This window comes from Rosa rugosa, chromosome 3, assembly GCF_958449725.1.
Source record: "Rosa rugosa chromosome 3, drRosRugo1.1, whole genome shotgun sequence".
Lineage (NCBI taxonomy): Eukaryota > Viridiplantae > Streptophyta > Magnoliopsida > Rosales > Rosaceae > Rosa > Rosa rugosa.
Window position 1 is genome coordinate 46,588,015 of NC_084822.1, and position 51,429 is coordinate 46,639,443.

The 51,429-nt window shown below is 39.9% G+C and overlaps 6 protein-coding genes and 1 non-coding gene across 11 annotated transcripts; 4 read left to right on the forward strand and 3 right to left on the reverse strand.

The window, feature by feature from the left end:
* The first annotated feature begins 10,972 nt into the window (after positions 1-10,972).
* LOC133741254 (glutathione S-transferase-like) lies at positions 10,973-12,103 on the forward strand. The gene is made up of 3 exons (XM_062169187.1): positions 10,973-11,226; positions 11,310-11,358; positions 11,458-12,103. The coding sequence occupies exons 1-3, from the start codon at positions 11,077-11,079 to the stop codon at positions 11,901-11,903; spliced, it is 645 nt and encodes a 214-aa protein (XP_062025171.1). The 5' UTR covers positions 10,973-11,076; the 3' UTR covers positions 11,904-12,103.
* Positions 12,020-13,984, reverse strand: LOC133741251 (pentatricopeptide repeat-containing protein At5g43790-like). The gene is made up of 2 exons (XM_062169184.1): positions 12,426-13,984; positions 12,020-12,160 (listed from the first exon to the last, which is right to left on the reverse strand). Exon 1 carries the CDS (start codon positions 13,847-13,849, stop codon positions 12,449-12,451), a length of 1,401 nt encoding a protein of 466 aa, XP_062025168.1. The 5' UTR covers positions 13,850-13,984; the 3' UTR covers positions 12,020-12,160; positions 12,426-12,448.
* On the reverse strand, positions 13,948-14,018 carry TRNAG-CCC (transfer RNA glycine (anticodon CCC)). Its single transcript has one exon. It is a non-coding gene; the product is annotated as a tRNA-Gly (tRNA).
* Positions 14,019-14,046: 28 nt separating this feature from the next.
* LOC133741253 (dephospho-CoA kinase) lies at positions 14,047-16,059 on the forward strand. Its single transcript, XM_062169186.1, has 4 exons — positions 14,047-14,167; positions 14,803-14,921; positions 15,028-15,173; positions 15,474-16,059. Exons 2-4 carry the CDS (start codon positions 14,814-14,816, stop codon positions 15,925-15,927), a joined length of 708 nt encoding a protein of 235 aa, XP_062025170.1. The 5' UTR covers positions 14,047-14,167; positions 14,803-14,813; the 3' UTR covers positions 15,928-16,059.
* Positions 16,060-18,226: 2,167 nt separating this feature from the next.
* LOC133741252 (heavy metal-associated isoprenylated plant protein 36-like) lies at positions 18,227-19,742 on the forward strand. The gene is made up of 3 exons (XM_062169185.1): positions 18,227-18,395; positions 18,502-18,577; positions 18,732-19,742. The coding sequence occupies exons 1-3, from the start codon at positions 18,348-18,350 to the stop codon at positions 19,469-19,471; spliced, it is 864 nt and encodes a 287-aa protein (XP_062025169.1). The 5' UTR covers positions 18,227-18,347; the 3' UTR covers positions 19,472-19,742.
* An 8,806-nt stretch (positions 19,743-28,548) lies between these two features.
* LOC133737002 (MLO-like protein 1) lies at positions 28,549-30,438 on the reverse strand. Its single transcript, XM_062164634.1, has one exon. The coding sequence runs from the start codon at positions 30,215-30,217 to the stop codon at positions 28,706-28,708; it is 1,512 nt and encodes a 503-aa protein (XP_062020618.1). The 5' UTR covers positions 30,218-30,438; the 3' UTR covers positions 28,549-28,705.
* Positions 30,439-33,459: 3,021 nt separating this feature from the next.
* On the forward strand, positions 33,460-37,343 carry LOC133739746 (bifunctional protein FolD 2-like). Of its 5 annotated transcripts, XM_062167538.1 has the most exons (8): positions 33,580-33,913; positions 34,118-34,249; positions 34,403-34,520; positions 35,252-35,433; positions 35,506-35,689; positions 35,832-35,989; positions 36,166-36,378; positions 36,833-37,343. In XM_062167538.1, exons 4-8 carry the CDS (start codon positions 35,320-35,322, stop codon positions 37,061-37,063), a joined length of 900 nt encoding a protein of 299 aa, XP_062023522.1. In that variant the 5' UTR covers positions 33,580-33,913; positions 34,118-34,249; positions 34,403-34,520; positions 35,252-35,319; the 3' UTR covers positions 37,064-37,343. The 5 variants fall into 5 exon arrangements, with proteins under 5 accessions (XP_062023523.1, XP_062023522.1, XP_062023520.1 ...); XM_062167539.1 differs by lacking the exons at positions 33,580-33,913; positions 34,118-34,249 and adding an exon at positions 33,460-33,552; XM_062167536.1 differs by lacking the exon at positions 34,118-34,249.
* Positions 37,344-51,429: the final 14,086 nt, after the last annotated feature.

The following is a 51,429-nucleotide window of genomic DNA, read 5'->3' on the forward strand; positions in this document are numbered from 1 at the left end:
TCAAAAATGGTTAGCTTGCATAGACGCTAGTCACTACAGCAATTCATGATGATGACAAATTAAGAGCGTGAATGGTAGTTTTCTATCAAAAATGCATGTTTTGCATAAATGGAACATTGCTTGGTGATCATACAAAATTTGATAAGTAACATTTAAATACTATTTTCATGGCTACACTAATTAAATACTGGTAAAGTATTTCAGAAAACCCACTTCCAAGAAAAGTTACCTTTGCAATTACAAGGCACCAGACGTTCAATTGGTTTGAGCAACCTTTTAATTTTCTTGGCCAAAACCAAGGGGTCCTTCACATCTCTTGCAGATTCAACAAGCTGGTCATTATTTTGTTTTGCCAACTCCGAGGTCTCCTTCCCATCTCTTGCAAAAAGAATTAGCTAGAATAGAAACTTGTATTATATAGCGGGTGGAGCCTGGACTTAATAGAGGTCTAAGCTTGTTTGTCTTTTTGTAACCAATAGCAGAGCAGCCAAACAAAGCATGCTGAAACAATCCTACATCTTCTTCATTAGATTAAGATCCAATCTAGCAAACAAACAACCAAGGACCCTATTTGTTTCTTTTCATTATTGACAGAAGACAATATGATCAATAATACTCATGGGAATGGTCTGAATGAACTAAAACTAACCAGAAAAGAAAAGAAAGAGAAAGAGAAAAAAAGAAAAGAAAAAAAGCCCACCTGGAACTCACCAGCGGTCGAAGAAGATGAAGAGCAGCTTGCTTTATCTTCTTCTTTGCTTTTCTAATTCACTGCCTTATCCTTAGTCATATGCATTCTCTTATGGCTGGGCTCCTTTATCATCAAATCTTCCTCCTCCGCCTAAAACGCAAACAAACCAATCAAAAGGCAAATTCAAGACAAAATTCAAGAACACCAAGCCCTATAGATCGGATTTTGAAATCAAACAGATTAGGGGAAGTCGAAATAGGGAGAAGGAAATCAAAGCAAATCACTAGTGGGTTCACATTTAAAGTTATCAAAACCAGAAAAACAACAACACATTGATATAAAATCTTCCATTAAAAATCCGTCTTAAACTAGTGAAGAAAATCAAAACAACATTCTCAATTTGTTCAAAGTCAGGGCCGGAAAATGTCCAGTTAATCAAAACCCCAAATCAAAAGATGAGAGTGATGGTATTATATACCTTTATCAGAATCTCCAGTTAGTCAAAACCCCAAATCAAAAGAGTGATTTGTGAAGAACCCGAACTCAACACCTGAAATCAAAAGTGAAGAACCCAAAATCAAAAGCATGATTTGTGAAATCAAAAGAATGAGATTTTGAGAAACCAGAAACCCCCAAATTTTAGGGCCGGGCTTACCAGATTCGAAGACAAATCTCCGACCTAGGGCTTCGAAAGCTTCGCACCAGAGTCGGGCCTTCAGAGGCGGTGGATTTAAGGTTTAGGGCCGTGGAGTGAGTCGGGGTAGCTATGGAGTGAGTCAGAGTGATTCAGAGAGAGTCGGGGTTTGGAGGCGCTATGTCGAGGTATAGTTTGGCTGTTTGGGGCAATGCTGTGTCGAGCGGCTGCTAGGTTAAGCATTAGTTGTGGGAAGGACTTTTTTTTTTCATTAAGTGTTCTAGGTAGGACACATGGCCGGGCAGATCGATGAGCCATTAATTAGTTGATCGATGCACGCATATACAAGACATTAGACTGGTTTTTCACATTGTTGTCTGAATGCCACTTCAAAATTTTCAATTTTCCCAGCCACCTCATATTGCCTGCTGAGAGGGAACTAAATTTGGGGGGAGACAAATGGAGGGAAATATGGGAGGGAATGTCGGTGAACATATTTTAACTTGCAAATCTATAGATTCACACCATAGTTTTAAAGTAAGCGTCGTATAAACACTACATGCTGAGTAAATTTAACTAGTGCCAATTGGTACGAAATTTGCTGCCTCTATTACAATTTAACCTCACACCACGCTTCCATTTATAAACGTCTTCTGAAGCAATACATAATTTCAGCATGAAAAACACCCGTTGGTTGAATGCATATTAGAAGACGGAAATTTTACAACCGTCGTCTCAATAATGAGAAATTATTCACACCACGGAAAACAGTGTTACGTCGTCTGAGAGGTGTCGTGTGAAGCCTTTTGTGTAGTAGTGCACATAGCTGATCAAAGAGAGGCCAAAGATCAATTATTCAGCATTCTTGACTCCATTCAATCATCTTCATCCTATCCAAGATCCATTTTCTCTCTAGAGAAGACACCACCATTTCCACCATTAAAACCACCATCTTCACCTCTAAAACCACCATTTCCACCACTACAACCTCCATTTCCTCCACCACTCAACACCACAACTCACCTTAGAGATTCCAAATTTCACTATTCTTACCAATATCAAGAGCTTGGAGCAAGGAGAAGGAGGTGACTACCACCACATCATGTTCTTGGAGACCCATCTCCACCACCTCTTCCGGCATCATCAATAGTCACCCTTTACTCCCTATCTCTTTATGTATTTGATGTTTAATAGAATGTTGAAGCTTGTGTATCTAGCTATGTGTGAGTAGTGAACTAGTTGGGGTTAGGGTTGAAAGCCCTAGCCAAACTTGCTTGTATTGATGTTTTTGTTTATAAATTGATGCAAATTCATGTTGTCATTCTCACATGCTAAGTCAATAGTTGAATGCATTACTTAGACCTAATCAATTTGAGTTATGTGTTTGCCATGACATGAAGTTTTTCCTATTACCTTTAGGCAAAAGGGAGCATGAAAGCACACCATGTGTGCATGTGAGGGTAGTGAGCTAAAATCACCTAGAGATAGGATTGGTTTGCTTGCTTGGTTACCTAAACTCTAAGCTTTATGCATTTAGGGGCAAAGGATTGAGACATATCCGGTAATTGAATTTGTCTCTAGGTAGTTAGCTCTAGACTTATCCGGTTAGAGTTAATAAAATGAAAGGGGTTTAAGCCTTAGTAGTCCTATCCAGATGCTAAGAGGGTAGTTGGACAATTAGCTTTGCATCATTCATATTCAATTGCTTTAATGCTTGCAAGGGAGGCAAAAGGTGAAACTTGATGCCCTAACTCCCATCCATTTGATAACAACTTGTTTGGTTTAGCTTAGTTTATATTACTTGCTTTCATTGTTTCAATTTGAATAGAAACCAATCTCAAAATCAAAATCAAATCTCTACACACCATCTTGCATATACTCACCATGAACTTTGGTTCACTTGTGAGCCTTTGTTTGTGATTGTACATTTGCATATTCTTCTAGTTTTTCCTTAGGTTTTCCCTAGCTAGGAAAGGATTTACCAATCCTCGTGGGTTCGACATCCTTACTTAATCCCCTATTCTATAACTTGTACCTCTTGCACTTGAGGGTGGCTTCAATGCTAACACAAGGCCAACCGGTACCAGAGCAGTTCCTTTGCCTGAAGCAAATGTTATTGCCCATCACGAGAATAACCGTGCAAGGAGAAACCGGGGCCGTGGAAGGGGAAAAAGGTCTGAACGTCGAGACATGGAAGGAGAAATGGCCCATATGACCGTGACCACCAAAATAATCGCCCAAGGGGTCGAGGAGGACGTGGACAAGGCCCACGTGGTGGAAACCGAAATGCCCAGGTCCAACAAGCTCAAATTAGAGAGAATGTTGGCATGACCCGTCACCCTCAGAATTAGCATAATCTATGTTATAGATGTGGAGGCACTGACCATTGGTCCCGCACCTGCCGTGCAACAAATGAAGAGATAGGAGAATATCACGCCAGACGCGGAACTCGAGAGGCCAACCTTGTGGAAGAGTCAGTTCCTATGGATACCACCTTGGAGATTACTGATTTCCAAGCAGCCAATGGATACATCGAGGATTGAAAACTCGAGGACATGGACATAATAGGCACTTGTGCCATATCTATATTATTGTTATGAATAATGCTATTTGTTTTTGGATTATCTTTGGTGATCTTTGGAATATTGGTTTTATAATTTGGTTATGCTTAGATCAGGGGCGTAGCCAAGACAAGGGCTACTTGGGCTACAGCCCAAGGGAAAATTTGGGCCAAAATCGACCAAGTATGGGTATAGCCCAATAAAAAAAAAAAAATATATATATATATATATACTGATGCTTTGCGGGCTGTAGGTCGACTCTCAGACTCTCGGCGCTGTCCCCATTTTGCTTCAGCCTTCCAGAGTTCCAGGCAGGGGCGTATCCAGTCCTAGGGCTGGCCAACCGAAAATGAAGAGTAAAAACCCCCAAGTATAGGTATTGCTAATATATCAGCTCCTCCAACCGAGTTCATCAGTTCCTCTTCCTCAGTTCCTCCAACCCGATTAGCTCCAGATTACCCACATAAAGGTACTTCTAATTTCATCTCTCCCAAGCCCCATTGATGGGTTTTGCTTACAATTGACTGTGAATGTCGTGGTAGTCATCTGGGTTTTTGCTTCTTCCATCTGTTTTTTGTGTTGTTTTGGCGCAAGCTGTTGCGTAAGTTAGTGTGGATTTTCGTGCGCCGGGAGTGGGTTTCTGATCTCAGTGTGGGTTTTGTAGGGAAGATATTGGCGGGGGAGATTGCTGAAGAAGAAGAAGAAGATGAGGTGTTGAATTCATGTCTGTCTCTGTTGTTGGGTGGAGGTCCGCTTCAATTGAAAGGTTGGAATATTATCATCACTTCATCTATCTTTATAATAATGATAAAGACTTTATTATGTGATGGGCTATTGAATATTGATAGATGATAATTGAGGCAAATGTCGTCGGTTTCATCACTATCCAGTCCATTCCTCTTGAGCTTCCAATTCCATCTAATCTTTCCTCCTTTCACTCCCTTCAAATAGTTCTCCATAACATAGTTGCACCGAAAAAAAAATTTGGGCTTCGCCCAAAAAAGACCATATTCAAGTTAGCCCACCCCATTTCCGAATCCTGGATCCGCCCCTAGCTTGGATGTTTAATTCAATAGAGTTGTTTATTTTCATACATGTGATCCATTGAATTAAATTTATGATAGGCATGTCTTGTGGGGAAGTTTGTTGTCTGGCTGATAGTGCTACTACACACACCATACTCCAAGATAGGAAGTATTTTGCAAACTTATTGCCTACTCATACCTCTGTGACAACTATATCAGGTCAATCCGACCAGATAGAGGGCCATGGCAAAGCCCATTTTATGTTGTCCAATGGTACTGAATTTACCATTAATAAGGCCTTATATTCTCCACGTTTCAGAAGAAAGTTATTGAGTTTTAAGGATATCCGAGCCAACGGTTATCACGTTGAAACCACTGAGGAAAAAGGAGTGGAATATCTTTGCATAACCTCCAATTTGTATGGCCGGAAGCGTACATTGGAGAAGCTAAAATGTCTTTCGAGTGGTCTCTACATGACTACCATAAGATCGATTGAGGCAAATCACATAACTTGCCAGAAGCTAACCAATTCGAGCAACTACTTGCTTTGACATAACCGCTTGGGACACCCAGGTCAAAGTATGATGCGCTGTATCCTAAATTCATCCCACGGGCATCCCCTTACCAATAAGAATCTTGTGTATAGTAACACATTATGCCAAGCTTGCTCATTGGAAAAATTCAATGTAAGACCATCATATGCAAAGACTGAAAAAGTAAGACTCCAATTTTTTCCTACAAAGGATACAAGGGGATATATGTGGACCTATCCAACCACCATGTGGACCATTTAAATATTTTATGGTTTTGGTTGATGCATCGACAAGGTGGTCACATGTTACACTATTGTCCATAAGAAATGCTGCGTTTGCTAAACTGTTTGCCCAGATTATCCAATAAAGTCCATAAGACTTGATAATGCTGGAGAGTTTACATCGAAATCTTTTGATGATTATTGCATGTCCCTTGGGATTAATGTTGAGCATCCAGTTCCCTATGTTCATACCCAGAATGGTCTCGCAGAAGCGTTCATTAAAAGATTACAAATGATCACACTGACCTTGGTAATGCGCACCAAGCTTCCAGTATCTGCGTGGGGCTATGCAATTTTGCATGCAGCTATGTTGGTCCGACTGAGGCCCATTGCCACCCAACCTTATTCCGGGTTACAGTTGGTGACTGGGTACGAACCTGATGTTTCGCACTTGCGCGTATTTGGGTGTGCAGTTTTCGTGCCAATTGTGCCGCCAAAAAGTACCAAAATGGGTCCTCAATGAAGGATGGACATATATGTAGGTTGTGAATCCCCATCCATTATATGCTTTTTATAGCCCTTGACAGGCGATCTCTTTACCGCTAGATTTGTGGATTGTCACTTTGATGAGACAGTCTTCCCGTCGTTAGGGGGAGATAAGAACGTTACCGTTCCTGATGAATGACGTGAATTGACGTGGAATGTCCCCACTATGTCTCATCTTGATCCCCGAACCGCACAGTGTGATAATGAAGTGCGGAAAATTCTAGATCTACAGAGTGTAGCCCAAAATATGCCGGACGCTTTCTCTGATCTAGCTAAAGTGACGAGATCACATATACCTGCTGCAAATGTGCCTGCAAGGATAGATGTCCCTGTTGGACGCGTCGTCCCAGATGGACGAGGTACGACTATGGCGGCTAACCAGTCACATGTCCCTGCCCAGAAGCGAGGTAGACCACTAGGTTCGAAGGATTCTTATCCCTGGAAGAGGGTAAAACTGGCACAAACGAATCCACTAGACATCGCGATCTCAACTAATCCATCTCACGAGATAATTCCGGATTATGGGTCTGTCCTAGAAGAGACGGCGTTGGTGGACGCTCCAACATCTGAACCCATTCCTGAGAATAGAGAAATCTCGGTAAATTATGCATGCTTAAGTGAGATCTGGAATCGGAATGAGATTATCATCGATGATATATTTGTATTCGCGGTAGCTACCGAAATTATAATTAGCGATGACATCGAACCTCGCTCCGTTGATGAATGTCAACGCAGAGACGACTGGCCAAAATGGAAAGAAGCAATCCAGGTCGAATTAGATTCCTTAGCAAAGAGAAAGGTGTTTGGGCCTGTCGTTCCCACACCTCCACATGTTAAACCTGTAGGATTTAAATGAGTATTTGTAAGGAAGCGTAATGAGAAAACGAGATTGTGAGATACAAGGCTCGTCTAGTGGCGCAAGGATTTTCTCAACGCCCTGGGATTGATTACAAGGAGACATATTCTCCCGTAATGGACGTCATAACGTTCCGCTACCTTATCAGTTTGGTAGTTTCTGAAAAACTGAGTATGCAGCTAATAGATGTGGTCACAGCTTATCTCTATGGGGATCTTGATACAGATATATATATATATATATATATATATATATATATATATATATATATATATATATATATGAAAGTTCCTGAAGGACTTAAGATACCCGATGCAAATAGTTCTAGACCACGGAACACGCTATCCATTCATTTGAGGCGTTCACTTTATGGATTAAAACAATCCGGACGGATGTGGTATAACTGTCTAAGTGAATATTTGATCGGGATGGGATATGTAAACAATGAACTATGCCCATGCGTGTTTATCAAGAAAACAAGTTCTGGACTTGCAATTGTGGCGGTCTATGTCGATGACATGAATCTGATTGGTACTCCTGAAGAGATCAAAGAAACCGCCAAGCACCTGAAGTCTGAATTCGCGATGAAAGATCTTGGGAGAACGAATTACTGCCTTGGCCTGGAGCTCAAGCACCGTGCTGATGGGATTCTACTTCATCAATCAAACTACATCCAGAAGATGTTAAGACATTTTAATGAGGATAAAGCGAAGCCCTCAAGCACTCCCATCGTTGTTTGAAGTCTAGATCCTAAAAGAGATCCGTTTCGTCCTGCAGATGATAACGAAGAGATATTGGCACCAGAAGTCCCATACCTAAGTGCAATAGGCGCATTATTGTACTTGGCTCAATGCACTAGACCAGACATTTCATTTTCTATGAACTTGTTAGCTAGATATAGCTCTGCGCCAACACGCCGCCACTAGAATGACATAAAAGACATTTTTCGCTACCTTAGAGGTACAACTGATATGGGCTTATTCTATCCCTATGCATCAAGAAATGGATCAAACCCCCTTGATCCTCAGAATGATGCTCGCCTTGTTGGATATGCTGATGCAGGCTATCTATCAGACCCGCACAAGGTGCGTTCCCAAACTGGTTATGTCTTTACCATTGGGAATACTGCAATTTCTTGGAGGTCTACAAAACAGACTATTGTTGCTACCTCTTCAAATCATGATGAGATTCTAGCTCTTCACGAAGCAGTACGTGAATGTATATGGTTGAGAGCCATCACAAAGCATGTTTGAAGCACATGTGGACTGTATTCCACCACTAATGAACCAACTACTATCCACGAGGATAATGCTGCTTGCATTGAGCAAATGAAGACGGGTTTCATCAAAGGAGACAACACCAAACATATTGCACCAAAGTTCTTCTTTAATCAGCAACAACAGGAGCATCAGAAGATTAAAGTCAAGCAGATTCGATCTGAAGACAATCGTGCAGACCTCTTTACCAAGTCATTACCAAAGTCTACATTCCAGAAGCATGTACAAGGTATTGGTCTACGTAAATTATATGAATTACCTAACATGTAATTTTCAGGGGGAGTCGAAATCAGGGGAAGTATCCCGAAGCATACACACTTGACCATCGTGTACTCTTTTTGTCCTTCGTCCAGGGTTATTTTGTCCCACTGGGTTTTGTTACCTGGCAAGGTTTTGACGAGGCACATCTTTGGCATGGTCACCCCACTTACTGCATCTTGAAGATGCTTTGATTTGACATATATGCGTTTGCTCATCTTTTTCCTTCGACCACGGGTTTTTTCCCACTGGGTTTACCGGGTAAGGTTTTGGTGCAGCAACTCTAATGCATCCCTCTCGTAGACATACTACCTACTTATGATGTTGATAAGAAGACTTCACATATCTCTGTTGTGATACGACTACTCCACATTCAGGCGCGTTGTGCTCTTTTTCTCCTTTGACTAAGGTTGTTTTTCCCACATGGTTTTTTTTAGTACTTGGCAGGGTTTTTAACGAGGCAACTTAGAAGCGCCCAGCCTAGGCAACACTTTTGACATGAAGTATCCAAGGGGGAGTGTTGTAAATAGTTATGGCTAAATCATGTAAATAGATGTAGAGTGATATGTGCTTTTCACTATAGATTAGTGATTGATAGAATTGTGTATAGGAGTAATTGACGTTGCTATTAAACGTTGCCTTTTCTTATACACCATGTACTCCTATATAAACCTCCTCATGGTGAGATAAAATAACACACACTCCATCTCTATGCATCCAAACTCTCTCTCTTTCTGTAACACTAGCATTTTCATTTACAACAAAACATTCCTTTTGAGTTATTTTATGTAATTTATAAATACATTAAACTATTTAATCTTCATTTAAAAAATAATATAAATTCAAAATTAGCTAAAATAGAGAGTACTGATACAGACGTATTTCTAAAGTGACTAGCCAAAATGACTTTTTAGCTACTTTGGCTAAAATTTGACTCAAAAATGGCTAGCATTGCTAAAGATGCTCTAACACCGCAAAATATAAAAATTATAAGAAGATAGTTGAACGCCTGCACCCTAACCAGAAACATATGTGCATTGCAACCCAGCTTCAAGAACATTTGAAATAGAAATGCGCCTAGAAGAGGCATGTGAAACTACCGGGTAACTGCTCAAGATGCTGCGTGTTGGATAGCCGAAAGCATGAAGGGGAAAATGCTGCGTCTTGGATTCTCAGGTACTATTCTTGATATTTAATCATTGATCTCTTTAATCATTTTCAGGTACTGTTCTATATTAAAAAAAAAAATAACGATCTAAAGCGACTGCTACGTGCTTCACGCGCCCCTAAATACAGAGGTTTTCTCTTCCTGTTTCGATCGTGCTCGTCCGACAGCGCGCGGAGGCTGGACTGGCCTTTGGCCTTCCTGCCGTCTGTTCTACTGCTGGACAGGTGATGAATGTTAGGGCTTGGTGCAGCTTCCTAGAGACTGTGGCTACTCAAAGTTTTGGCAGATGGTTCGGTGGTGTTCTGTTTCCTCTTTCTTTTCACACACAGTGGTCGATGTTCGATTTCGGTGATGTGGGCGATGGATTGGGATGGGCGGCGGTTGGATCCCAATCTGCTTTCCTTCCAAGTGTTGTTGCCGACTTTTATTGGTGGCTTCGATCTAGTTTTTGGGTGAACCCTTGTCAGGTTTTGCTTGGTTTCCAGTTGAAGCTCTTGCTGGTCGGCGACACTCCGTTGACGGCATCCGAGATTGGCAACGACGTGGTTCGGGTGGTGCGACGTGGTTCGGGTGGTGCGACGTGGTTCTGGCGGTGCTGATTTTGGCGGCAGCGGCGGCACTGGGTTGTGCACGTGTGGCTGTTGTACGAAGGATTGGGGCGGGGCCTGTTGGGACGGTCTGCTGGGTTTTGAGCCCATTGTTTCTTTGGGCTGCTTCTGAGGCTTAGGGATTGGGGCTGGGGTTTTGTGCCCTAGGCCTATTTTATTTCTCGTTTTTTCGGGATCCTATGTTAGTAGCTTAGTTTACTTTCAATAATTCCCTAAGTTTTTAGGGACCATAGCTTTGGTACTTTGCCTACAGAATGATCGTTGGTTCTACACATCTAGGTGCAAAGTTCTTTGGTGTACCGTAATTGAACGCATTGGCACGGGGAACTTTGTCTGCTATTATTTTAGTTTAGAATTATGTTATTCTACTAGGCTTCTGAAAAGGAGCGGAATTATTTCAAGTGTAATGATACCTATCATCTCTAGTAGGAACTATGTACTGTGTCATTCTGACCTGTATTACTATGAATGAAACCATTATGTTTAACTCAAAAAAAATAAAAATTTCAGGTACTGTTCTTGATATTTAATCATTTTCAGGCCACCAAAGGATGTTGAAAGGCATATTGATCATTGATCTCTTTTCCTAGCTTATTTTATAAATATAAGGCCATATGTCAAAAGTTTCATAGCACAGACCAAATCAAAGCACATCTTTTTCTCAGTTCATCTTCCAAACCAAACACAGCCCCATAATCATGGCCGGCATCAAACTCCATGGAAACGCTCTCTCAACGGCGGCATCGCGAGTTTTGCCTGCCCTCTATGAGAAAGAGGTTGAATTCGAGCTTGTTCCGATAGACATGATAGCTGGTGAACATAAAAAGGAGTCCTTCCTTGCCCTTAATGTAAGTCTCATGAAATGAATATAGAATTGCTTTGACATATTGTCTCTTTTGTTCTTACATTTCTTTGTTTGAATTCAATCCAGCCATTTGGTCAAGTTCCCGCTTTTGAAGACGGAGATCTTCAGCTCTTCGGTAAGTTTGTATTTGGCTTAGCCACATCAAATCCACACAGCATGTCAGCATATATAAAATTGTGCTTATGAATGTGAGATGCCACCTTGTGAAATGCAGAATCAAGAGCAATTACACAATACATTGCCCGTGAGTACGCTTCAAAGGGAACCCCGCTGATATTCCCAGACTCGAAGACGATGGCAATTCTATCAGTGTGGGCAGAGGTGGAGGCTCATACGTTCGACCCACCAGCCTCAAAACTGAAAGATGAGCTGGCTATGAAGCCTTTCCTAGGCTTGGCCACAGACTTCGCAGTTGTGGAGGAATTTGAAGCTAAGTTGGGTAAAATTCTCGATGTCTATGAAACTCGTCTCGGCCAATCGAAATACTTGGGAGGTGATTGCTTCAGCTTGGCAGATCTTCACCACCTTCCAATAATACACTACTTGATGGGAACACAAGCCAAGAAGCTGTTCGAGTGCCGCCCAAATGTTAGCGCATGGGTAGCTGATATCACAGCAAGGCCTGCTTGGAAAAAAGTCGTTGCCATGAGAGCTTACTAAAGACTGCTGTAGATCACTACTGAACAGTCGCATATCTTCAATGTTTACCTATATATCCTGGCATCATATGTTTGGCCTTTTCATTTCCTCCAATAAGTTGCACAAGACTCTGCTGTTTTTATAACTCGTTGTTTTACGCCTTTGACCTTTTGTCTCGTCTTCAATGCGAAATTTGATGCCTTCTGCATTTTCTTTGACAATTTCTTTTGGGTGTTTGAAGTTTGTGTTTGCCATTTACCCGTGCTACAGGCTGAGTACTGCAAATTCACCGCCCAATAAACTTATTGCAATGAGTAAAACAGAAACATTCCAATTCAATAATGGAAACTGCTGATAGGCACAGAGAGAATTCCACGAATTGTGTAGAAAATCAGAGAATCAACAATGATGATATTTTGTGTATTTTAAGATTACAATAATGAGAGAGTTCAGGTTTGGCTTGACACACTTGTACTTAATCCATTAACAGAAACATGGATACTACTGAATAACAACTGCCATAGTAAAAGGGGTTATGCTTACTTTGCTTGTAAATGCAATCCGACTTATTGCGCTACCAGTTGATCAACTTGGTCAAAGGGTTTGCATTCCGTCGAGCTACAACCCAAGTCTTTCTTAAGGTCTCTCTCTTTCATCATCGCCCTCACTTTCTCAACATCATCCCATCTACCCATCTCGGCATACAAATTCGACAGCAAGATATAGTAAGCACTATTCCCCGGCTCCAGTTCAACAAGCTTTGTAGCTGCAAACTCACTCAACTCCAAGTCCCCATAAGTTTTACCAGCAGCCAGCAATGACCCCAACATAGCTTTACTAGGCTCATAAGGCATCTCTCTTAAGCATTTGAAAGCATCTTCAAGACACCCGGCACGAGCCAAGAGGTCAATCATACAAGCATAATGCTTGACGCTCGGCAAAAATCCATACTTCCCATTGCTCAAGGAACTAAAAATTTGTCTACCAACATCTACCAACCCCGAGTGACTACAAGCAGAAAGCAGTTCCACCAAAGTCACTTCGTCTGCACCGAACCCTTCTTGTTCCATCCTCCCAAACCACCAAACTGCCTCCTCGCCGCTCTTGGCAAGAGCAAACCCCTTGATTAGTGCATTCCAAGTAAATGTGTTCTTCTCTTCCATCCTATCGAAAACAGCCAAAGCCTCCTCAGTTTTCCCACATGTTCCATACAAATCAATCAGCGCTGTTCCCAATTTCACATCCAACTCCCATCCCTCCCTCCTTATGCATTCATGAATCCACACCCCCATCTCAAGCGCCCCGAAACTCGCACACGCAGCCAAAGCATTCACCATGGTCACAGCATTCGGCACCACACCCGCATACTGCATCTGCTCGAAAGCAATCAACGCATCGTCATACTTCCCCAAGTTCCGGTACCCCTTAATCAAACCGGTCCACGACACAACATCTCTCTGAGGCATTTCATCAAACACCTTCCGACATAGGTCCATCCGGCCACACGAAGCGTACAAATCCAAAGCCGAGTTCTGGACGTAGATATCACACCAGTGACCCAATTTGACGACATGGGTATGCAAGCATTGCCCTTGTGTGAGGTCCCGGCCGTCGGACAAGGACTTGAACAGAACAGGAAATGTGTAGTGATTGGGAGAAATGGAGGTTTTGCGCATGTGGGTGTATATAGAGAGAGGGACGTGAGGGATGTGGGAATGAGAGAAGGCTCTGATGAGGGAGTTGCAGGTGAAGACATGGGGGTTTGGGAGCTGGGTGAGTAAGTGAAGGTGGGCCAAGTGGAGGAGGCCCAGGGTTTTACAGGCGGTGATGAAGGTGGAGGCGACGGTGGTGATTGAGTGGAGGTTTTGGGTGATGAGCTGGGCTTGGATTTGATGGATGTGAGTGATGGAGGAGCAGTTGGGTAGGAGTGAGAGGAGTCTGGTGGTTGTGACGTTCAACTGCGACATGGAATTTGAGAACAGAGAGCAAAAGAACGAAGGGAAAGAAAGGGTTTTAGTGGTGGCGCGCAATAGGGTTTTTGTTTTTAAAATTTGTCAAAAAGAAATGCGCATCCAGGGAATCGAACCCTGGTCAGTACCGTGGGAGGGTACTATGATACCACTACACCAGATGCGCTTGTTGGTGAAGGTCGTGAACAGGAGTTATTTAATGTTAGACTGAAAATACAAAGTTGACGAGTTTTAAAGGAAGCATGAGACTGGAAAAACCCAGTTGAACTACTACTGTTGGATGCTTGCTGGTTTCTGGTTTCTCTTGAATAAACAGTAAGTGTTTAATTTCAATATCATCTAGAATCTGCATCATTCCCTCAAATATTTATGCTTAATTTGCTATTGAATTTTAAGTATTGTTGTTAATCTTTGATGGGAGATATAGAATTTTCTTTTCTCTGGGTATGTGTAAAGCTTTAGAATTGAGGTACCTTTTGCTTCTTTGTTGTTTCCCATTATTGTTTTTGGCTGAATTTGGAATGAAATTAGTTGACTTTTTCTGTTTCTGGGCAGAAACTTATACATGTGCAAAGGTTATGATTCATATTTACTAGTTCTTTAGTCGTAGACCTCATTTTGAGACCATAAGCTTTCTTGGGATAGTTTTTATGCTTGTGGTTTGATGGAGGATGATGATAATGTGGCGGATGCTTGATGATGAAAATAAATCAACAATAAGAGGAGTAAAAGAAATCTGGGAAATTAGGCCTTTGTCCAAAAAGTTTTGCCTTTTTGTTTTGGTGATGAAAAATTTTGCCTTTTGTTCTTCCCATTTGCGGTCAAGTGCTCTTATTGAGTGTAGCAAATTTAAATACCTCAGAAATTAGTGTAATGAAAGTAATTTTCTTACTGGAATTAGTTAAAGTCAGGAACTTTGTTAATCACTGTTCTTTGATCTTTCTGAGTAGACCTAAGAAGAATGAGGATAGTGGGACTGACGGGTGGGATTTCGTCTGGGAAGAGCACTGTCTCAAATCTCTTCAAGGCCCATGACATTCCTGTTGTTGACGCCGATCTTGTGGCTCGAGTAAGTGATGAGCAAAAGCTGAAGCATACTAATTTAGACAGTTATAAAAAAATATGTGAATCAGTTGTCTTTAGGTCTTTCATGGACTAAGTATGTTTGGTTTCAGGATGTATTGAAGAAGGGAACTGGTGGATGGAAAAAGGTTGTTTCAGCATTTGGACAGGGCATTTTGCAACCTGATGGAGAAGTTGATAGGCCTAAACTAGGGCAAATTGTATTCTCTAATCCCGAGAAGCGTCAACTTTTGAATCGGTATGTACCTTCTCACAAATTGCATAATTTTATTATGTGATCTCACTGAGAGTATCTCTTTGTAACACTATTAGTTGTAAACAAGCGCATTATCTGTAAACTGTTCTAAATTATACCTGGTATGGTGGAGCAAATCATACAGTTTTACAAATTTACATGGTCACCATTTGATCTACTGATTGCTTGCTGAATGTTGGTGATTTTTATTTCGGTTAATGTCTGGATAATGTATTGGAGTGCCTTATAATACAAATTACATGCCTCTATCAACTTTAATGTCTAGATTTTATCTTTTTGTAGACTACTGGCTCCTTACATATCATCTGGAATCTTTTGGGCAATTTCGAAGCTATGGTTGAAGGGGTTTAAGGTTATTGTTCTTGATGTCCCTCTATTGTTTGAGGCCAAGATGGACAGATGGACAAAGCCCATTATTGTTGTATGGGTCGATCCTGAAACACAGCTCCAGAGACTCATGTCGAGGGACAGAACAAGTGAGGATGATGCTCGAAACAGAATAAATGCTCAGATGTCACTCGATTTAAAGAGGACTAAGGCAGACATAGTGATTGATAACACTGGATCACAAGAGGATTTGAAAGAGAAGTTTAAGAGTGTGCTATTTGAGGTCACAAAGCCCTTGACATGGACTGAATTTTGGCTTTCTCGACAAGGTGCTTCATCTGCTCTTGTCTCCATTATCATAGGTGTTCTTTTGTTCAGAAAAGTTTATAACAGTGATAGTAAATTATAGCAACCTTGGAGTTGTGCTTGTTGAGATATTGATCTAAATCTCCCTCTCTGTGGTAGTTGATAAGAGAAGAACTTCACTGTGTTTGTAATGAAGAATGATTATATGCATTTACAATCTAAAATTATTGCAAAAGGTCTTCAGTTTCCTAAATTTCTAGGTTATATTTCTGTTTATAGTAGAAACTAGTTTATGTGTTATATGAAGAAGGCTCATTTGGTCATTGAACTTCCTGGGAGTAGGTTTATTTAGACTACTTGCAAGTGCATATCAAGGTTTATTTAGATCTCTTATTTCTTTAAAGTCCCGTGAACCTTAGCTTGTAAGTGGAGAGAATGGTAATATTTATGGATCTAGGAGCCAAAGGTGGGAAGAAGGACTCCCCAGTAGCCGACTTTAACTTGACTGTTGAAATGTCAAGGTGCTCGGGTTCAAAAGAGAGTCTAGTCATTTTGCTGATATTTTGGGCTGCTTGAGGATGTTTTAACCATTTATTCATTTCTTTTCGAGTTTAGATGTCTATTTGGATCTTTAGTCATAATGACCCCTGTTGTATTCCAAAAAAAATAATAATAATAAAGCAAGAGCTGTTGTGAGTGCCAAGTGCAGTCACAAGTCACTCCAGTGATCTAGACCTGGAAAAACATTGGCTTATACAAAGTGCAGATAAGTGAAGCCCAATTACATTGTTGTCTGCTGTGACAATATTGAAGTTTTGTGTTGAAATGATATTGACCTCTACATTTGCCTTTTATCTCTTTGAGCAAAAGTGCTGCCACTGTTTAGTAGTAATCTTTAATCTTTTCATCTGCTCCAGTTGCGTTTGAGAATGATCGTTGTTATCTTTTTGCCTTTGTATTTTCAAGGACACATACTGCTGGCAAGCACATTAATTGCTAACTACTAGCTGTTTTTCCATTGTAAAGCTGCTTTCTGCTCCCATTTGATAAAAGGAAGGCATTTATTTGCAGTTACTGTAGCTTGTACCATGCATATATTATTTAAGAAAGTGGTATATATATTAGTTTAAGTTCCAAAATTCTCAATCATCGAATACTTTGTTTGGAAAGAGGAAGTCCCGTATATAGACTACAGACTTTTTAATTGTCAATTAGGTTTGAAAATTATTGCTGGTATAAGGTCATGAAGATACAGTTACATTGTCAAACAATTCCGGTTGCTTTTTCTTTGTTCTAGTTTACTAGTTACCTGGTAATAGTCCAAAAATCCATCAAATTTGATTGAAACTTTGAAAGCAACGCAAGGGAAGTTGCCTTAGTCTTTTCAAATTCAGTTGCTTTTTTGCCTCGACATTTCACCAATCCATCTGCAGATGAATATGTTACTGTAGGTTAGTGCATTGTCATAGTTGCTAGAGCTATTTACATCAATTTCCTAGTCAATTAGGTTTAAATGATTCTTGCTGGTATAAGGTCATGAAGATACAGTTACATTGTTAAACAGTTTGGATGCTTTTTCTTCGTTCTAGTTTACTAGTTACCTGGTAATAGTCCAAAAATCCTTCAAAAGTTGATTGGAACTTTGAAAGCAATGCAAAGGATGTTGCCTTTGTCTTTTCAAACTCAGTTACTTTTTCACCTGGACATTTAACTAAATCATCTGTAGATGAACATGTTACTGTATGTTAGTGCATTATAGAAGTTGCTAGAGCTATTTACTTCAATTTATAACACTATTCTGATTAGTTCAAAGTTGAAGGGCGATAGTTACTGCTCTCGTTCCTTCTTTGATTGCTTAGAACCTTCTAGGCCTCCTAACATAGATTGATTAGATGATTGGATGAGCCCATCATCATTTTGGTGGTAGGTTATGCTTTGGCCCCATCTGGATCAATTATCAGTACCACACCAGAATACCAGTAAAAAAGTGATGATTAAAGCCTAGAAGTAAAGACCGTCTGATCATCTAGGTAAGTAGGTAACTGCAAAAGATGCATGAAAAGCCAATAAAGGTTGAGTAAAGCCACAAGAGGACCCCCTCACCCCACATTTCCCTTGGTACAAAAGTAGTGATCATCAATCAAAAGCTCTGGTCACTTATCCACGGGCAGAGTTAGAGTTGGATTGATGATATCTGGAACTGTAAATTGTAAATTTTGCCATCATGATATTTCACCTACAAATTCAAACCCATGTTTGAGTGTGAGTTTGTGAATGATTGCCTGCAGTCAATTCTAGTTGAGCTTGTTCAGTTATAGATTGCTGATGTGTGAGAGATGTAGTGGTTCATTAGGTGTGAAGGTGATGTGGCATCCACACCAGATGCCTTTGCTTTTCTTCCACTTTTTAGAGCTGACTCTCTATATTCCTTCCTCAAGCCTCAGCTTACACAACACACTCTAAGCTATCTTTCATTTCCTTCCTCTCCACTTCCATCAACTTTCTCTCTCTCTCTTCTCTCACATGGCAACAAAACCAGCTGAAGAACCTCCTGGATCCTTGAAATACCAGGTAAATAATAGTGAAAGGTCTTGATTTTCTTCATGAATTACAATATTATCTTGGTCTCAAACTGTTCCGAACTAACCAAATCCATACGATCTCCTCTGATTTACAGACATGGGTGTTGAAAGTCTCGATTCATTGTGAAGGCTGCAAAAGGAAAGTCAAGAAAGTTCTTCAAAGCATTGAAGGCAAGTACATAGTTATGCTTACTTGTGTGTTAGTGGATTTATGCGATCATCATATAGTTGAGTGTTCACTCCTGCTTTAGTGGATTCATATGATCCTTATATAAATATCTATAATCAGTTCATAATTAATGAATTTTTCATGAATTGTCCACAGGGGTTTACACTATTGCGATTGATTCTCAGCAGCACAAGGTCACAGTGACTGGCAACGTGGGGGCAGAGACCTTACTCAAGAAGCTGTTGAAGTCGGGCAAGCACGCCGAGCTCTGGCCAGAACCTAAGAAGGGGAAGAAGTCCAAGAAGAAGAAAGATAATGGGGAAGCAGATGGTGAGAATGGTGATGAAGCGAAAAATTCTGCTGAGAAAAACCAACAAGCTGATGAAAATGGTGGTGATGATGCTGATGATGATGACGGTGAGTCAGACAAAGAGGATGGGAATCAAAACAATGAAGCTGGTGGAGAACAAAGTGCTGGTGCTGGTGCTTCAACTGGAGCCAAAAAGAAGAAGAAGAAAAAGAAGAAGAAAGCGCAAAACGGGAATCCTCCTAATGCTGGCACTGGTATCCCCAGTGAGCATTTAGGTGATGCTCATCCGGCGGGTGCTAATGGGCCGCCTATGGTTGGTCCAGACATTTCTCACCCAATGGCTGCCATGAATCTCGGCCCACCGATCCAACATGTATACCCGGGTCCATACCCGCCACCGATGTATTATCAGCCTCCGGCCGCATATGGTCTAAGTTACAGTACGACGTATCCGAGCTCAAGTGCTTCATATTTTACCCCTGCTATGCATGAAAACACGTACTATCACCCGGACATCTACTCGCCCTCTGATCCTGTTGATTCGTTTACGGACGATGATGAAGAAAGTGGCTGCTACATTATGTGAAAATGTTGGGCAATATTAAGAGTATCTATAGTGTGTTGTGAGGAAAGGGGAGGCTTAACTTTGTACAATGTACTGGTTAAGGTATGAAATGGTTGAGCTTAGTGTATTTAGGATTAGGGGGAAAATAACAAGGGCTTGTAATGGGTTTGGTCTCTTATGTATTAGTTGTTTAGCTATTTTTGCACTACTTTGTGTTTGACCAGCCAATAGAATAGCCTTGTAATGTATTTTGCTATTTGTAGGACCTAAAAAATCTTCTTTTGCTCTCAAACTGATGTGTAAAGCAGTTTTTTTGTTATGCAAATCTCTCTCATCACTCTCTAAAATTTGGAAAGCTAGCTTCTTTTCAAGCCAAAGTTACTCAACAATCTTCAAGTTCCCAAATCAATTAGACTCTCAATAATTGTTAATATATATCCCAAATCCATGCTAGCTAGCTAGCTAGCTAGCTGTTGTTCATAGTTCCAACAATTTTAGTTTTCACTGGATTCTTGAATGAAAAGTATAGTCTTATGATGTAATGGTTTAATCTTCATATCATGATCTTTCCAAAAGAAACATGCTATATTGCTATCTCTCTTTTGATACAAATGTCTCTTTAGAAATCTTTGCCTTTCAATAATGTGGGGGATGTATATGTAGCAGCTAGTGTGGCACTTTGGACTGAAAGCTAGTACTTGACTGTCTTGTTGTAAGCTTTTCTTTTCTTTCTTTCTTTTTGAGTCTCAGAACCGATCACGCATAATGTTAATAGGGACCAAAACCTAAGAAAAAAAATCTAGGTGGAGATATGATCTCACTTTCAGTGGATCACTTTGAGCAAGAAAATTATATATATTTTTTCATTGAATCAATTTTTTTTTTTTTTTTGTAATAAATTTAAAATGAGCTCTTACGAAGACTGAGAAATAAAAACTACAGAAAAGAAGAATAAATGTAAAAGAAAATGTGTATAACAGGTGACCGATCTTCTCATTTCTATGAATCATCATTGTCGGTGTATTCTTTCATATTTGAAAGGTATATAAGGAAGTTTTCGGTTCATTTTACCCAGTCCTTAGTATTCAATTAATTACATCGTGATGCTACCATAGTAGTCAATACTCAATGTACTTGCAGAAGGATTATGATCACTCTGTGTTGTTCGACATATTATTGGGATCCTAAGATGTCTTTTTTCTGACTTCTTTTTTGTTTTCAATAATTGGAATATAAATAGTTGAAGGTGAATATTGAAAATACTACCAGCCCTACTTATAGAACTTTATGAGGCCATAGATATAACATGGCTTGCAATTAATTGTCAAAATACATTATTTTCAACCCCTGTGTGTGTGTATTATATATCAACGTAACTTAGCCTTTATGCAGGCCACATGGTTAGAATATTCACTTACACAGAGTGGATTATACCTCTTTTTCAGTACACGTACAATAGACTGAAAGAGAGCACACCAGATATAACTATATCCTGTCACATAATGTCATCGAATGGAAAGTATTATTTGTGAGGTAGCTCATAAAACTCACCAATTTAATTTCCCCAAAATTGTTTATTGGTCAAAGAGAATAGGAATAAACTGCTAAATATGCAATTATGTATAATATTCTACTAGCATAACAATGGGTCAACTGTGTTTCATTAAATTATGGGTTATTATCACAAATGGTACCTGAACGTATCCTCTATTTTATCGATGGTACCTGAACTTCAATTTTGATCACAACCAGTACCTGAACTTTTCGATTTCATTTTAAATGGTACCTAAGGCCACCTTCGGTCACTATTCCGGCCAAAAAAGTCAAATCTAAGAAAACAAAAAATAAAAAAATAAGTTCAAGGCAAGTCTATTACCAAAAAATCATCACTATATATGATCGATCGCAACCCTTGAAATCATCAAAAATCATCACTATGATCGCCTCCTATGCCGTTTTTAGTCGGAATAGTGACCGGAGGTGGCTCTAGGTACCATTTAAAATGAAATCGAAATGTTCGGGTACTAGTTGTGATCAAAATTGAAGTTCAGGTACCATCGATAAGATTGATGTATAGTTCAGGTATCATTTGTGATAATAACCCTTAAATTATAGAGGAAGCAGTGGCATGACAACTATAAGTTGTAGTCTCTAATTTTTGTTTCATTTGGATTATATAAAGATGGAATGATTTGAGTTTGATCTTTGGCCCTCTTGGGATAATGATCGATTTGGTCGAATCTACAAAACAATCCTCTTTTCCGATCCTAAACCCTAAATCCCCCACCAAAAAGAAAGGACAAAATAAGAAAAGAAAATCAGTTTGCATGGCCTTGGCTTCATCTTTATTAGCCATACTTTAAAACCCTACATGTATATGCAGCTAGCTTTGCTCTGTAGTCACACATTCATGAAGATATTTTGAGGCTATTGATGTTAACATGATGCAAATGCATTTAGACGACAAATGTGTACTATTCATTCCAACAGTATGAGTATGTATCGATCCGAAAGAACAAAAATAAATCGAGTCTCACTGCAAAAGCAAATGAACCCTAAATATAAACCCAGTGTCTGCTATTAATAAACCCTGCTACGTACTTGTACGTAAATCCCTTTTTGGTACTTTTAGCCATATAACTCTTCCCAATACGTTAATGTAGGAGATGAAGATGGAGATGAAATGGTCTGATGGTACTATATATATAAACTTCAATGGAGTTAGGTTAAGCTTTTATGGGCATGCATGCAGCAGATAAACCTCATAACAGAAGCAACCTGCAGGTTGATCGAGTAGGTGATGGTTATATCATTGGTGTTAATTAGGTAGTCAGCTGTCATAGCTATCTTTAATTTTCTACGTAATTTCCTCTATATATAGGAAAATGACCTACCAAGTTGGGGACCCTTGGCCTCACGATAGGTCATAGTTAAATGCAGCAAGTAGTTTTCCTCCAGTGGCCAATTTGGATCTTTATTCTTTGACCCAGCCAACCGACCATATGAAGAACACAAGAACAATGATCTAGCTAAAATTCTAGAGCACTACTTTTGACTGAGCCCTCTACTTTGGATCACTCAGTCCCAGCCTCAACTTTAACCTTAACTAATTCAGGTTCATGCCAGAACAATCTAGACTAGGTAGATAAAGGAAGTCGATCTATTAGAATGAGGTCCATATACTTTAGAGTGTATATAGACTGCATAAGTGTCATTGTGTCAACCTGATTCCTCGCTGATTTTTTTTTTTTTTTTGCCAAAGATGTCACTGAATTTTTCTAAAGGAGATATTCACACTCGTTTTTGTTTTTGAAATTACTACATTGTATTCTCTTTTTTGTTCTAAATTAAACACAAAAGAGAGTATGGATAGTAATTTCATATACAAATAGAGTGTGAATATCATCTCCCTTTTTTTATTATTTTTGAATCAAAGAAATAACTTTATAGATTAAAACTCAATCGAGTTGATTACAATCATATCGTAACACATCCAGAACACTCTCTGGAGCGTCATCCAAACAAGAGAAACTCGTGCTAGCCTCAAACCAGAATGGCCGTTATATACCATTCCGCAGCCATATACAGACAGAACAAGAAGATGTGGTAGTACCCACAGTGGTACATAGAAATAGGTCAATTCATTGAACACGCCATGCTCCGCCATTACAGAATAGCTTGAATTCTCCTTCAGTACTACTCCAGAAGATTCGCTAGTACCACATGTGACAAACCAAAATGTAATTCGAATTAACCCTCCGGGATCCCAAATACGAAACCCTAAAAAATTAGAGTTCATCAGTTTGGTCCACACAAGGGCCCAAATACAAGAAGTATCCAAAAAAAATTTGGACACCCAAAGTGTTCCAGCTGATTTGGGTCTAGGACATGAGTTGGGCCACACATTGGGCCTTGAAAGTGATCTGGGCACCCAACCCAAATCTCGCCGTCCTTCTCCTGCACTGATCACAATCGCCACCGCACGTATTGGCTTCCGGCCGGCCAAATATTGAACCCTCATACGCGGAGCCCAGGCCACCGGGTTTTGATATCTTTGTGCCTTCGTCACTGCTGTGAAAGCCATCATCGTGTTCCTTAGAGACTTCATCACATATCCGGCCACCCCGCATCGGAGAGCATAGTATCCCATAACCCATTGCACCATCACCCCTAGCAGTTCCTTGGATCTGCTTAGTACCCGCAATTTCGGCCAATCATCTTTGAGCCGCCCTCGTCGTGGCCGGGCCCAACCTGAAATATCCCTTCTAGCAATCAGACTCTGGAAGGCCATACCGCCCCAACACAGTAGGCCGGTTTTCCTTCGAGATTCCTCTTGAGAAAATCGGAGATCAGGGTCGATCGATTCAATCTGCCGGAGAGATTGATGTGGTTGGGAGTTCGCCGAAAAGAGATGGCTTTGGAGGGCTGAAAGGCCATGAAACGTGGAGAGAATGACTCCCCTTAGAGAGGAGGCCGGCAGCGGCCGCCATTGGAGAACCCCAAGAACAGGGAGTCTAGGGTTTGGAGAGAGCATAATTAAGAAAAGAATCACATATCATCTCCCTTTCTAAATTATGAGAAACATAGTGAATACAAAAAGTTATGAATGGGGAAATGAAAAAAAAAAAGAGAGAAGAGAGAAGAGACAAAAAAAGGTGAAAACAAAAACTAATTTCACGAGTTCTTTTGTTTTTTATTTTTGTTATTTTGCTATGATCGAGGGCAGCCCCGACTAATTAGTATGGGCACAACCCTCCTAAAATTATAGAATGCAAAGAGTATAATAGGGCTAACGTATAGAACGCTGCAGTACCATATCATGAGCCAAGAATGAGTCATTTTCTAACCAAAAATATACACCACTCTCACCTACAACATATGTAGAACTGTAGAAGTCCTATAAGTAACCCTATTACACTGCCTTGAAAAACATGTTAGAATTTTGTGAAATAAGTCCTACATTCGAAACAAGTCTCCCACTTGGATCCTTTATATGTGTATCCACAACACTTATATTAAATGGATAAGTGGAGAGGCAAGATTTATTGGGATGAAATGCAAGGGGCATTGGGTTGAATGTCTTGTTAATATAATAATATATTTTTAATTCAATTCTAATAAATGATTCTTTCTTTTTATAATTTCGATAAAGATAATTACAACTAGATAAGTCTGATTCAGACAGTTGCAGCTGTTTTGTTCAAATTCAAAATAAATGAACAGTTACGTCTCTTTTATCTAAATTCTATAAAAAGGACGTCAAGGTTCTTTGCAACAAAAAACTCGACAAAACACAAGTAAAGTTCGCTAGGTTTCAAGGCATCTGTGCAACGCCTTGAAACGAGATTTGTACCCTACAGGACAGATGTTCGAGCAAACCACAGCACATGTGTGGGGACGAAATTCGGTCTTAGAACATTGCTTCGCAAGCCTTTCTCAAGAATCAAGTCAGTGCGATCTGTTTTTGTTCAATCAATTTATATTAGGATTGATATATATTGTAGTTTATATTCGTACATTATCTATATATTGTAGTTTATTTTTGTTTATGTATACTGTGATTATATATTCAATTTAGCGACTAAGGATTGATCTGGGACTAACATTCTCCTTATTTTCTAACAAAACATAGTTTAGGAATATGTGAGCATGCCATTAGATCTTATAGTTCCTTAACAATAATGCATTCACTACCAAGACAAGATTCATTTTCAGGTCTTTCTATTTAAACCCAGCAAAGTTCTAAGTATACCCAGCATCTAAAAATTTATCCCACAATTTCTGAATTTACCCTTGTTTTGAATGCCTAAATGAAAAACTGAAACCTAGCCAAACACTTTCCCCCTCCAATTTGTTCCACAGTCTACCATCTTCACAATCCCCCACCTCCAACTATGTTCTCCATAAAAACTCTTGGTTTTCAATTTGTATTAGATTTAAAGTGACGTTAAGCTATGCAACGAAAGGCACATGATGAAAAGCCACCAGAAGCCATGAGCGTATGTGCCAGAGGAGAAGATTCAGCACTTTCTTTTCTATTTCCAGCATTACCTGGCTTACAGACACAAACACATACATAGCATTCAACGGCGGACCAAGAATTGTGCGAAGGTTTCGAAGATTGGAGAGAAGAGAGGACCCAGAAAGGCCTTCTATCCACTTCACCAATTCTGAGCTCACCAACAGCAACGAGTTCAATTGACAACAACAATCATCTCTCTCTCTCTCTCTCTCTCTCTCTCTCTCTCTCTCTCTCTCTCTCTCTCTCTCTCTCGATCAAGTCTTTGAAGTGGAAGAGCTTGAATAGCTTGCTGAAACTATGTATGATTAATGAATACTTCACAATAGTTGAGTGGAAGAGTTTGATACACAAAACAACGGTTGACACGAACCAAACATTAGGATTAGTTTTGATGGTTCCACAATTATCAACTCTCTCTCTCTCTCTCTGTAGTTTGCTCGGTGTATTTTTCGTAAGGGTTTGCTGAATGTATTTTTCCCAAGGGTAAACTTGGAAAATTTAACACAATATTTTAGAGTTGGGTATGTTAAGATATTTGCTGGGTATATTTAGAAACACTCTTTCTTAATTAGAGATGGCAAAAATCCCCATCGGGTATTTGACCCTAACGGGGAGAAATTCGGGGGAAATCAGGTAACGGGGAAGCGGATCCTCAGTATTCGAATTATGAAATCGGGTACGGGGCGGGGATGGTATTTTGATCCCCATACTCATACCCACCCAATAAGAATTATCTGAAATATATATATATATAATCATATATATATTTTTGATATTATTATGTTAATAAATATGTTCAAAAAAAGGAAGATTCTTTTAATAAAAGATCTTTATCAACATGTCAATTTTCCTTGATTGAAATAAGAAATTTATTTTATTTTGATGTTTGATTTTAACTTCATATTTTACAATCCATAATTATTTGTATAAATTTTTATATAATAAATTTGTAATATTGTTAACAGGGATTGGGGCGGGTACGAGAACATTGGGGATTACGGAGACGGGGACGGAGAATCTCCAGTATCTTATTACGGGGATTGGGGCGGGTAAGGGGATGGAGAATGAAGTCAGGTATGAAGATGATAATTTAATCCCCTTACCCTACCCTCCCCATTGCCATCTCTATTCTTAATTTTATTAACTAGAAAAATCGCCTCTAGACAATCTTTTTTTTTTTTTGATAAAAGACAGGTCAACATTTTATTAAAATATGGAAAATTGCATAGTGTTCAAATCAGCTGCAATAGCAGCAGATAAGAAGGAAGGAGTATTAAAAAACAAAAAATCTTCACTAACACTTGCAGCATGTGCTGCTATCAGATGCGCAACATGATTGGCATCTCGTTTCACATGGACTACCTTCACAGCCCGATCTTCAGCAAGAAACACAGCAAATTCATCATACAATCTGCCTAAGACAGAAAAATTTGAGTCTCCATAATCAGTGAGCTGACGATGTACTACCAGTGCATCAGTTTCCACAATCACAGGATAGCAAGAACTTCCCTCAATGTAGTTAAAGGCCATTTGACATGCTAATACTTCAGCATGTTCTGGTGAGCCTCTAGACAATCTAAATTAACAACTACAGAAATTAATTTCATAAAGTTGGAGATGACAACTTTCTTAAAAATCGGTCTTCCCTTGGCAGAACCATCCTCCCAATGGGGCATTTGGGGATGAAAAAAAAAAAAAAAAAATGTATTACCAGCTTGATTTGGGGGCGAGAATGAGATGACGCCTATCATTTTTGTTTTTTTTTCAAGATTTTGAAGAATTCGAGTCTACGCGTGGCCCGAAAATACTCCATGCTTAAGCCCAATTATTAGTGTTCAGTATCCCAACTGGGACAACATAGTCAGGAGTGGGCTCGGAAGCAAAAGGAACGGCCTGGACTCCCAAAGCCATCGACGTTTGATATTGAAACCATTGGTGACTTGTGCTATTTAAGAGTCAATTTGTTTCCACCATTTCAGATTGGAAGTGAGCATATCACAGCTATAAGTGCATTGTCATTACGCTATAAAAGCATCTTTAGTAGTTCCTCATCATGTTTCTCATTCTGAAATGAAATATTTGGAATCTTAACCTTGTAAAAAAGTGAACTCAGATTTGAAAGAGCATCTTACAAATTCTTAGCACCACCAGATATTCCAAAATGATATGATACATCTCTCATATCCATCAAATTTCAGCTGTCAAATTAAGCATCAGGACAGAAACACAATGAGCATATATTCCTGTAACATAGTATGGAATTGGATTCCATTATGAGACCATGTTCATCATGTGTAAAAGATAATTTAAGCAGACGACTAGACAAGATAATTGAATATTAAGCACTGTATCTAGTTGAGTCACCACCTCATTCAGCATCTTATTTTCTAAACCCATGTACACCCTTTGTTCTTCTATATAAGAGACATCCTAGGCCATTCCCAAATCTCAATATCTTAGTCACTTGGCCTAACAAGCACAGAATATAGAACAATGAAACCTCAGAACATCTGTGGGGAGGGTTTTCTCTGCGAGGAATCAAAGAGAGGTTTCAGACAAAAGCTTGGGCAGGCATATGAGGCAGCTCTGTTAGTCATGGCTAGGAGCGGAGCTCAGAAAGGAAAGGGTCTCTTAATCTCAAAATCGATTGAGAGACGAAGGTGGAACTACTCCGCAGAAGAGCCAATAAGAACTCTGATGTTCTTGGGTCCATGGAGCCACACTTAGGCTTTGGCTACTTGTAAATTTGTAATAAGCTATCAAGTAGGATAGAATTGGCCGATGAAATCAATCTGATGACATGTATGATAGAATTCGATTGAAGGTATGTATGATAGTCCATGACTCATATAATATTATGTGGTAATCGAATAACACCATATGAATATCAACAATAATCACATGTGTATATGCTTTGATCAGTAAAACAAAAACTCTTTCGATGCAGAACATGCAAAGAATTCAACTTTTGTAACTCAAGAGTTAGAATACTTATCTCCACACCATGACAAGAGTTTGAGGAAATGTCACCAAACAATTCAAGATTTTGCAGTAATAAATGGAATTGGCCAACCACTGATAACTGTGAGTATCACTCACTAGAATCCAGAGTCATTTCCATTGATAATTGGAAGTAACAAGCTTAGATCAGAAGTCAAGCAAAAACAAGCAGAAGATCTGGAATCTCAATACAACGACTATTGCTAATTCATTCTACAAAAAACACATACTTTTCAGTTATTCTCCTCCTCCTTCTTCTGTACTGAAATATTCTCCTCCGGCTTAGTTGCCTTCTTAGCAAGTTTCCCCATCTGAATTCCGAGAGCAGAGCCAATACCACCATGGGAACTTGCTTGGACAGAACCAGAGCCAGAGCTGGAGGCGTCAGCAGCAGCGGCCTTCTTTTTCTTAACCTTTTGAGCCCAACCAACAAGGCCTACTTGCACATGGTCCTCAAATATAGCTTTCTTGAAGGAGGTCCCCATCTGTGTGATAATGGCATAGAGTGGCAGAGTACTATAACTACACAGCCCCTGAATGAACACCCCAATGACAAGCCTGGGCACAATGTAGCGCACTTGCCCCATGATGCAGGAGTCGAAACCATACTGAACCCAAATCCAGAAGAAAAACGCAATCTCGAAAGCGTTTTGGAAAAGGATGAAATGAATCAAGAAGAGCACAAGCTTAGGCTTTCCAAACCAAAAGTGGCCATCGGATGGTGTAACTACTAGATCCCCCTCTATGGCTATGTGTTTCTCAGCAACATCATGAGCCATTTGGGTAATCACATGCTCAAGCTTAGTCCCCACAGCAATTAAAAGAAAGAAAGGCAGGAAAGCAATCCAGAAATAAGTATGCCAACCATTCACATTCAGCAGCAAGAAAATGACCACAAACACCCAAAGATACCAACTTATACCCACCACTTTTCTGAAATCATCTTCCAGAGCTCGGATCATGTACTTGTGAAAATTAAACTTGGGATTCGCCTTACAGTGGGTGTTAATAAAACCCAGCCGCAACGTCACATAATCCGATCTTGTAACAGATGCATAAAATTGCTTGAAAAAAGAATGAATCCAGCCCAACAAGGCTGAATTTTTACCCATTCCCAGAAACCGTTCTTTGATAAAAGCATGCTCCTGAACACGAGTAAACTTATGCTTTTTATTAATAAATTGTTGGGAGTCATAATTCTGTGCCGCGATCGCATCCTCCCACGCTCTCCATTGCCGGATCTTCATCCCTCCGAAGACCACAGTCAAAACACAGAACACCACATGAACAATGGCCAGAACAAAGATGAAGATATGAAGATGATGCAGTGCCTCTGTAGATAGCAACGGTACCTTACCCTTTGCCTCGCAATACCCACTTTGGGCCGCGGTGGTTTCCTCCGCCAGACGCCGGAAATGGGCAAAATGGGAAGTGGTGTTTTCCGCTTCCGCTTCGAGTTTACAAGGAAGAAGATGCTCCATGACTCCGTGCTTCACGCAGATTTTGGCGATTACATTCTGGAAAACGGTGAGCAGGAGCGAGATAAAGCCCAACAGCATAAGCTCTTCCTTCACTTTCTGCAACGCTTCATACAGAGGCTTCTGGTCCTTCTTCTTCAAGAACTTGCCGCCGTAGTGGAGCAGACGCTCCAGAGCCAGAGAAATGGCCACTATGACGGTGCAGACCGCCGCAACAACCCATGTGGGCGTGTACTCTAGCGTTTTCTCTTCCTCACCACCACTCATCGTACTTTTGTTTCTTTCCTTTTTATCTTCTTCCTCCTAAGTCTTCTGCCCCCAAAGTTAAGTTAAGTTCAGTGCACTGATGTTATTATAGGAATAACATGTGAGCCTTCATTATTAGTTGTAACTCACTACCAAACTGGGGGAGGAAGTAATTGACTCTTGAGTGACAGAGTAACTCTAAGGACGCGTTTGGTACGCAGGTTCTAGATTGGGAAGACAAAAATGTCATTGCCGGGAGACTAATGGCGTTTTGCTATTGGGAGGGTGAAGATGAAATCATTGAATATATGAGGACAGAGTCGATTCATTCTGAGCCGTCCATGACCATCCATGAAAGGTGTTGAGTCATTCCAGACGGGACCGAAAGTCCGAAAGTTAATAATAGCTGAAAAATTACAACAAATCAAGTGTTACTTCTCTCTCTCTCTCTCTCTCTCTCTTTTTAGGAGTGAACATTATTTATAAGGAAAGTAATCAATCCAGGAAAAGATTGTTAATAACTCTAGGACAACCTTTTATTATATAGTTTTTAGTTTATAGTAAGAATCTGAATGAATTTTTTTTCTTTTTCTATTTTGATCGAGATCACACAGTTCCTCAAAGATTTTTTAGGCCCAAAAACTAATCCGTGCCGGGAAATCTGAATTAATTACTTTAGTTTAACAATGTTATTACAGAGCTGGGGAAGAAGATTTGGTAGTGTTCTTCCTAGTTCCTATCAAGAAAACCTAAGTGGACATGTCCACCACTATCTAACTTCTCCCATGTTACGATAATCTTGCTCTTAAAAAATGCCAATTGATTGCTTATTCTGATATATTGGACATATATTTTTTGTTGTGTTGACCTGATGTCTGGAACTTTGGTTTTCGTTGTTGTTGCTCATCGACAAAAATGTCCCAATAAATTATATTGAAAAAAAAAAAAAGAGGAAAAACTACAAAAAAAATATCCGAACTTTGGAGGTCATTTCAAATAAATACCCAATCTATAAAATCTTTCAAATAAATACCCGAGCTATTCTTAATCCTACAAAATCTCAATTTCGTCAGACATTCCGTTAAAACAACCGTTAACTTGCTTAGGTGAAATGTTTGACCTTTTAATTCCTATTGACTGGACCCACCAACGAAGATATTTACCTGAATACCCTTTTCTTCCACCAATAAATCCATTCGTCCTTCTCCTTGATATCGAATCTCAGTGTATATCCTACACCAACTTATCTTAATATGTAAAGTGCAAGACATGGTTCAAATAAGAGAGTTCACTGGTTCGACATTACTATTTATGCACCCTGCTCATATATCACAATAATCATTTGCCTCATAAATAGTTGTTTAGAGTCAAAATCTAAGCCTAAACGAAACTACTAAGGTAGTTGCAGACTCCAAATGGGAATCAACTTAATTGCAAAGCAGCTTAATATGTAATGGAAATGTTCTAGCTATTTTGTTTTGGCAATGTTAAAAAAATGCTCCAAAGTCTGTTCTCCAATACATCAAAGTTTAGATATTTTAAAGCATAACAACTGGAAAAAAAAAAAAAATCCAATCAATCAACATAACCAAAACCAAAAGCAAAGACAATTCAAAGGATGCCAAGGTGGTTCACCATGACATGAAAGTCTGGAGATTACAACGCATGTGAAACTAATTCATATCAAAGTAATATAGGTTCATCATTTATGCTTTCTTTGGTGGTCTTCCTCTTTTCCCAACATTAGACGTACAAGCCTTCGATGTTTGGCTTGCCTGCATTATTGACATTGCACAGATTTTCAATTCAATTCAAATTTAAAACGAGTCAAACATTTTAGCAATCTAATATAAGAAAGGAATACTCTGGCTCCCTTTTTCTCATAGAAAATAAGAATCATGGTCGCTTCTTATTTCTTAATTCCTTATTTGAAAGATGGTCTTCTTCCTCTTCTACATCTTCCGATTGAATATTATTCATCACCAGATCCCAACTTCCAATTTCCATATTATGACTAAAATTATTTGTAACATTTGCATCACTCCCACAATTAGTTTCACCATCATTAACACATGCATTGACACGAGTATTTCCACCATCTTTGGCAGTAGCTTCAGCATCAATACTACTTGTTGTACCATCATTATAACCAACTTCGTCAGAATCATCATCCCCACTGTAATCACTATCAACAAAATCAGCTTCAGGATGAAAGTCTCCATCTGAATTGTCATTATCACTGTCATCCTTGTCATTAGCTAATTCAGTCTGCGTTATATGATAAACATTGTCATCTTCACCTAACCCTAACTCCTCAATCACAATACTTTTTCTCTTCCTAGCTCCCACATCAGAACTTTTACTGAGGTCTATTCCAAAGTCATTGAGGTCCCAACCTAAGTTTGCAATGTCACAAGGACCAGAGTCTAGTATATGCTCCAAGTACACTTCAATTATCCTCACATCTGGCACAAAAGCCACCAACCTATAATAACATGTCCAAATATGAAGTTCCCGAAAACTAGCAGAACTAAAATACTTAAACAACTAGTCTATAACTTCAAACCACACATATCAAAAACCAATCTTAGTGAATCCAATTCAAGCAAGAAACTATTTGGGACTCAGGTAGGAATCCTATGGACTGATATCTCAACCTATAATGATTCACATCATTGTCTCTTTGTCAAGAACAAAAACACGTACAACTGATTGTGCCATTTTCCATCTTGGAAACTATACTTGAAATTAACACCCTTACTTCGTTAAACAACAATCAGAATTCTTACCAATTAAGTACGCCCGCTTGCATGCAGGGAAGTATTTCTCCCTACCCTGACCCTCACTTTGCAGACATAATGTTAGTAACTGAAAAGGGGTTCTCCCATTGCATGTGAACTGTAACAAGACCGGCAAGGGAAACGTGCAATACTCAATTTGTTGAGGGAAAGGGCTGAAAGTTTAGGGTTGGGGGAGACATTGAGCTGGAATAAATTTTGTGTTGTCTAAAATACCCTCGTTGGTGGGTCCAGTCAATAGAAATTGAAAGGCCAAACATGCCACGTAGGCAAGTTAACGGAATGTCTGACGGAATTGAGATTTTGTAGGATTAAGAATAACTCGGGTATTTATTTAAAAGATTTTATAGATGATGAATTTATTTGAAATGATCTCCAAAATTCAAGTATTATTTCGTAGTTTTCCGACTTTTCCCAAAAAAAAAAAAAAAATTATGGGCAAAATCCCTAATTGACCCCTCACCTTCTATCTCACCCTCGTTTCCTCTCCACTCCAATAACCACTGTTCAACTGCAACGATACCGCTCACTCACCTATAACTTCGCCAATCGCCAGAGGTACCAAGTTTCATGCTTTTCTTTTTATTTACCACAGAGTTTCATTTTTTTTTTTTTTTTTATTCTCTTTCTGTTAGGGAAGTTAGTGTCATAGATATATATCTACCTTCAGCCCATACCAGCCAAAGAAAAAAAAAAAAAAATCTGCAACCTCCTCGAACTCTCAGCCTCGCCTAGTCGCCTCTTGGACGCACAGCGGCGCAGCAGCCAGCAGGTCGATGAGATGCAGCCAGTTCTTCTCTTCGTGATATTGAGTCGAGGTCTTCTTCCTGTACTGATTTTCATTGCAGACTTGCAGTCATCTTCTCCGGCTTTCCCCATCCAAGCTTGCTTTGTTTTCTGAGTTGCTCCAAAACGGAAGGTCTTTCTTTTCTTTTTAGCTAAGTCTCTTGATTGGTTTAATGGGTTTGTTGATGGAATTAGTGTTCCTGATCAATTCTCTCTTGATTGGTTTAATGGGTTTGTTGATTGAAATAGTGTTTCTGATCAATTCTCTCTTGATTGGTTTAATGGGTTTGTTGTTGATTTCTTTTCTTTGCTGATCAATTCTTTTCTTTGGTTTAAGGTACGGTTATCTTTTCTTCAATTCTACATTGTGATTCGTCCGTCCTTTTTCTTATTCAATGGCATGCCTTCTTTTTCTCTACTCTAGTAATCAATAAAATGGTCAATCTTTCTCTGGAAATCTGAGAATAAGGTAAATGTTTGAATGATGCAAGTATGTTCGTTTTGAGAAATTTGGGGTATCAGGATGGTCAGTTGGGGTCTTATTCCAAGTTTACCATACAACTTTGAGTTCAGTAATGCACTCTATCCATTACTTACTACTTCACATTGTCTTTTGAAAAAGGAAACCTGCGGATAAAGTTGCTGCAGCTGGATTTTTCGTGGTGGTTCCCGATTTCTTTTATGGCAACCCTGTGAATCCTCAATTCGACCGAGAGTCCTGGTTTAAAGCTCATAGCAAGGTTAGTGACTTTTCTTGAAAGGAGTATATATGTACAATCTTTGGAATTGGTAAGTAGGAACTAGAATCAAGATGAATTAGGAGGGGAAACATAAATTTTCCCAGATTTTGAAGGCCAATACAATTATGTACTGATTGTCTGCAAGTGAAGCAAGAGTAGAACAATCGGGGGTAAGAACCTATTGAAAGATTCTCAATTTGGACCGAACAATCAAACATGATTCCACCTAAAAAAAAAAAAATTAGTGTACTTCTAATTAGCCTGGACAAGTCTAGGATCCTGGTTCCGCCACTGAAACGGGGTCTTACGTATTTTGCTTCTAGCTAGGATTTGGGTGAGATTCAGGCAAAGCTTGCATTTTGGTTTTTGGGTCTTTTCTTTTAGGTTGACAGAATCATTGATTAGCTTGTGGGAAAGGAAAATGGTTGCATTTCTTGGAGGAAATTAAGCAACAGGTGTCGATGTTATGATTAAACTCAGTTGCACATGTTCAAATGATAACTAGGAAAATGGAATTGAAGCTGTTGTTGTAGTGCTATTCTTTTTCTTATTCCATTTGGCTTCGACAATGGAAAATGAAAGCTTTAATTAAGGTTGTGCTCTTGGTAAGATTATCACTCTTTCTACAAGAAACTAGAAACCACCTCTAAAGCTACTTTGTTTAACCTAAGCACATGTTAAGAAATGAATAGTATATTTATATGCTGGCAATTTGTTGTGGTGGATTGCAGAGCACACTGAGCTTGGAGCTGCTTATCAGAAGTGAGAAACCCCCATAGACCAAGAGAGTGGTTGATCAATGGCGTCGCAATCAGATCACCAGGCTAAGATAATTGACGGCAAAGCCATAGCACAGACCATCCGATCTGAAATTGCTGAGGAAGTTCACCATCTCTCTCAGAAATATGGCAAGGTTTGCTCTACCTGAATATTTTAAGTTTTCATAGTGGATGAATTATGACAATGCAGTTATTCAATTGTTTAGGTCCCTGGACTGGCAGTAGTGATTGTGGGGAGCAGGAAGGACTCCCAAAGCTATGTCAGCATGAAGCGAAAGGCATGCACTGAAGTTGGCATTAAATCTGTCGACATAGATCTCCCTGAGAATGTGTCCCTAGATGATCTCATAGCCAAAGTTCACGAATTAAATGTGAATCCTGATGTACATGGTTGGTTACTTATGATGATTTTCTTTTTAAACTGAGATAATAAATTGCAAACTCTTTTACTTTTTTTCATATTGGAATCTGAAACTATTTTTATGTGCTAAATTTGCATTTGTTGGTAAGGTGGATTTTATTTTTCACGCAGGCATACTTGTTCAGCTTCCATTGCCAAGGCATATTAATGAAGAGAAAGTGTTAAGTGAAATCAGCATCGAGAAGGATGTAGATGGGTTTCATCCTCTTAACATCGGCAAACTTGCAATGAAAGGCAGAGAACCTTTATTCCTCCCTTGCACTCCCAAGGCAAGACACTCAAGTAATGTATTCAAACACAGATGGATGTAGATGCACACACTCATGTTCTCATTGTTTTGAGTGTTCTGTTAAACTAGCAATCCATATTGTCCAAGAAGTTTTCATATGGAACTCTGAAAAGTTATTGATGTATTAAATAGCTGTCTTGTTGTTTTTCTCCACAGGGCTGTCTTGAACTTCTGTCACGGAGTGGTATAAGCATAACGGGAAAGAAGGCAGTCGTGGTGGGAAGAAGTAACATAGTTGGATTGCCAGTTTCATTGCTGCTTTTGAAAGCCAATGCTACTGTTACCGTGGTTCATTCCAACACTCCTGATCCAAAGAGTATCATTCGTGAAGCGGACATTGTTATTGCTGCAGCAGGACAGGCAATGATGGTAGGCAGTTCACATTAGTGCTCTTTGATATACAATCGTCTTATTACATGTCGCTGTTATCTAGTTTAATACTTGTATGGCTTGGAAAATGTACTGCTCTTTCTAGATCTAGTTAAAAGTATTTAATAGTGGTTAAACTCATACTAGCACAGAACACCATCCATGGTTAAATAAAACATTTTAAAATATTAAAGAAGAGAAACCAAATGAAAATAAGAATAGGATCAGTTGTTGTTTCATACCATTCCAACGTGAAAGAGAAAGGACATTTCTTGGCCCTGATACTTCCATAGTTGACTATCACATGTGAGTTGTAGAACAATCCATTTGATGCTTATAAAATAGCTCTTTTAGTAAGCTGATTGGTTCAATGGAAAGAATGACATCATTTTTTAATTGATTATTTCTCTATACATCTAGTTTGTTAATCAAATCAATAACTGAATTGGTGCAGATCAAGGGTAGCTGGATAAAACCAGGTGCTGCAATTATAGATGTTGGCACAAATGCTGTAGATGACTCCAGTAAAAAGTCGGGTTATAGATTGGTCGGGGATGTAGATTTCCAGGAAGCATGTAAGGTAGCTGGATGGATAACTCCGGTTCCTGGTGGAGTTGGCCCGATGACTGTTGCAATGCTTCTCAAGAACACATTGGATGGTGCTAAGCGAGTGATTGCGCAGTGAGGGCAGCTGTTAATCTTTCATAGTCCCCATAATAAGCTGTTGCTAATTTCAGGAGATAATTTTGCAATGGAGTTCACAGGTTTTGATTGGAAAATCCTGTAGTTTTCACTGATATTGCATGGTGTCATGCATCTTGTAGTAAACTAAGTCCTTTCTGAATTTGATTTATCTCCCCAAATTCATTTTATATCTATATAATTATTGTATATTTTGTCAACTAAAGTAAACCTATATATTTACCAAAGAAAGAAATACGTAAATCATTATAATTGCAGAGCAAGTTAATGCAGATATCTTTTTTGGCTACGCAAACTCACTCAACTATCTGTTAGCTTTTTCAGCCATCTCTGATGTGGGATTTTTAGTAGGTTTGTTGGCACCATTCCAGAGCTTCCCATCCCTACTTCTAGCTTGCAGCGTAGATCAAAATAATTGGACACCCCTTTCAACCCATGAGGTCATGTCTAACTAAACTTGCTAAAGCTATACTTTGATTTAGTTATCAGAAGTCGTTTGGCCACCTAAATGTCGATCTTCTTCAAGAATCATCTGTACAAATTTGTTTTTGGTCAAAAAGATTATGAGGTGGTTAAGCAAATTGGTGAATGTCTGGCGTACGCCAGACGTAGATTACGCCACAGAGGACACAGTAATAAGGGTAAATAAAATTTCCCCACACTTGCTCCTCTCACGTGACAGATGTTGTGCTACTTCAATTCGTCGTTGGCCTCTCATCAACCACAAACCACATCCCTCAAAGAACAGCTTCGAGAGGCAGGAAAACTCGATGAATTCCAGAAAGGGTTTACAACGTTTTGGGTCTAGTACACACTAATATCATCATTTCTCTCTATGTTCCCTTGATTTCTGTTGCAAAATCAAACTCTTCCAAGTAGAACTGAAGAAATTAAAAGTTTAAACTATAGTTTTTTTTTTTTTTTTTTGGCATTAAGTTTAAACTATAGTTGATCAACTACAACGGAAGAATTAATCTTTCAGTGGGATTCTTAAAATTTATTGCTGCTATTGGCTTCCATTTAGACTTCCAATTTTATTCATCATCAGCTTATAAGCACCATTTCCATATATTTGAAACATGGTGGTGGTGGTGGTGGAAGGGGAGAAGAAGAACTGGCGGTAAGAGACGAGAGAGAGAATCCCAGTTTTGATAGAAGAGAAAAAGGTACTTTGATAGTTTGATTCCTCGCCACAGAGTATGCAGATTATATCGAGATCAGAAATAATTACACTACAACAAAGTGAATAGTCTACAAACTCTTAGTATTTTTTACCACAACGACTATAACTTTTATCGAATAGCGCCCGTCATTGTGAAATTACATATTGTCCCGACTTAAAAAAATTATGTGGACATCCATGCGCTACGTTTGTTAGTATTACTGTGGAGTAACTTATACCTGAAGTATTCTAGCGGCTTTCATAATTGGTTGAAATATACATTATTTCGTGTGATCTGAGACAAATGTCTAGTCAGTGCCCTAGCCCTAGCTCTAGCTAGTGATATGACATTCAATAATTGGTATTACCTTGTGTTTCCTCTTATATCTTTTGCTCGTTTATTTCCGTAAATCAGACGGAAATAAATATAAAATGTTGCATTGTAAAAGTTAGAGAAGAAACATGCATGTGCTAGGCTGCGAGCCCATTCCTGATTCCTCTTATATACCTATTTGATTGACGGTTTAACCATTTGACTATCTCTTTGAACCAACCATTACAGGAATAGCTATTTAGGGAAGCTTTGCAAAGTGCAAGCTTCAATGGTTTCGTATATCTAAAATGGTAAAGTGATTTATCAAAGTCTTAAAGGAGCAGAATCAGGATCCGAGGGGAGAATTACGGTATATATTGTTTACTTGAGCTGCTCTATTCAGCACACCTATACAGTAGTAGAATTGTAGAAGCAACAAATCTGGAATACTGTAACGTACAGCGGCAGACAAGATCTCTAATCAGGGGCGGAGGCAGTTCAGGGCGAGTGGGGGCCACTGCCCCCACTGAGATTTTGACAGTTGGCTGCCAAGTAGACAATTTGCCCCCATCAAGTGACCATATATGTTATGGCAAATACTTAGGTGGGGGTTTCCCTACCACGTGGCCTTACGGCCACCAAATCAGAAAAAATGAATTTTTCCATCTCTTCCGAAACTGCCCCTGCTCCCTAAAGTGAAATACCCAAAACACCCCCCCTGCTGGGCAGTGATTGGCCCTCCCCACCACGTGTCCCCACGGGTGCCCCAGGCAAGATCTTCTCATATGTTATATATGATAGGGAAAATCGTCCAAACAGTGTCTGAATTTTTTCAGACTATTAATTTTCATACCCATGTTTTAAAAAACATCAAAATGGTACCTGACGATTTAAACTCGACCTAATTTCCATACCTAACAACAGTAAAATTGTTAACCCCGTTAACTTTTCAAGGGTATTTTCGTCCCTTCACTTGAATCCTAACGTTAACCCCTTAATTTCGTCGAAGATGGTGAGGAGCAATGGTGTGGGAGATGCCGAGAAGCTGGACGTACGAGGTTGTCCTGCAGCGCCTCCGCTACGACGGTTGCTTCTCGCCTCGTCGGACGGGCCATAGTGATGGTGATGCACTGACTGGTTTTCTTTTCTTCTCAGATGGTGGTAATTGCTGCTGCGGGGTTTATCTTTTGGCAGTCGGAGGTTGAGCGGTGGGTGGGAATGCAGGTTTGGTTTCTGCAGATGCGGATGATAATTAATCGAATTTGGATTGGTAGGGGATATTAATTGCTGGAATCTGGGCTACCGATGGGTGGGCATGGTGGCTAATAATGTTGTAATTGGGTGGACTGGTTTTGGAGTTTTTGCTCTGACAATTGGTGCTGATGAAAATTTTTCAACTGAATGGTGGTTGTAAGAAGAAGAGTTGTTCACAACTCTCTCTCTCTCTCTCCCTCAATTGGATCTGGGTTCATCTGCAATTTCTATCCAATTTAATAACTGGGTTTTCTCTCTCTTTCAATTTTATTTGGGTTAATCTTCTTTTAGCAAGTAATATCAATCATGATCATGATTTTCTCTCTCTTTTTCATCTCTTCATCATTTCTCACCGTCTCTCTCTCTCTCTCTCTCTCTCTCTCTCTCTCTCTCTCTCTCTCTCTCTCTCTCATTTTTGATCTCTAAAAGTTCTACCTTTTCTGCCATTGTGATGGCTATCCCCCATCTGTTCAGTTTTTTTGTTCTTTAATGGGTCCCTTCTTTAATTTATTTTTTAGTCCTAATAGGCTTCCTCCCAAATTGATGATTACATGATTAATTAGAATTTGATCTGGGTTCACAGGCCGGATGGAATTTTTTTCATGCTTCTGGTATCAACTTCCTTGTTTATGCCCAAAAGCTTGACGCTATCAATTAAGAGCAGTAATCCAGAATTTCAATGCTGCAATCGATGTCGAAGAACATCCTTCCTCCAACCAAATCGATTTCCACCTTGCTGCAGTGAATTTAGTTGATGAATATATACTCCCAATCCTATTCTCATAACAAATAACTATAGAGCTCAAAGATGAAGAGGATATGGGTTGGGCTGCCGAAGAAGTGCAGATTTTTGTAATACCCGGTCGATTTCTTTTAATCAAAGCAAAGCAGTATTGCTTACTTTCATGATTTCGCTGCTTTAACTTTAATGATTATGCTTGGGTTAACTGATTGAGTTGATCTTCATTGGCCGACACTCTCCCTCACTCACACCCTCTCTCTCTCTCACTCAAACTCTCACTCTCTTTCTCGTCCGAAATCCAACCGAAAACAGAGCAAAGGCTCTTCGGTCTCTCTCTACCTCCACCGGCCACCAAACGGCGTCGAACCACTTCCTTTTGCTTCGTCTCAGCCTTGCGCAGCTGCCAGAGGCAGCCTTGCACCGTGACACGGCCACCAGCGGCGGCGGGAAGCTCCGCCCGGTTTGAGCTCGTTTTGGAACCACGCTTGATATCTCAAGCTACCGGTCACCAATCCTCACCAAAATCCATCCACAAGCTCGCCTCAACTTCCTGAAGCTCCCAGAAGCAGCCTCACACGGCGGCGCATCCCGTAGCAGCAACTACAAGTCAACCCCGCCAAGAACGAAACCGGAGCTATCGATCCAAATATCTCGAGCTACAGGACGTATTTTTGAGTGATTCTTGAACCAGTGAGCTCACCTTGAAGTTCTGAAAAACTCTCCAGAAGGAATCGAAGCGTTTCGTTGAAGTTTTTACGTCGAAACTCAAGCTCGCCGGATTCTGGAATTTTTCCGACCACCGAAGCTTTCGATCGGTATATCTCGAGCTACAGACCATATTTTTCTGTGATTCTTGAACCAGTGAGTTCTTCTTGAGTTTCTTAACAACTCTTAAGAAGGAATCGAAGCCTTAAATTGACGTTTTCACGTCGATTTTGGAGCTCGCCGGTTTCTGGAAAAATTCCGGCCACCGACTGATTTTTGGTACATTTCGATCCCTTCCTGTCATTTTTTGGTCTTGTGCTAGTTATGAAAAGTGTCCAGAATGAGAAAACGAAGGGGACAAGCACAGCCCCGATACCAATTGTGGTGGTCGGCGGTGGCTCTGTCCCTAACTCCGGCGGCCCTTTCCGGCCACCTCCGGAGGTCAAAAATTTAGTTTCTGTCAATTTTATGATTCTATGTTTCGATACGATCATTTCGGCGTATTATACGCATTTTTCGGTTATCGTATGAATTAGTTATGAATTTTGAGATTTCGATCGATTTCGATCGTTAGATTTATGATCTGTGGAATTAGGACCGTCAGATGAACCTATAATTTTGATATGATGATCGTATGACTGCCCCAGAGGCTTTGTGTGGTCATGGGCGAAGATCCGACCGTTGGATCTTCGTATAAATGCAAAACAGTGATTAGGAAGGCGATCCGTGAGGATCCGACCGTTGGATCATCATTTAATTTCAATCCGACCGTTGGATTGTCGTTTGATTATGTTTTTGAGTTATTGGCTAAGTTAAGGTCATGTTTGATTAGGTGATCGACGGTTTGATTTGGCGGACGATTCGTGAAATTGTATTTTGAGCTGTTAAGAAGACGCAGCGGGAATTTAGAGGTGAGTAAACCTCACGTGGTTCATATTACGAACCGAATAAATTTAATTACCTTATTTTGTCGTAATTGCGTGAAAATATTTATGAAATAAATATTTGTTTTAAAATCATATGGACTTGATCAACTACGGTCCATGGGTAAGTAAAATGATTTTTACTATACAAATGAATTTCTCGGTTTATTGCATGTGAACTATAGTTGGTATTAGTGATTATCCCTGAGCGGATAATTACGTATATATATATTTACGTGATTATATGTGAATGGTGTGACATTGAAGAGTGTGGAATTGGGATGATTAAATTATCATGAATTGACATGTAACTTACCATATTTATATGTGATGAACATGATTGATGAGTTCTTGTTAATATTCATGATTTACATTGGAGGATGTATAGAGTTAGAGAATGTAGGATTCTGAGGATGAGGTGTCCGAAGTTCGACGGTTAAGGATAACCGGAGTGTTTGTGTACTGAGGACGGGGATGTCCAAGGTGCGACGGTTTATTATTAACCGAAGTTGTGTGCTGAGGACGGGGATGTCCAAAGCGCGACGGTTTATTATTAACCGAAGTATATGGTGCTGAGGACGGGGATGTCCAAAGCGCGACGGTTATAGGGTTAACCGAAGTATTTTTGCCGTTGCTTGACCCTAGGCCAAGGTGTCAGAGGTAACGAGGCAGTTAGAGCTCTAACGTGTTATGGGATGGGACCAAAGTGGTGATAGTGTTGTGTGATAGGACCAAAGTGGTGATATTGAATTGGTTGACGTTTGCGTCGTAGATGTTGAGATTGTTGGTTGTGTTGTTGAGTTATAAGAATTGTAATTTAAAATCAACAGTTCTTTCTTGTTTACTCATACTGGCTGTAAAAAGCTTACCGGGTTTTGTGTTGTTGCAACTCCCGGTACACTATTCAAATTGTGTAGCGGGAAATCCTACAGGTCAGGAGAACCAGGACGGTGATCGGGCTGCTTAGAGTAGTGTTATGTGAATTACAGCATTATATTGTGAGGTTTGTTATGCTCATTTAGAGCTTTACGATTTTACTTTGTAAGAGTGAATTGTAATAATTAACTCTAGGTTTTCGAGTTTTTGTGTTGAGTGGCGAGTGGTGTGTTTGTTTGTGAGAAAAAAATTCAGAACGTTATTTGTATTAATTGTTTATTCATGTTTCGGATTTGAATTGGTTATTCAAAATTCGGGGCGTGACAGTTTGGTATCAGAGCGTAAGGTACATATTTGGTGATAATCAGTACTCTCCGAGTGATGGCCCGTCTGCAGCGGATCCCCATCATATACTCTTCGGTACTGGTATAATCATTGGGTATGTCTTAGTATGGGGTCTAGACGGCGTGTATGTCTGTAGGACGGTAGAGTTGTCTTCTAAGTTCGTATTAGAATAAGTTTAGTTTCCGCAGGTTGTAATCTTCGAGGAATAGAGACCTCTAGATTTAACTCTGATGAGTCGGTGAGATTTGTTTTATGGAAGCGAGGTCCTTTTGGATGTTGAAGTGTTTGGTTGAAGGCATGATGTTGACCTATGCACGTACCTAAGGTAGATACGAGTATTAATTGATAAAAAATTCTGCCTTCTTAAGTTGGTTGTACAGATGTTTTTGGATGGGGTGTACGTATCAAGGATTAAATATCTTGTTTTGTAAAGAGACGTCTTAGAGGAGTTGTGGTAATTGACATGTGTTATGTGTTTAAAGCGGCTTTGAGGTAACTATGCTAATCTTGTGTGAGATTGAGTTATTAGTATAAATTGAGAATCTATGAGCAGTTGGAAAGAGAATTGATCTCACCTACTCAAGATGATGAGAGTGCGAGAGATTATGAGACAGAGTTTTATTTTGTGCTCGATGGTTAGAGATGAGAGACCATTGTTTTGGGGTTGTCGTTGAGTACTATAATTCCTTCAGAATCAGGATTGTTGGTAGAATTGGAATTAGTAGTAGTTTTGGTGATTCGGAATTTGAATTGAGTTCGCGAGATGTGTCTTATATACGTGGTTGATGTTGCTTGCATCATTTTGGAACGATACGTTACGATTCACAAGGAAAACTGGATTTGAAATTTATTCATTTGAACACCATGGGTTGATGACCTGACCGTGACTTGTGAATATAGTTTTGTTCAAGTGAATGAAATTGAATTTTGTGTGCCTTTGGTGATTGATTTTAGGTGATATAGTTAAACGCAATTTCGGATATTGATTTTAGTGACTTTGTTAGGTATCCATAGTGGTTCAAGTGAATTACTATGTGATATGGAGTTTGATTCGATTTCTGAATCACTAAATGTTAGGGATTGAATTGTGGTGAGTTTTTGTTGAAGCAATTGATAGATGGAATTATCGAGATTCTATAAGAGTTGTAAGAGTAACTCTAAAGACGTGGGTTTTTCCTAGCTAACTCAGGATGTGTTTAGCTTTATAAATCCCTAATCCTATCGATGAAATTGTTTGTGTTTGGTTTGACTCAGAGGATACTAGCTAGACCTCGATGCGACTTAATTGATTGTTGGATTCTTTTTGAGTGATTGTTTTTATTGCATCATTATGAAAGATGTGTGCAGTAGAGTTGTTTATGGTTTTGAAAATAGTATTGGGTGACCAAGGTTGTTCCTTGGTGTTGTTGTTGGTTAAACAAAAAGAAAAGAAAACATGCACACCATCTTATTGATTTTACATTACAAAAAAAAAGAAAAAAAAAAAAAGAAAAACGAGGACTATGCTATACTAAGCCTAGTCAGCAGCTCCGGATGGATTGAGGCTGAGCTCAAGAGAAACGTTTGAGCCACTGTGGTAACCGCCTGAGCCACCAGAATAGTAACCAAAAGCGCTACCTTCCTCGGAAGTAGCCTTCAGGTTACCAAAGACGTCCTCGCCGTGCACGGGGAACAGAGGAAGAGTTTGAACCTCCTGGTGATCTCCTCCTCGTTGTTGCAGGGATGTTTGTCCTCCTGTTGTGCCAAAAGAGTTGTACTGGTATTAGTGTTGAAGTGTGAGGAAGAATATGAAACAAAATTTAAATCAAGAAATCCTTCATTACCAGTAGAATAGGTGGAACCAAAGTTGAGATCAATGGATCTACCATCATCAGTAGAACTAGTGGACCCAAAATTGATGTCAATGGATCCACCAGCCGGCCCAAAATTGATGTCGATGGATCCACCAGCACCAGTAGAACCAGTGGACCCAAAATTGAGATCGATGGATCCACCAGTACCAAGAGAACTAGTTCCCATGGGCACTGGAGCAGCCTGATTACACCTATTCATCTGCTTCTCTCGAGCCCTGACGTTCTGGAACCAAAAGTAAATGTTCTTACCCTCAACATGTCCATACTGGTTCAGCTGGAGGCAGATCTCGTGAATGTGCTCTGTAGATGGGCACTTAAATCCCTTGACGTAGTAAAGATCCTTTAGGATTCTTATTTGTTCTGGAGTAGGAATCCATCTGGTACGGCTTCGCCAGAAATCCATGTTGGCACTACTTCCAGCTGCTTGGGTGTTTCCTCCCTCCTCTGTTGGTTGCTGTTGTTGTGGTTCCATTTGTTGCGGGGTTTGGAGCTCCATTAGTTGCAGAGTTCGTGGCTCTTGGGTCATGAGGTGAGAGGATGTGAATATCGAAGAATACATGGTTTAGTGTTTGAGGGAGATTTTGTTAGAAGGATTGGAGTTGTTGAACTGGTGATTGGAGATCTGAGATTCTCAGAGGAAAGATGAAATCGAATCTTCAAATGGGAGAGAAGATCAGAAGAGAAGGATTGAAATTGATGAAGAAAGGATTTGAGTTTCGAGAGGAAGGCTGCAGAGTTTGAGAGAGAATGGCTGGGGAAAATTTCTTTTCTTTGGTGTGAACAGTTTTTCTCCAGGATGCACCTATTCATAGAACGAGGTGAGCAGATCTCCACCGTTGGATGAACGATCTCAGAATTTGAATCCACGCGTTGGATTAAAGTCGCCCCGAAAACCGGAAAAGCTGTTGGCGCGTGGAGAGCGTGTAAGGGGACCGAGGGAATCTCGAGGCGCTGTGGCAGACAGCTGTAGCCGAAAGCAGATTTGACTGCCGTAAATCACGGAAGGGATAAGCCGTGACACAAGTGGGCCGTACTTGGGCCTGTCTCGGATCAAGGCATCACTGTAGCTGTGGGTGGAGGCCTGATGGGCCGAGTTTCAGAAGCAGTTTTGGACATGATGGGCCGAGTTTCTGAAACAGTTTTGGATGAGTTGGGCCGGATTTCTGTAACAGTTTTGGATACGTTGGGCTGGGTTTCTGCAACAGTCTTGGATGTTTTGGGCCGAATTGTTGAACAGTTGAAACAGTTGGTTTAAATAAAAGGATTGGTATGGATAATAACGTGAGCAGCCGTGCTCGAGGGGTTGAGTGTAAAGTTCGTGTACAAGAGGTCTGAGGTTCGAACCTCGCCTCTCGTTTATTTTTATTATGTTCGTTTATGACATAATAAGTATAAAATTTGTACACATTTTATTAAGCACAACTTGTGCTCCAGTGGTTGGGAGCGAGGCATTGGTTTAAGGGGTCGGGAGTTCGAGACTTGCCTCCCGATATATTTTATTTATGTTCGCTTAGGACATAATAAATATAACGCGTGTGCTTCTATTAATGAAAGCAGCTCTTGCTTCAGTGGTTGGGAGAGAAGCATTGGTTTAGGGGGTCTGGAGTTCGAACCTTACCTCCTACAAATATTTTTGGATCCCGTATATGCTTGATATACGGACGCATATACGGTATGTACGGTATGCATACGTATATACGGTATGTACGGTATGCATACGTATATACGGTATGTACGGTATGCATACGTATATACGGTTTGTACGGTATGCATACGTATATACAGTTGTACGGTATGCATACGTATATACGGTCTGTACGGTATGCATACGTATATACGGTATGTACAATTTCATACCGTAACCGAGCTGGAAGTTGGTGGGCCGATTGGTAGGCCCAAATAGTAAGCCCAATTGTTCGGCCCGAATGGTAGGCCCAAATGTTACCCAAATTGGTTCGGGCCGGTTCGAAATGTGGATGGTTTGGTTTCTTTAGCCCAAATGGCCAGCCCTAGTGCTTAGCCCAAGGATTGAGCAAGCCCAAGTCATCATCACTGGGTGACATAATTTATTGGCGTGCTTTTGGGGATGATTTGTTTTGAGTGATGCATCTCTATGGTTGTGAAGAGTGGTGCATGCTTAAGTTTTACTATGGAGATTTACCGTGATGCTAATTGAGTAGCGAAACACTTTGTGGGAGTGTTTACTGTGCTTGTATGCCAGTACAGAGTGATGATCTAAGTGAAGATCTATGTGATGATCTATGTGAGGATCTATGAGATGATCCATGTGACGATTTTGTGTATGTGATGTGGAGTGTTGTTGAGCAGTTGTTGTGTGAGTTTACGTTTGTGATGAAAGGATTTAGTGGCCATAGGAATGTATTTTTATACAAAGAGCTGAGGCTTTGTAGATTACTACAGATTTGGAAAAGATGGGAGATTCTATGGTTAGGTCAACCTTAATCGAGAGGAATTGACTTACGCTTAAATTTCGGGACGAAATTCCTTTAAGGGGGGTAGATTGTAATACCCGGTCGATTTCTTTTAATCAAAGCAAAGCAGTATTGCTTACTTTCATGATTTCGCTGCTTTAACTTTAATGATTATGCTTGGGTTAACTGATTGAGTTGATCTTCATTGGCCGACACTCTCCCTCACTCACACCCTCTCTCTCTCTCACTCAAACTCTCACTCTCTTTCTCGTCCGAAATCCAACCGAAAACAGAGCAAAGGCTCTTCGGTCTCTCTCTACCTCCACCGGCCACCAAACGGCGTCGAACCACTTCCTTTTGCTTCGTCTCAGCCTTGCGCAGCTGCCAGAGGCAGCCTTGCACCGTGACACGGCCACCAGCGGCGGCGGGAAGCTCCGCCCGGTTTGAGCTCGTTTTGGAACCACGCTTGATATCTCAAGCTACCGGTCACCAATCCTCACCAAAATCCATCCACAAGCTCGCCTCAACTTCCTGAAGCTCCCAGAAGCAGCCTCACACGGCGGCGCATCCCGTAGCAGCAACTACAAGTCAACCCCGCCAAGAACGAAACCGGAGCTATCGATCCAAATATCTCGAGCTACAGGACGTATTTTTGAGTGATTCTTGAACCAGTGAGCTCACCTTGAAGTTCTGAAAAACTCTCCAGAAGGAATCGAAGCGTTTCGTTGAAGTTTTTACGTCGAAACTCAAGCTCGCCGGATTCTGGAATTTTTCCGACCACCGAAGCTTTCGATCGGTATATCTCGAGCTACAGACCATATTTTTCTGTGATTCTTGAACCAGTGAGTTCTTCTTGAGTTTCTTAACAACTCTTAAGAAGGAATCGAAGCCTTAAATTGACGTTTTCACGTCGATTTTGGAGCTCGCCGGTTTCTGGAAAAATTCCGGCCACCGACTGATTTTTGGTACATTTCGATCCCTTCCTGTCATTTTTTGGTCTTGTGCTAGTTATGAAAAGTGTCCAGAATGAGAAAACGAAGGGGACAAGCACAGCCCCGATACCAATTGTGGTGGTCGGCGGTGGCTCTGTCCCTAACTCCGGCGGCCCTTTCCGGCCACCTCCGGAGGTCAAAAATTTAGTTTCTGTCAATTTTATGATTCTATGTTTCGATACGATCATTTCGGCGTATTATACGCATTTTTCGGTTATCGTATGAATTAGTTATGAATTTTGAGATTTCGATCGATTTCGATCGTTAGATTTATGATCTGTGGAATTAGGACCGTCAGATGAACCTATAATTTTGATATGATGATCGTATGACTGCCCCAGAGGCTTTGTGTGGTCATGGGCGAAGATCCGACCGTTGGATCTTCGTATAAATGCAAAACAGTGATTAGGAAGGCGATCCGTGAGGATCCGACCGTTGGATCATCATTTAATTTCAATCCGACCGTTGGATTGTCGTTTGATTATGTTTTTGAGTTATTGGCTAAGTTAAGGTCATGTTTGATTAGGTGATCGACGGTTTGATTTGGCGGACGATTCGTGAAATTGTATTTTGAGCTGTTAAGAAGACGCAGCGGGAATTTAGAGGTGAGTAAACCTCACGTGGTTCATATTACGAACCGAATAAATTTAATTACCTTATTTTGTCGTAATTGCGTGAAAATATTTATGAAATAAATATTTGTTTTAAAATCATATGGACTTGATCAACTACGGTCCATGGGTAAGTAAAATGATTTTTACTATACAAATGAATTTCTCGGTTTATTGCATGTGAACTATAGTTGGTATTAGTGATTATCCCTGAGCGGATAATTACGTATATATATATTTACGTGATTATATGTGAATGGTGTGACATTGAAGAGTGTGGAATTGGGATGATTAAATTATCATGAATTGACATGTAACTTACCATATTTATATGTGATGAACATGATTGATGAGTTCTTGTTAATATTCATGATTTACATTGGAGGATGTATAGAGTTAGAGAATGTAGGATTCTGAGGATGAGGTGTCCGAAGTTCGACGGTTAAGGATAACCGGAGTGTTTGTGTACTGAGGACGGGGATGTCCAAGGTGCGACGGTTTATTATTAACCGAAGTTGTGTGCTGAGGACGGGGATGTCCAAAGCGCGACGGTTTATTATTAACCGAAGTATATGGTGCTGAGGACGGGGATGTCCAAAGCGCGACGGTTATAGGGTTAACCGAAGTATTTTTGCCGTTGCTTGACCCTAGGCCAAGGTGTCAGAGGTAACGAGGCAGTTAGAGCTCTAACGTGTTATGGGATGGGACCAAAGTGGTGATAGTGTTGTGTGATAGGACCAAAGTGGTGATATTGAATTGGTTGACGTTTGCGTCGTAGATGTTGAGATTGTTGGTTGTGTTGTTGAGTTATAAGAATTGTAATTTAAAATCAACAGTTCTTTCTTGTTTACTCATACTGGCTGTAAAAAGCTTACCGGGTTTTGTGTTGTTGCAACTCCCGGTACACTATTCAAATTGTGTAGCGGGAAATCCTACAGGTCAGGAGAACCAGGACGGTGATCGGGCTGCTTAGAGTAGTGTTATGTGAATTACAGCATTATATTGTGAGGTTTGTTATGCTCATTTAGAGCTTTACGATTTTACTTTGTAAGAGTGAATTGTAATAATTAACTCTAGGTTTTCGAGTTTTTGTGTTGAGTGGCGAGTGGTGTGTTTGTTTGTGAGAAAAAAATTCAGAACGTTATTTGTATTAATTGTTTATTCATGTTTCGGATTTGAATTGGTTATTCAAAATTCGGGGCGTGACAATTTTTTTGGTCGAAGAAGAGAATTGAGAGAGAGGGGGGGGGGGGGGGGGGAGAGAATTGGGCAACGGCGTAGTTTTTTTTTTTCGCTGATGTGTTAATATGATAGCCCTTTGATGTTAGATCAATGGTCTAGAATTAAAGTCAAGGAGAAACAAGGAGATTTTTGCCAAGGAGAGAATCCGGATTCATTGGGAATCAAGTGAATGGACGAAAATACCCTTGAAAAGTTAACGGGATTAACGATTTTACTGTTGCTAGGTATGGAAATTAGGTCGAGTTTAAATCGTCAGGTACCATTTTGATGTTTTTTAAAACATAGGTATGAAAATTAATAGTCTGAAAAAGTTTAGACACTGTTTGGACGATTTTCCCTATATGACATAGATGTTCGGTGTTCCTAACTTCCCATTTCAAACTTCAAAGCCCAGATTGATACTCCAATTAAAGTCCACACCATCTAAACATATCTCTAGGCCCACCGCCCACAACACAACTCTCACAAGCTGATGGAAAAAACAAAAAAAAGCTCCCCATGAAGCTTCTTGTGCAACCCCATTCAGCATATATATTCAAACTCAACTACCAAAGTACCAAAGCCAGCACTCTGCACTCAAAGTCAATAACCAAGTACAACTGATATTGCTAGCTTCCTAGAATCCTAGTTGCTGCGATGACTTCGTTTCTCAAACCCCAGATATCAATATCACTTTGTTGATCAAACTCAACTACCAAAGCCAGCACTCAGGTTTATTAATTTGTTTGTTTCTTTTTTACTGTTTTTCTTCTCCTCTGTGGGCTGTGGCTCGATCTGTTCTTGTGTATTGTACTATTGTTGATAGTATAATTTGATTGCTCTATTTTTGTGCTGAAAGATTTTATTGCCATTGTTTTGATCTCTTTTCTTTTTGCATGCCTGGAAGGAAGGATGGAAGT

Coding starts and splice junctions, on each gene's coding strand:
- LOC133741254 (XM_062169187.1), top strand. CDS start 11,077: ATGGCCGGCATCAAACTCCATGGAAACGCTCTCTCAACGGCGGCATCG. Junction 11,227..11,309: donor AGTCCTTCCTTGCCCTTAAT/GTAAGTCTCATG, acceptor AATTCAATCCAG/CCATTTGGTCAAGTTCCCGC. Junction 11,359..11,457: donor CGGAGATCTTCAGCTCTTCG/GTAAGTTTGTAT, acceptor TGTGAAATGCAG/AATCAAGAGCAATTACACAA.
- LOC133741253 (XM_062169186.1), top strand. CDS start 14,814: ATGAGGATAGTGGGACTGACGGGTGGGATTTCGTCTGGGAAGAGCACT. Junction 14,922..15,027: donor ACGCCGATCTTGTGGCTCGA/GTAAGTGATGAG, acceptor GTTTGGTTTCAG/GATGTATTGAAGAAGGGAAC. Junction 15,174..15,473: donor AAGCGTCAACTTTTGAATCG/GTATGTACCTTC, acceptor ATCTTTTTGTAG/ACTACTGGCTCCTTACATAT.
- LOC133741251 (XM_062169184.1), bottom strand. CDS start 13,849: ATGTCGCAGTTGAACGTCACAACCACCAGACTCCTCTCACTCCTACCC.
- LOC133737002 (XM_062164634.1), bottom strand. CDS start 30,217: ATGAGTGGTGGTGAGGAAGAGAAAACGCTAGAGTACACGCCCACATGG.
- LOC133741252 (XM_062169185.1), top strand. CDS start 18,348: ATGGCAACAAAACCAGCTGAAGAACCTCCTGGATCCTTGAAATACCAG. Junction 18,396..18,501: donor CTGGATCCTTGAAATACCAG/GTAAATAATAGT, acceptor TCTGATTTACAG/ACATGGGTGTTGAAAGTCTC. Junction 18,578..18,731: donor AGTTCTTCAAAGCATTGAAG/GCAAGTACATAG, acceptor AATTGTCCACAG/GGGTTTACACTATTGCGATT.
- LOC133739746 (XM_062167539.1), top strand. CDS start 35,320: ATGGCGTCGCAATCAGATCACCAGGCTAAGATAATTGACGGCAAAGCC. Junction 35,690..35,831: donor TGTGAATCCTGATGTACATG/GTTGGTTACTTA, acceptor TTTTTCACGCAG/GCATACTTGTTCAGCTTCCA. Junction 36,379..36,832: donor CAGCAGGACAGGCAATGATG/GTAGGCAGTTCA, acceptor GAATTGGTGCAG/ATCAAGGGTAGCTGGATAAA.